The sequence below is a fragment of the Scyliorhinus torazame genome, chromosome X (assembly GCF_047496885.1).
Source record: "Scyliorhinus torazame isolate Kashiwa2021f chromosome X, sScyTor2.1, whole genome shotgun sequence".
NCBI classification, from domain to species: Eukaryota; Metazoa; Chordata; class Chondrichthyes; order Carcharhiniformes; family Scyliorhinidae; genus Scyliorhinus; species Scyliorhinus torazame.
In genome coordinates, this window is record NC_092738.1 from 25,976,374 (window position 1) to 26,038,198 (window position 61,825).

The 61,825-nt window shown below is 46.1% G+C and overlaps 2 protein-coding genes across 6 annotated transcripts; one reads left to right on the top strand and one right to left on the bottom strand.

Moving 5' to 3' along the window:
• The first annotated feature begins 5,573 nt into the window (after positions 1-5,573).
• Positions 5,574-22,090, top strand: ccdc65 (coiled-coil domain containing 65). Its single transcript, XM_072493824.1, has 9 exons — positions 5,574-5,850; positions 6,875-7,027; positions 7,754-7,921; positions 9,114-9,283; positions 9,547-9,685; positions 17,870-18,067; positions 18,630-18,848; positions 20,748-20,900; positions 21,629-22,090. Exons 2-9 carry the CDS (start codon positions 6,896-6,898, stop codon positions 21,932-21,934), a joined length of 1,485 nt encoding a protein of 494 aa, XP_072349925.1. The 5' UTR covers positions 5,574-5,850; positions 6,875-6,895; the 3' UTR covers positions 21,935-22,090.
• A 7,399-nt stretch (positions 22,091-29,489) lies between these two features.
• Positions 29,490-51,263, bottom strand: fkbp11 (FKBP prolyl isomerase 11). 5 transcript variants are annotated; one of them, XM_072493828.1, is made up of 7 exons: positions 51,201-51,263; positions 45,869-45,965; positions 35,640-35,702; positions 33,435-33,522; positions 33,116-33,149; positions 31,426-31,496; positions 29,490-29,725 (listed from the first exon to the last, which is right to left on the bottom strand). In XM_072493828.1, the coding sequence occupies exons 5-7, from the start codon at positions 33,124-33,126 to the stop codon at positions 29,511-29,513; spliced, it is 297 nt and encodes a 98-aa protein (XP_072349929.1). In that variant the 5' UTR covers positions 33,127-33,149; positions 33,435-33,522; positions 35,640-35,702; positions 45,869-45,965; positions 51,201-51,263; the 3' UTR covers positions 29,490-29,510. The 5 variants fall into 5 exon arrangements, with proteins under 5 accessions (XP_072349929.1, XP_072349926.1, XP_072349928.1 ...); XM_072493825.1 differs by lacking the exons at positions 45,869-45,965; positions 51,201-51,263 and adding an exon at positions 35,832-37,616; XM_072493827.1 differs by lacking the exons at positions 35,640-35,702; positions 45,869-45,965; positions 51,201-51,263 and adding an exon at positions 41,595-41,798.
• Positions 51,264-61,825: the final 10,562 nt, after the last annotated feature.

Consider the following 61,825-nt stretch of genomic DNA (forward strand, 5'->3'; position numbering starts at 1 on the left):
GATTCAAGTGAAGTTAATCTGGTGCCACTGTTGTAAAGTAAATAATAAAAATCTAACAGAATCCTTTAATGCACTTTTCTACCTGTTACTCTGCATTATTCATTGTAATTGATACTGCTGGATTAAAATAGTGCTTTTTCCAAGCTTCTAAATATTAATATACATTATTACTTGAAATGCCTGGTATTCAAAATGTGCACATTTCTCACAATTATCTTGTGCCCTGAAGCCAATGGTGATTCAAAGAAATGAAATGGGAATCGCTTATTGTCACAAGTAGGCTTCAAATGAAGTTACTGGGAAAAGCCCCTAGTCGCCACATTCCGGCGCCTGTTCGGGGAAGAATCTCGACTTCAAACTTCCTCACCCCAACTCTGTTTGATTGTGCTGTTAGGGAGGGAGTTCCAGGATTTTGACCCAGCGACAGTAAAGGAACGGCCGATATATTTCCAAGTCAGGATGGTGTGTGGCCTGGAAGGGGAACGTGCAGGTGGGTGGTGTTCCCGGGCATCTACTGCCCTTTTTCTAGGCGGTTGAGGTTGTAGGTTTGGAAGATGCTGTTTAAGGAGCCTTGGTGACTTCCTATCTTGGTACACGCTGGTGCTACTGTGCGTCGGTAGTGGAAGGACTGAATGTTGAAGCCAAGATGGTGGGTGGGGTGCCAATCAAGCGGGGCTACTGTGCTCTGGATGTTTAATTCCTTCATGGAATGTTGATCTGTTGCCCATCCCCAATTGCCCTTGAACTGAGCAGCTTGCTGGGCCATTTTAGAGGGGCAATTAATTATCAACCACATTGCTGTGAGTCTGGAGTCACATGTAGGCCAGACCGGGTAAGGACGGCAGATTTCCTTCCCTAAAGGACATTAGTGAACCAGATGGGTTTTTTGCAACAAATGACAATGGTTTCATGGTCATCGTGAGACTTTTAATTCAAGATTTTTAGTGAATTCACCGTCTGCCGTATGACACCGCCTCCCCCTCTAACCCACCACCTCTGCTCACGTGTTGTTGGAGCTGCACTCATCCAGGTAAGAGGAGAGTGTTCCATCACATTCCTGACATGTGCCTTGTAGATGGTGGACAGGCATTGAGGAGTCAGGCGGTGAGTTACTCACCGCCCTAATCTCTGACCGGTCATAGTGCTCTGGTACCCTGCAACTGTGTACAACAAAATGGCTCCTAGACCCTGACCACCCAACAACTCTGCACGAGCAAGTAGCCCCAACCTTCCGACCTTCCAGAGCCATCAGTCAAGCTCGTGTTCGGACCAGTTCTGTGAATCATTATCCCATTGCTGTGGGTGGGATCTTGCTGCAATGAAATTGGCTGCTGTGTTTCCTACATTACAACAGTGAATACACTTCAAAAGTGCTTTGAGAAGCCTGGTGTTCGTCAAAGGTGCTCAAAAAATGCAAATCTGTATTTTCTATTGTGCTTGATCTTTTTAATGTAACTTTATTTTCCCAGTCAATTATTCCAACTCAGCTTTTTTTTTGAAATATTTTAATTGAAATTTTAACAATCTTTATACAAAGTTTACAAAAACCAAACAATGACACATACTAACAGTAATAACTACCCACACCACAATATAAACCCCCCCCCCCCCACCCACCCTATCCCACACCCCCTAACAGCTAACAGTGACCAACTCTCTAAAGGACATTATAAACAGCCGCCACCAACGGTTAAACCCGTCCACCGACCCTCTTGTGGTGAACTTGATATTGTCGAGGTGCAAAAACTCCATCAGGTCACCCAGCCACGCCGAGGTGCTTGGCGGTGTGTTCGACCTCCAGCCTAAGAGGATCCGCCTCCTTGCCACAAGCGAGGCAAAGGCCAGGATGTCTGCCCTTGCCCCCCCTCCACATCTGAAACTCCGAAAATCGCAACCAGTGGGCAAGGCTCCAACTCAGGATTACCGACATGGTATCAAAAAAAGGACCTCCAGAAGCCCACCAGCATGTGTGCGTGGTACGCCGGGCTCCTCGAACACCAAGCTTTTTTCTTTTATTCATTCATGGGAGGTGGGCATCGCAGGCTGTGCCAGCATTTATTGCCCATCCCTAAATACCCTTGAGGGGCAGTTAAGAGTCAACCACATTGCTGCGGGTCTGGAGTCACGTGTAGGCCAGACCAGGTAAGGACAGCAGATTTCCTTCCCTAAAGGACATTAATAATAATAATCTTTATTGTCACAAGTAGGCTTACATTAACACTGCAATGAAGTTACTGTGAAAAGCCCCTCGTCGCCACATTCCGGCGCCTGTTCGGGTACACAGAGGCAGAATTCAGAATGTCCAATTCACCTAACTGTCTTTTGGGACTTGTGGGAGGAAACCGGAGCACCCGGAGGAAACCCACGCAGACACGGGGAGAACGTGCAGACTCCGCACAGACAGTGACCCAAGTTGGGAATTGAACCCGGGACCCTGGCGCTGGGAAGCAACAGTGCTAACCACTTGTGAACCAGAACGACAAATTATTCGACTTTTAATTCCAGATTTTTATTGAATTTAGTTATCGAATTCAAATTTCCCCCTCTGCAGTGGGGGGATTCAAACCTGGATCCCCAGAGCATTACTCTGGGTCTCTGGTTTACTCGTCCATTGACAATCCCACTAGACCACCACCTCCCCATATCTCACCTATCCCCTACCCCATCGAGAAACCGGCTCATTCTAGCCTTTATTCCAACTCATCTTGAACAAAAACAAAGAGGAAAGAAAAATGGGGGAATAGTTACAAGAACAAATCAATACAAATTGAGCACTGCTGGCCAACGGTCCCTCAAACCGCCTGTAAAAAAGCCACCGTGACTGATGGGTAATTTAATCGCTGATTTGTGTAATGTTACATTGTGTCAGAATGAGGACAGTTTTATTACATTTGTTTCGCTTCGAGCATCAAATCAGACTCTTGTTGCAAAGAAGAGCCTCAGAGGCTACCCTCCAAGGAATAGTAGATGTATCTCAGGAACTGTTCTGTTGGCAGGATCCAAGGCAAAATCTATAGCATGGTGAAGAGACTGCTCTTAACTCAGGCATTCTCGAAGCGGGTGACTATATAGACTGAGATGGTTTGGTGTCAAACTGCGCACAATGTTTAAACAATTCAGAGCACCAAGTTTGTAAAAAAAGGTCAAAAGAATCATCCGAGGGGTGATTTACTGACTGAAGCAGCAGTTGATGTTTTTTTTCGACTTGTGTCTTGCGCCGCTAACGGTCCTGCTCACTCTCGAAAATTAAGAGTGATCCGGAAACTACAGGGGGATCTCTCTGGTAGCGGTGTCTCTTTGGGTTGGCGTGGCTGAGGGCTGTATGGGGTGGATGGGGGAGGGAAAATGGGCCTCAGGCTGTGAGGGAATGATGGTTGGGATAATCCTGCTTCTCCCAGCTCCACATTCAAATGAAATATGGGGTCTTCTTGCTGAGCTATTTCAGCAAGTGATGAGTGCAGCGTGAGGCTTTCGAGGATCAAGAGTGGGTCCTGGACAAAGCACACATCCCCAATTTATTATTTTTAAAATACTTTTGTCATTTTATACCAAAAGATACACAATATCCAAACAACAATAAACTAAAAGAATGAAAATAATAAACCAGTAACCCCACCCCCCTCCCCATTGCTCCCCTCATTCCCCCTAACATCGACCAGTGACCAATTCCTTACAAGAGTGTAACTGAGGCTACAAGTGAGAGTGCTGATTGGTAAGTCGTGGGTAAGGTCTTTACAACTTTTATCACTCATAGTTGAAAATACGTTTTGTGGTTCAGAAAATGTAAGGGCTATAATTGGGCGTGACAAGGAATGAAGGGCCATAAAGAATTGGATTTAATCTAATATCAAGAGTCTTCCGAAGGTTTGACTTGAAGGAGTAAGTCATGGCAGGAGAGCTAACAGCCTTGGTTTGCTCCTCTTGCTCCATGTGGGAAGCCGGGAACACTCCGGATCTGGAGTGGCAGCTGAGGAACACTGTGGAGTATCCGCGAGGCGGAAAGTGTCGTGGATAGTACATATTGAGAGATGGTCACACCTCAGACTCCGCAGGCAGGAAGGGAATGGGTGACCACCAGGCAGAGCAAGATAGCTAGGCAGGCAGTTCCGGAATCTCCTATAGCCATTCCCCTGCAAAACAGGTACATCGCTTTGGATACTGTTCAGGGGAATGACCTCTCAGGGGAAAACAACAGCCAAGTTTGTTGTACCAGGGGTGGTTCTGCTGCAGAGTGGAGGAGTAAAAAGTGTGGGAATGCAATCGTTATAAGGGATTCAATTAAAAAAAAAATTTAGAGTACCCAATTTATTTTTCCAATTAAGGGGCAATTTAGCATGGCCAATCCACCTAGCCTGCACATCTTTGGGTTGTGGGGGTGAGACGCACGCAGACACGGGGAGAGTGGGCAAACTCCACATGGACAGTGACCCAGGGCCGGGATTGAACCCGGGTCCTCAGCACCGTAGGCAGCAGTGCTAGCCACTGTGCCGCCCTGAAAGAGTTGTCGTATGAGGAGAGATTAAACAGTTGGGGCTTATACTCGCTGGAGTTTAGAAGAATGAGAGGGGATCTGTTTAAGGTATATAAAATACAAAATGGGATTGATAAAGTAAACGTGGACTAAATGTTCCCCCTTGTGGGCAATCTAGTACGAGAGGTCACAGATATAGGTCAAGAGGTGGTAGATTTAAAACTGAGATGAGATTTAAAACAAGACTCGATGGGCCGAATGGGCTCTTTCTGCACTGTAGGGATTATATCACCCCTTAACCGTCCTCGCAGAGGATAGTGAATTTGTGGAACTCGTTGCCCCATATTGTGGAGATGCTAACCTGATGTTGTAAGACTTCTTGTGGTGGCACCTGAGTCATTAAATGATTCAAGGAGATATATTTCTGATTTTAAAAAAGGCTGAAAGAGATATGGACAACAGGTACGGAGGTGGCTTTGAGACCAGGAAGAGATCAGCCATGATCTGATTGAATGGCAGGGCAGGCTCGAAGGGCTGAATTACCGACTTCTGCTCCTAATTCTTATGTTTCTATGTCAAGGACAACAGATACATGGGAACACCACCTTCCTCAAGTTCTCCAACTCACCATCCTGACTTGGAAATATATTGGCTGTTCCTTCACTGTCGCTGGGTCAAAATTTGGGAAACCTCCCTCCTTAACAGCACAGTGGGTGTGCCTACACCTCAGGGACTGCAGGGGTTGAAAAAGGCAGCTCACCACCACCCTCACAAGGGCAATTCGGGATGGCCAATGAATGTTAGCCTTGGCAGCGATGCCCAAACCCTGTGAAATGTTTGTTATTAAATGCCCAGCACTTATTCTTCATATTTCAGATTTGGACTATCTTTCCAAAATCAGGGCAGGGTCAAAGGGAGCCTGGAATGGCGGGGAGGAGGGAGGGAGGAGGACGAGGGGGGGTAGTAGAGATGCCTCCTCCAGGCCTGAAGGTGGCGCTGCTGGAGGAGGTGCGGGCGCCCGCGGCCATCTTTGTCTGACCCGGCTGCTCGTCGACGGTTGCTAGGGCAGCGTGAGGGCGAGCGGTTGCTAGGTAACGGGCAGCACAGCGGCGCCTGGCCCGGAGTGCGGGGGGAGGCTGCTTTCAGGAACGGCAAGAGGAGGAAGAGTTTGCGGGGGGTGAGGCCGAGAGGCCGAGCACTGTGTGCAGAGCCCCCGGGCCCAGCTCCCAGGCGACGGAAGGGACGAGACACCCCGGATCTCGGCCTGTGGTGGCGCAACAGAGACAAGACTTGCATTTCCATAGCGCCTTTCCCATCCTCTCCCCCCCCCCCAAGTGCTCATCAGTGGAGGCGCTTTTTCTTTAAACGTGTTTTTGCAGGTAAAATTGAGCAGTAAATCTGCACAGCAAGATCCCAAGCTTTTTCTTGGGTGGGGGGTGGTAGACACACCAATCTCACCTTGATGATGTTGGTTCTTTGGGAAATCAGTGTGGCGGGGCCTGTTTCCAAGATCGACTTGCATCTACGCACCATCCGCGGCCCCGTTTTGTGAATTAGGGACCCAGAGTGTTTTTTTTTAAGTGTAGCCAATTTGCAGCTGCCAATTTGCGCACAGCAACCTCCCGCAAACAGTAATGCGATACTGGCCAGTTAATCTGTTTTGTTGCGATGTCAGTTGACCATTCGCATGGAGCTCTGGGTTACTAGTTCTGTGATGTTGCCACAGTGGTTAGCACTGCGCCTCACAGCGCCAGGCACCCGGGTTCAATTCTGGCCTTGGGGGTGACTGCCCGTGTGGAGTTTGTACATTCGTCCCGTGTCTGCTTGGGTTTCCTCCGCGTCCTCCAGTTTCCTTCCACGGTCCAAAGATGTGCAGGTTAGGTGGATTGGACTCCCATCAAAGGTGTTGATCAGTATAAAGTAAAATCAGCAAAGGCTGGAGAAACTCCACAGATCTGGCAGCATCGATGGAGAGAGAAACAGAGTTAACGCTTTGAGTCCATATGACCGTTCTACGGAACAGTTCTTTCGAAGGGTCATACGAGCTCGAAACATTAACTGTGTTTCTCTCTCCATAGATGCTGTCAGGCCTGCTGTGTTTATCCAGGATTTACTGTTTTTATTTTGGGTTTCCCGCATATGCAGTATTTTGCCTTTATATAAAGCAGTATAATTTAGTAACCTAAAGAGCCATTATCAGTACATTTTACAAGATACATAAAACATTAAGGTAGATTCTAACCAAGCGCACTGACATTATAAGATGGGACTTAGAAGCCATTTTCTGTCATTGCGTAGAGTTGGAAAAGTCCGGGTCCAGTGCTTCTTTACAAAACATCGCATTCTAACCTTGTCTGGGTGGTCACGTGCTTTTTCATGTTGGTGACTTGCAAATCTCTTTAGGAGTCCACAGATTGAGTCACCATGCCGAAGAAGGGGGGTAAGAAAATGGCCAAAATGACCGAGGAGGAGCAACTGCTGTACATGCAGCAGAAAATGCTGGAGGAGGAAGAGATGCAGAAAAAGAAAGAGGACATGTTGAATCAATTCTTAAAGGTACTGCCAAGTGTTTTTCCAAAGAGTCGTTTTTTGATTTTATTTGTTCATGAGATGTGGGCGTCGCTGGCTAGGTCAGCATTTATTGCCCATCTCTAATTGCCCCTTGAGAAGGTGGTGGCGAGTCACTGTCTTGAACGGCTGCAGTCCCTGTGGTGTCGGTACACCCACTGTACTGTTAGAGCGAGGGTTCCAGGATTCTGACCCATTGACAGCGAAGGAACGGCATATTATATTTCCAAGTCAGGATGGTGAGTGACTTGGAGGGGAACTTGCAGGTGGTGGGGTTCCCAGGTATCTTTTGCCCCTTGTTCTTCTAGTGGGGCTGAGGTCTTGGGTTTGCAAGGTGCTGTCGAAGGAGCCGTGGTTCATTGTGTAGATGGTACACATGGCTGCCACTGTGCATCGGTGGTGGAGCGAGTCAATGTTTGTGGAAGGGGTGCCAATCAAGCGGGGCTGCTTTGTCCTGGGTGGTGTTAAGCTTCTTGAGTGTTGTTGGAGCTGCACTCATCCAGGCAAGTGGAGAGTATTCCATGACACTCCTGACTTGCACCTTGTAGCTGGTGGACAGGCTTTGGGGAGTCAGGAGGTGAGTAACTCACCGCAGAATTCCCAGCCTCTGACCTGCTCAGCCACAATATTTATCCTGTATCTATCTCATGGTTTGACTAACACAATTGTGGTGAGATTTATCTTTCTGTCTAAATACTAGTGTTCTTCTTACAGGATAAACTGTCCAAGGAGGAACATAACACCCGTCTCAACACACTAAAGCTAAATGAGAAGTGGCGCACCGTGATGCGGGAAGCAAAGGCTGCCGAACTGCGGAAGGACATTGAGATCTTGAGCCAAACCTTTGAAAGAATTGTCGACCGGAAAGACGGTGTGATCAGGGTGAGATGAGAAATTGCCATTGTCCTAGGATTGTGTCATGCGATGTAACTGTAGTGAAAGTAGCACCAGGCACAAACATTAGTTACATTTTCATCCCCTTTTAAGAAGACCGGCCAACTGCCAGCTAGATACTGCGCAGGCACAAAGGTACTCCTCGCACGTGTGACCTACCGGATACACCGGGCCACAGGGTCTTGACGATGTCAGAGCTGTGTGCCTTTAAGACCCATGTTATTTAACAATTCATGTGATGCTGTTAACACATACTAGTCAGAGGTGTCAGTGAATATTTGGTGGATGAAGATTTGAGTGGCGAACCATCTGTAGGCAGACTGCCTTCCTGTTAAAATGAGAGCTTGTTTTTTATCACTTATTGTCACAAGTAGGCTTCAATGAAGTTACTGTGAAAAGCCCCTAGTCGCCACATTCCGGTGCCTGTTCGGGGAGGCCGGTACGGGAATTGAACCCGCGCTGCTGGCCTTGTTCTGCATTACAAGCCAGATGTTTCGCCCACTGTGCTAAACCAGCCCCTATGCTCTCCGAGACAATGGCTCGGTGGCCACCATTCCCCATCGTCCGCATTCAGATCGCTGATGATCACTGAATCCTCCCCTCAACAGCTCAGTTCTGATCGCGGCGCATCCCATTCACTGTTTTAAAAAAAATACATTTAGAATACCCAATTTTTTTTTTCCAATTAAGGGGCAATTTAGCGTGGCCAATCCACCTACCCTGCACGTCTTTGGGTTGTGGGCGTGAAAGCCACGCAGACACGGGGAGAATGTGCAAACTCCACACAGACAGTGACCCAGAGGCGGGATTCGAACCCGGGTCCTCAGCGCCATAGGTAGCAGTGCTAACCACTGCGCCACGTGCCGCCCTTACTCACTGGGTTAACAGGGCACCTGCAAAGTCACTGTTACACTGAAAGCACCTGAACATCCCAGGGTAGATTTGCCATGCCCACTCAGTACCCTGCATTGATGCCGTGACTGAGAATTGGAGTCAGGGATCCCAAAGCTGGATCTTATCCAGCCTGTAGCTCCCACATTACAATAGCATGTTTCGACTAATGTAGGGGTGTGAAACTCTTAAGTTGCTAGAATCAAAGAGGATGATGTTGAGCAGACTATTTAAACCCGCTGAGCGACCAGAGGAACCAGTAATGTATTCCCGATGCCTCTTCTTCCAGGCTTTAACAAAGGATTTGGAAGAGGCAGAGGAGCAGTACACGACAGCTCTGCGGAACCACATTCAGAACGTAGATAAGCTGGTGGACCTGCAGCGGAGTCGGCTGCTCTTAATCGAGAATGAGTTTGAGGCAGAGTTGGCTTCACTGAAGGAAGAATTTGATGCCGAGAGGTCAGTCTTCCACTCGCACGCCCACTGGCAATAGGTTTGGCATGCAACAAGGTGTTGGCAGATTCAGGGCTCTGAAACGGAGATTAGCGCGCTCCCACAGTGCCTGTGGAGCACATTTACTTTGAAAAATTCAATGGGGTTTCAATTGCCGACTGATCGTTTGAAATTGCGTAACGGAGCAAAGTGCGATCTGTTTTGCGTGTTGTGGTTAAGAAGGTGGCTGCTGTTATAATAATGGCTGAATTCACTCTGCATCTCAATAGACAGCAGATGATTGTGCAGCATGAACAAGAGATGACCAATCTGGAGGATATCATGTATGCCATGGACCAGATCTTTGGTGAGGTCGCAAACGAAGCACGACAAGAATTCAACAGCACAAGGGATGACCTCAAAAACAAGGTAAGGAAACTTGGGGCGTCACCAGTGAAGCAAGGACTACAGACACCATGTGATCAAGAGCTATCACAAATACAGGAAATAGCTGGATGTACAACACAGTATATCATTTAGAATTTTTCTCATTATGACTTTTATGTAACATACAAAATATAAACTAGCGATTTCAAATTTGTGGCCGTTGGTCACGGAATTTAAATGTTACCACAGAAATCTGGGTGGTAAATGCTGTATTTTGTTTTATTCGTTTTTACGGGATGTGGGCCTCGCTGGCTAGGCCAGCATTGTTGCCCATCCCTAGTTGTCCTTCAAAAGGGGGTGATGATCCGCCTTCTTGAACCGCTGCAGTCCCTGAGGTGTAGGTACACCCACAGTGCTGTTAGGGAGGGAGTTTTGACCCAGCGACAGTGAAGGAACGGCCGATATATTTCCAAGTCAGGGTGGTGAATGACTTGGAGGGGAACGAGTGGTGGGGTTCCCAGGTATCTGCTGCCCTTGTCCTTCTAGATGGTAGTGGTCGTGGATTTGGAAGGTGCTGCTGAAGGGTTCTTGGTGAGTTCTTGTAGATGGTACACACGGCTGCCACTGTTCGTCGGCGGTGGAGGGAGTGAACATTTGTGGATGTGGTTCCAATCAAGCAGGGCTGGGGGAGGGGGGAGCCGGGCAGTGATCGGTGCAGTCCGATGCAGCAGCGTGCGGCCGATTGGGGGGGGGGGGGGGGGGGTTACATTGTCCGTGTTGGTCCGAGTCCACCATGGCGCTCGGCGCGGCCCCTGTGCTCATGCGCGGACTTGGAACCGGAAGTGCGGGGGCCCGTATCCGCGAGCTTCACGACAGGCCCCTGCTAGCTCCCTGCAGGTAAGTGAATTGCCTTTTATTTTTTGCAGGAAACTGGAGAGTGCAACGCCAGCGTTTTTACAGCGGCGTGGGGACATATCCCCATTTTGGGAGAATCCAGCCCCTGGAATTTTCAAAAGCGGCTTCTGTCAGCTGCGGTGATCATGAAAGTACGGGATTGTTGTAAAAACCCCATCTGGTTTCCTGACGTCTTTTTTAACTGTAAAATCCATCTGATTCACTAATGACCTTTAGGGAAGGAAATCTGCCGCCCTTACCCGGTCTGGTCTACACGTGACTCCAGACCCACGGCAATGTGGTTGACTCTGAACTGCCCTCAGAAATGCCTCGCGAGCCACTCAGTTGCATCAAACTGCTACCTGAAATTTCGAACGAGCAATCAGGAATCGGCAGTAAGTGCTGACTTTGCCAGCGATGTTTGCATCCCCCAATTTAAAAACAGACAATGATCGGGATCCGGACACACAGCCAGAGTTTGTCTTTCCCAGCTACCCACGGAGTGAAACAAGAAGGGACATCCCTGACCATGATGGCTCAGCTACTTTACAGGCAAACCTTCAGGGAAATCGCAAGATGCCTGAGGATCAGATGTAATGTGCTACATTCGAGCAGCTTGCTAAATCGCACTAAGGTGGTCAGTCCTTGTGGAACAGATTCGTAGCTTTCTGGACAGAGTAGATGGGGAGGAACTGTTCCTACATGTGAGAGGATCAAGAACAACAGTGATTGCTAAAAGGATCTGGGAAAAACACAGCGAGTGGTTACGGTCTGGAGTGCACTGAGAGTGTGGCGGAGGCAGGTTCAATCGAGGCTTTCCAGAGGGAATTAGACTGTTTGAAAGGGAAGAATGTTCAGGGCTGCTGAATGGCCTCCTGTGCTGTAAAACAATTCTGTGGCTCTTTAGTAGGGATGTGGGGAAATTGGCAAGGAAGGAGGAACTTAAAGTCTTTTGAACTGTCCAAAGAAAATCATCGAACCAGTACATTCGAGGAACACTGAATAAAAATGGTCAGAAACTCGTGGGCAGGCATTGCCAAACTGCCCAGTGGGTGCTACTGAGAGTGAGGCTTATCGCCAAGCAGTGTACTCAACTTATAGGTTTGATTCCGGCTTGGGTCACTGTCTGTGCGGAGTCTGCACATCGTCCCCGTGTGTGTGTGGGTTTCCTCCGGGTGCTCCGGTTTCCTCCCACAGCCCAAAGATGTGCAGGTTAGGTGGATTGGCCATGATAAATTGCCCTTAGTATCCAAAATTGCCCTTAGTGTTGGGTGGGGTTACTGGGTTATGGGGATAGGGTGGAGGTGTTGACCTTGGGTAGGGTGCTCTTTCCGGGAGCCGGTGCAGACTCGATGGGCCGAATGGCCTCCTTCTGCACTGTAAATCCTATGATAATCTTATACAGTACCACTTTTGAAAGGATCATAGAATCAGTACAGTGCAGAAAGAGGACATTCGGCCCATCGAGCCTGCACTGACACATCGAAAGACCACCCTACCTAGGCCTAATGCCCGCACTGTAACTCCACCCTGAGGGCAATTTAGCATGCCCAATCCACCTAACCTGCACATCTTTGGACTGTGGAAGGAAACCGGAGCACCCGGAGGAAACCCACGCAGACACGGGGAGAACGTGCAGACTCCGCACAGACAGTGACCCAAGGCCGGAATTGGACCCGGGTCCCTGGTGCTGTGAAGCTGCAGTGCTAACCACTGTGCCGCCATGATGAATGCCAAATATTTTTGGATCTTTAATGACCACCATTCAAAATGATAGAAAAGTGCCATTTTGCTGTGGCTTATTTCATGAAATATTGACAAAGAAAAATCATTCAATCACAAAGGGCCAGTGATAAACAGGGTGTGCAAACCTTCAAACCGCAAACAAACCAGTTAAAAGATTGAAAAAGGGTTTGACCACCTAGTTACCCATGTGTGTCAGTAATGGCTTAGCACTAAAATGTGAAAAGACCTTTTCATCGACCGGGCTATGAAGAAATGGGATATGCTCTTTGGTGAGTAGCACAGCCCGCAACTGCGCTCCATAGTGTGACATTATGTGGTAAAGCGTCTGAACCTTGTGTTGACCCCGAAGCGACAGGAAATGAGGTCCAGTATTGTGCATTTTGTCTTGAAACGTAGCTGCACGTTGAAGAATGTGACAGTAAAGAAATAGTTGCTACTTTAGCACTCTTTTTATGCCCTGTACGTATCCAGAGTGCTCTCTTCTTCTGCTGCTCTGCAAGGGCAGTGCACCCAGGCTGTAGGACTGTAACCCCCTCCATTATTCACTTCTATTAATACTCTGGTGACGTGACCAAATCTTTGCATTCATTCTAACCAACGCTGTGTTCCCTGCACCGATGAAAGTTCTGCCTTTAAAAGGTTTCTCGCTGTCCTTATCGAGCAGTTATTTTGTTGTTTAGATTCTAAAATGGTTGCTGTAGTGCACACAGATTGAAGTCCATTGACACTTCCCACTGTTTAACACAGAGGCTTTCTGATGAAAATTAACATTGAGCCAAATATGGCTCAAGGTCACTTCCCTATTCTTTAAAATTTTTTTTTTTACAGTACTCAATTATTTTTTTCCCAATTAAGGGGCAATTTTCATAGAATTTACAGTGCAGAAGGAGGCCATTCAGCCCATCGAGTCTGCACCGGCTCTTGGAAAGAGCACCCTACCCAAGGTCAACACCTCCACCCTATTCCCATAACCCAGTAACCCCACCCAAGGGCAATTTTGGAGACTAAGGGCAATTTACCATGGCCAATCCACCTAACCTGCACATCTTTGGACTGTGGGAGGAAACCGGAGCACCCGGAGGAAACCCACGCACACACGGGGAGGATGTGCAGACTCCGCACAGACAGTGACCCAAGCCGGAATCGAACCTGGGACCCTGGAGCTGTGAAGCAATTGTGCTATCCACGGTGCTACCGTGCTGCCCTAAGCACGGAATTTAGTGTGGCCAATCCACCTAACCTGCACATCTTTGGGTTGTGGGGGTGAAACCCACGCAGACATGGGGAGAACGTGCAAACTCCACACGAACAGTGACCCAGAGCCGGGATCGAACCCGGGACCTCAGCGGCGTAGAGAGCAGTGCTAACCACTGTGTCACCGTGCTGCCCCACTTCCCTATTCTTTACTGATTTATCTATATTAATATTGAACTGTAGGGACTAAACCGGACTTTTGTATTTTCACAAATCATATTAGAGTTGCTATCAAACCAAACTTAATGCAGAACCTAAGATTAATTAATTGCAAGGACAATTGTATTTTTACAAATCTTATTAGAGTTGCTATCAAACAACGTAAGGGGACTCAACGGCCCAGTGAAATGATCCAGAGTCCTCACCCACCTAAGAAATATGAGGGCCGACATAGTCTTCCTCCAAGAGACACACCTGAGAGAGCAGGACCGACTGCGGGTAAGAAAGGGCTGGGTGGGACAGACCTACCATTCCTGCTATGGGACAAGGGCCAGGGGGGTGGCAATACTGATCAGCAAGAGGACGATGTTTAGGGCGACTCAAAGACGGTTACGGACCCAGGGGGACGGTACATCATGATCAGCGGGGCCCTGGATGGGGCACTGGTAGTACTAGTTAACGTGTACGCACCCAACTGGGATGACACGAATTTCATCAAGAAGACCATGGCAAAAATCCCTGACATAGCGACGCACTGACTAATCATGGGGGGGAGGACTGCAACTGTGTACAAGATCCAACGACAGACCGATCAAACCCCAAAACGGGGAAAACCTCAAGCATGGCAAGGGAACTCAAGTCATATTATGGAACAGATGGGAGCGGTGGACCCCTGGAGGTTCGCCCACCCAGGGGAGAAGGAGTTCTCCTTCTTCTCCCCAGTACACAAGCATACACCAGAATTGACTTCTTTGTGGTGGGGAAAACGGTGCTTCCGGGGATAGACAAAGTGGAATACTCTGCAATTGTGATATCAGGCCATGCTCCACATTACATGGACGTGAGGCTGGAGACGGGCAGGGCCTAACGCCCCACATGAAGGTTGGACATTGCCCTACTAGCTGACAAGGCCTTCAACGAAAAGATATCGCGGGCCATAGCAGAGTACACGGAGAACAACCAGAACGGAGAGGTCTCACCCTCCATGTTCTGGGAAGCGCTAAAGGCCGTACTAAGAGGGGAAATTATCGCTTTCAAAGTGCAAAGAGATAGGGAGGAAAGGGCGGCTAGTCGACTCCATACTGGAGGTAGAATGTAAATACTCCGAGGCCCTGACCGTAGAGCTCCTGGTGGAGAGGAAGGAGCTACAAAGGAACTTTGATCTGCTCTCCACCAGGAAAGCAGTGCACCAACTCCGCCAGGCACATGGGACCATATACAAACACGGAGACAAAGCCAGCTGCCTGTTGGCACACCAGCTGAGAAAGCAGGCAGCCACCAGAGAAATTGCACAAATCAGGGATACCAGAGGCACATTAGAAACGGAACCTGAAAAGATCAACAGGACCTTCAAGGCCTTCTACCAAGGGCTGTACACCTCAGAGCCCCCAATGGGGGAGTCTGGGATGAAACGGTTCCTTGATGGACTGGACATTCCAGTCGTGGGGGAGGGCAGAAAACGGGGCCTGGAAGCACCACTAGCACTGGGAGAGATCATGGGCAGCATTAGCTCCATGCAGGATGGGAAGGCGCCGGGACCAGACGGGTTCCCGGCAGACTTCTACAAAAAGTTTGCGACAGCACTTGGCCCACACCTATGGGAGATGTTCACAGACTCGCTAGCTAGGGGCACACTGCCATCCACGCTAGCACAGGCCTCAATCTCGCTGATATCTAAGAAAGACAAAGACCCAACGGAATATGGGTCATACAGACCCATCTCACTGCTGAACGCAGATGCCAAGATCCTAGCCAAAAGGCTAGAAGACTGCGTACCAGAGGTGGTCACAGAGGACCTGACGGGCTTTGTTAAAGGTAGACAGCTTACCTCGAACATCAGGCGCCTGCTGAACGTGATAATGACCCCGGGGAGAGAACACCAGAGGTGATCGTCTCCCTAGACGCAGAAAAGGCCTTCGACAGAGTCGAATGGAAATACCTCATAGAGGTACTGGAGCGGTTCGGGCTTGGAACAGGGTTCACCTCCAGGGTAAAGCTCAGACCAACAACACCAACTCCCGAAGCTTCCAGCTGCAGAGGGGCACCATACAAGGGTGCCCACTGTCCCCGCTGCTGTTCGCTCTAGCGATCGAACCACTAGCAATCGCGCTCAGAGCAGCAAAAAGCTGGAGGGGGATCTGAAGGGGCGGCAGAGAGCACAGAGTCTCACTCTATGCAGATGACCTGCTCCTCTACATTTCAGGGATACCAGAGTATTCGGACCCACAAAGCAGCATGGACGGAATCATCGTGCTCCTGAAAGAGTTTGGCGCCTTCTCGGGCTACAAACTCAACATGGTCAAAAGCGAGATCTTCCCGGTACACCCACAAGTTGGGGGGGGGCAGCACTAATGGGACTGCCGTTTAAACAAGCCCAACACAAATTCCGCTACCTGGGGATCCAAATAGCCCATGGCTGGAAAGGGATCCACAAATGGGACCTCACCGGTCTGACGGAGGAAGTAAAAAAGGACCTGCAAAGATGGAGCACACTCCCACTCTCCCTCACGGGGAGAGTCCAGACGATCAAAATGAACGTTCTGCCCAGGTACCTCTTCCTACTTAGATCCATTCCGATCTACATCCCCAAGGCCTTTTTCAAAGCACTGGACAATCTAATCATGGCGTTCGTATGGGGGGGATCGCATCACTGGGCGAACTGATAAAGAAATTCCAGCTAGCCGGGGGGAACGAGCTAAGGTATCTACAACTCAAAAACTTCCTACGAAAGAAGACAAGGACGTACCCACAACCGCCACGACAGACGTTACTGGAAGAATTACTGAACGCAAGCATACTAGATAAAGGAAACTGTAACGACATGTATGACCGACTGGTAGAAAGGGCCGACACCGTACTGGACGCAACAAGAAAGAAATGGGAGGAGGACCTGGGAATTGAAATAGGGCGGGGACTCTGGAGTGAAGCACTGCACAGGGTCAACACCACCTCCACGTGCGCTAGGCTCAGCCTGACGCAGCTAAAAGTGGTACATAGAGCCCACTTAACAAGAACCCGTATGAGTAGGTTCTTCCTGGAGGTGGAGGATAGATGTGACCGGTGCCAAGGAGGCCCGGCCAACCACGCCCACAAGTTCTGGTCTTGCCCCAGACTTGTGGGGTACTGGACAGCCTTCTTCGAGGCAATGTCCAAAGTGGTGGGGCTGAGGGTGGAGCCATGCCCGAAAGTGGCGGTCTTAGGGGTTTCAGACCAGCCAGATCTATTCCTGGGGAGGAGGGCGGACGCCCTTGCCTTTGCCTCCCTGATCCCCCGCCGTAGAATCCTGTTAGGCTGGCGGTCAGCAGCACCACCCAAAGCTGCAGACTGGCTGTCCGACCTCTCGGAATCTCTCCAAATGGAGAAAATCAAATTTGCCATCCGAGGATCAGACGACGGCTTCCACAGAATGTGGGTGGGGGGGGGGGGGAGAGGGAAGGGACAGGGAACAAGAGAGGAGAACCAGAGAGATGGAGGGGGGGGGGGGGGGGGGCAGGGAAATGACAGCCGGAAGGAGGGCACGAGAAACGATAACAAACTTGGCATCTCCACGAACAGAGAACAAGGAGAATACAGGCGAAAGACGGGAGGAACGGCTGAAGTGGAGGTGAGCGCGAGACGACAACGGCAGCGAGATCCGTCCGGGAGAAGCAAGTGACAACACCAACACCAAACCCATCCGAGTATTGCGCACTGTAATTGTTTCTCCGGCACCCAAGTGTATATTTACCTCCCCAGTCTCCACCCCCCCCCCCCCCCCCCTCTCCCCCCCTCTCCCCCCCCCCCCCACCACAAACAGTTGCCTACTTTTGTGTTGTAAATAATTTTGCCAGTTGTACAGAGTTGCTGCTGTTGAGCTGGTGCTACCTACCAGTTATTCTATTTTATTTTTTATTATTACTTTTTTTTTGGTATGTTTGGGTGTGTCCTTCTCTTCTATCTAGATATAATATATATATTTCTTATTCTGTGTACATAACGGTAAATATACTTTGTTCAAAAACCCAATAAAAAAACATTTATAAAAGAGTTGCTATCAAACCAAACTTAATGCAGAACCTAAGATTAATTAATTGCAAGGAACAATTTCTTGTCATTTGGAATATTTCCAAATCACTCAACCAAACATCACCTTCGAACTTTAATGAGAGCTGTGGTGTATTTTGCTGCACTTAGAGCCTAGAGGAGAAGCATTCACTCCGAGTTAATCTGGAGGGGTTGGTGGAAGACCTGTGGCTGCAGTTTCAACATGCGTTGAAGAACTATATTGACTCGACTGAGGATCGGAAGATTGCATTTGAAACACTGAAGGCACGAGATGAAAAGAGTGCAAAAGAGATTGAAATGCAGATGAAAAAGCTACAGAGAATGCAAGTAGGTTGAGCGAAATGCCAATTGCACCTGGTGTACTGCAGTGTTTAATTTGACCATTTCTGAGAAAGGTTATAAATGGAGCTTTAAAAAAAATAAATTTAGAGTACCCAATGCTTTTTTTCCAATTAAGGGGCAATTTAGCGTGGCCAACTCACCTATCCTGCACGCCTTTATTCCCCAATAAATCCTCACTGTATGAAATCAAAGGGTGGATTTTATGAATGAGCGCAGCCAGTGTGGAACTTACCGAATTGGGAATTCACAGGCAAATTCATTTTAATGAATTAAACATTGTGAGGAAAAACCCTGTGATTTCACGGCAGATGCTCCTGGTGGGAAATGTTTGGAGAATGATCTGTACAATCTCACCTCAAAACGGTGTAGCTCTCTCCATCTGTGTACTTTCCAACTCAAACTTGGGGTCACCTGATCACTATTTCCTGATTAACTTTGTGTTCAATCCTACACGTTAGTCTTGATCGCCTGGACATATAGCCCTTAGTTCTCAGTTTTAAAAAAATCAGTATAAAATTTGACTGCTCCATTTATTTTTAATTAATAGGATACAATAGCAGCATTGAAGGTCAAGTTGGCAGCTAATTCACGGAAATGCGAGGCACAGAATAAAACGTTACGAGACGAGAAAGAAGCAATTAAGCAGCATTTCCTGATGCAGAAAAGCCAGATGAATTATCTCCGAGCACGTGAGCACGAGCGGCTCATTAAGCTAACCCTCGAGAGTAATGTTGCAATCAAAACACTGAAGAATGTTTGTGATAAGGTAAAGTAGCAGGTCCCTGAATGAAACGTGTTAGAAAGACAGCTGATGTGGATCAGATCGGTGCGAACAGTCCAGGGTTTGATGTCCATTCCGGCTGGGGTGGATTTGGGCCCTTGTTTTACTCCAGATCGGACAGTGGGTTGGACCTGCCTTCAGGCAGAGAATGGAAGGCAAAGAACAATTCAGCAAGGCACCAGAATATTGATTTATTCAGCACATTGCCATAAGTCACTTTGTAAGATTACTTCGAATGACCTAATCTTTGTTCTGATCAACTGATTTAAGAATTTCTTTGTCCCTTATGCAAAGCTTTGCCTATTTTATGCGCATTCTAGAAGCAGTGATGATACCTGAATCATGTGTGTATTCTGTGTAACGGTAACATACCACATCTTTCCAAGTCGTGTGAAGAACACACAGTAATTTAGTATGTCCATGGGCTCTGTTTTATCGACGTACCAATCCTCTCCGAATGAAACAGTTTGATGTTGCTCCATTGCCCGAGGCTCTGTTCATATAGGAAGAGGAGTAGGCCATTCAGCCCCTCGAGCCTGTCCCACCATTCAATGATATCATGGCTGATCTGTTCCCTAACTTCATACACCTTCCGTTGGCCCATATCTCTTAACCCTGTGCTTAACAAAAATCTATCCATCTCAGATTTAAAATTAACAACTGATCTAGCAACAACTGCTGTGTGTGGGAGAGAGTTCCAAACCTCTACCAGCCTTTGAGTGAAGAAGTTCTTCCTAACATCTCTCCTGAATTAGACCCTGATTAGACCCCACTTGGAGTCACTAATTTTTAGACTATTCCCCCGAGTTTTAGAATCTCCAACCAGTGGAAATAGTTTATCTTTATCTACCCTGCCTTTTCCTGTGATATCTTCAATACTTCGATCAGATCGCTCCTTAACCTTCTGAATTCTAGAGAAAACCGGCCCAATTAGTATAATCTCGCCTCATAACTTAACCCCTGGAGTCCCGATGTCAATCGTGTAAACCCTCCAAGGCCACAATAAGCTACCTAAGGTGCGGTGCCCAGAACTGCTCACAGTGACTCCAAGTGGGGTCTAACCAGGGTTTTGTAAAGCTGCAGCATAACCTCGCCATCCTTATACTCCACTCTTCTAGATATAAAGGCCAGCATTCCATTAGCCTTCTTGATTCATGCACTTGTACGTGGCATTTTAAAGATCTATGCACCAGACCCCCCAGGTCTCTTTGGATATCCAGTGGATTTATCTTCATGCAGATTACCACCCCCGGTTACCAATGATTGTTGTATCACCTTGTTTATTGTAAGACGTCTTACAACACCAGGTTAAAGTCCAACAGGTTTGTTTCAAATCACTATCTTTTGGAGCACTGCTCCTTCCTCAGGTTGCATTACATTCATCCCCCACCATCTGGCCTGGGCTTGCGAAATCCTCCCAACTGTCCTGGCTTGAGACAATTCACAGCTCTTTAACCTGGGGTTACCCCTCTCTCTGGATCTGTCAAGACTTAATTACCTACAAATGCTCGCATTCGAAGTATTGTCTTGCATCTTTGACTTTGTCTATATAATATGTTTCTGGAATCTACCTCTTCATTCACCTGAGGAAGGAGCAGTGCTCCGAAAGCTAGTGATTTGAAACAAACCTGTTGGACTTTAACCTGGTGTTGTAAGACTTCTTACTGTGCTCACCCCAGTCCAACGCCGGCATCTCCACATCTTGTTTATTGTGCCCTTCCACTCTGTTTAATATCTGTACAGTAGTAGATCCTGAACGCTTCAGTTTTGATGACCATTGTCGCTCATCTCCGTGAGTTCTTACGAATGTAACCCTTTTGGAGTCAAATCTCGAATAATTGTTGTTCCTCACATTGTGAATGTTAACTCCTTCGATGTGTCCAGGGTGAACACATTCTGAAGATGGCAGAGATGTGCAGGAGACTGGAAACAGAAGAGGAGAAAGTCCTTCCATTCTACGCCTCCTCTCTGACCCCAGAAGAAGAGAATAAAGTTCAGTATCTGATGATCATGCAGCCATGTGAAGAGCTTGCTGAGGTGAGTGGCAGACGAGTTCTTTTGCAAGAACAGGTCTTGCTTATTGGCAAGGTAAATTGACTCAAGTCAGATGTGGGTGAAGTTGGATGTCTCTCTGCCGGGTAGGATTTGGGTGAGGTTAATAGGCATGGTAGATGCCTCCAAAGAATATGTCTCGTAGACCATGGACCAGATTTGGCTAACCAGAGTACATGCTGCATTTAATTTGTGTAGCTGCACCAAGTTTCAGGACTGTCTAACTGGGCAGCAAACTAAATTGTTGCCTCACAGCGCCAGGGACCGGGTTCGATTCCCGGCTTGGGTCACTGTCTGTGCGGAGTCTGCACGTTCTCCCCGTGTCTGCGTGGGTTTCCTCCGGGTGCTCCGGTTTCCTCCCACAAGCCCTGAAAGACGTGCTTGTTAGGTGAATTGGACATTCTGAATTCTCCCTCTGTGTATCCAAACGGACACCAGAATGTGGCGACGAGGGGATTTTCACAGTAACTTCATTGCAGTGTTAATGTAAGCCTATTTGTGACAATAAAGATTATTATTAAATTCTGGATCATTGTAACTATCATTGTAATGAACTGAAGGTTAAAATTGAGTCCTAGCTGACCTTAATTGGTGGCATTCCTGCCTGAAAAAGTGGGTTTGATTACAAAAAGTTGCATTTGTTTCTTACATTTCCTGGACTTGCTGCTGGTGATTCTGTAGTACAGCAAATGTGCCCTTCTTGTTTTTTGAAGGTGATGATGGACTATGTGGCTCTAGAACAATTCTGGAAACGCTATAATAAGGTTCTCCTGGACCAGGTTGTTTTGCAGCAAGAGAAGAGAACCTTACTGCAGGAAAACAGACACCTCCGGCAACTCCTGAAACAGTACTTAGATGGAATCTCTGTCAACGAGGAAATCCTGTCAAACCTCAACCCCCTCATTGTCATCAATAACAAAACAAATGTGAAAATGAGCATGCCTGTGATAGAATCTGCAGCCTCAAAGCCAGTTTACAATGTGATTGAGGCTGCACATATCATTAATCATACAGTCTAATAATCACCGCAATTCATGTCTGTCTGTCTGTCTTTTACTTTTCTGACCAGTAACTAAAACTGTCACTAAATGACAATGTTTTACTGAGTTCTTAAGTTAAATTTCTACTCACCTGGTCATTTAGCATTCAATAAATAATATATAAATCCACAACTACACCAACTCGTTATATTTTCTGTTTCAGGATAGTATCTACATAGCATTTGAAACAAAGCGAATTCACTCAATAATACGTGTTTTGAAAACAATTGCCGACCAAATTACTTTCTTATCCTCTCGATCCTCTCGCAGGGGCTGCTTAGCACAGGGCTAAATCGCTGGCTTTGAAAGCAGACCAAGGCAGGTTCAATTCCCGTACCAGCCTCCCCGAACAGGCGCCGGAATGTGGCGACTAGGGGCTTTTCACAGTAACTTCATTTGAAGCCTACTTGTGACAATAAGTGATTTTCATTTCATTTTCATTTCTTCATTTCATTTAACAAAGCTACTTAATGTCCAACTCAGTGGCGGAGTGGTTGAGAATTTATTTTTTCTTTTTTAAAAAAAAATTTAGAGTACCCAATTTTTTTCCCAATTAAGGGGCAATTTAGCGTGGCCAATCCACCTACTCTGCACATCTTTGGGTTGTGGGGGCGAAACCCACGCAAACACGGGGAGAATGTGCAAACTCGGACAGTGACCCAGGGCCAGGATCGAACCTGGGACCTCAGCGCCGTGAGGCAGCAATGCTTCCCACTGTGCCACCGTGCTGCCTGGTTGAGAATGATTTATCCAACCTGTGGCTAATGGTTAATAACAATAACCCCCCCCCCCCCAAGCAAGTTGCAGCAGGCGACAGTCCGAAAGAGACACACCGAAGGGAGGCCAAGGACAAAGGTAGGCAATGAAAATTACTTTTTTTAAATTTGGGATGATCTATGCTTTTTAGAGTAACAGCAGTCAGTACTTCTGCCGTTGCTACTTTAATAATTAATCTTTTTAAAACAAACTGGCCATTCTTGTTTTCGGCAAAACTTGTGCATTAAAAAAAATGTGTTCACGGTATGTGGGCGTCGTTTGTTAGTCCAGCATTTATTGCCCATCCCTAACTGTCCTTGGGAAGGTGGTGATGAGCTGCCTTCTTGAACCGCTGCAGACCCTGTGGTGTAGGTACACCCACAGTGCTGTTAGGAAGGGGACTCCAGGATTTTGACCCAGTGACAGTGAAGGAACGTCCGATATATTTCCAAATCAGGATAGCGTGTGACTTGGGAACTTGCAGGGGGTGGTGTTCCCATGTATCTACTGTCCTTGATCTTCTAGGTGGATAAAAGTTGTGGGTTTGGAAGGTGCTGTTGAAGGAATCTTGATGAGTTGCTGCAGTGCATCTTGTAGATGGTACACACGGCTGCCACTGTGTGGTGGAGGGAGTGAATGTTTATTGTGGTGGGTGGGGTGCCAATCAAGCGGGGCTGCTTTGTCCTGGATGATATCGAGCGTCTTGAGTGTTGTTGAAGCTGCACTCATCCAGGCAAGTGGAGAGTATTCCATCACACACCTAATTTGTGCCTTGTAGATGATGGATAGGCTTTGGGGAGTCAGTTACTTGCCACAGGATTCCCAGCCTCTGACCTGCTCTTGTAGTCACAGTATTTATATGGATAGTCCAGTTCTGGTTGCTTGTAGAACCATAGTCTGTTATGAAATACTGCTTTTAAAAAGGAAACAACTCTTTTCCTCAACTTTTATTGCTTATAGACTTGGATCCTGTTTACTTTCTTGTTACCTAAAAGCGTTGCCGTTTTAAATATTATGGACGCAGTGATGTACAACCATTCGTTCTTGCCTTGTATCTACTGCCCTTTTAGGTCGGAGAGGTCAGGTCTCAAGTTAGCATGGTGTTAGCCGAAGGAGGCTTGGTGAGTTACTGCAGGGCATCGTGTAGATGGTGTACACTGCTGCCATTGAGCATTGATGGTGGAGGGAGTGAATGTTTGTGGATGGGGTACCAATCAAGCGAGTTTGTCCTGGATGGTGTCAGCTTCTCGAGAGTTGTTGGAGCTGCACTCATCCAGGCAAGTGGAGAGTACATACGAACAAGGAACAGGAGTCGGCCCCTCGAGCTTGCTTCGCTATTTAATAAGATCGTTGCTGTTCTGATTGTAACCTCAACTCCACATTCCCGCCTGCCCCAAAAGCCTTTCACCTCCTTGCTTATGAAGAATCTATCCACCTCTGCCTTAAAAATATTCAGACTCTACTTCCACTGCCTGTTGAAGAAGAGAGTCCCAAAGACTCACGGCCCACTGAGAGAAACGTTTCTCCTCATCTCTGTCTTAAATGGGCGGCAAATATTTTTAAACAGTGACCTCTAGTTTCCCACACGAGAAAACATCCTCTCCACATCCACCCTATCAAGACCCCTTAGGATCTTACATGTTTCAATCAAGTCGCCTCTTACTCTTCTAAACTCCAGTGGATACAAACCTAGCCTGTCCAATCTTTCCTCGTAAGACAACCTGCCCATTCCTGGTAAACCTTCTCTGAACTGCTTCCAATGCATTTACATCTTTCCTTAAATAAGGAGACCAATACAAATGTGGTCCAACCAATACCTGAAGCATAACTTTCGTATTCAATTTTCCTCTGCACATTCTATTAGCTTTCCTAATTACCTGCTGTACCTGCATACTAACCTTTTGTGATTCATTCACTAGGACACCCAGATCCCTCTGCATCTCCGGGCTCTACAACCTTCTGCCATTCAGCTAATAAGCTTTTTTATTTTTCCTGGCAAAATGGACAATTTCACGTTTGCCCACATTATACTCCATTTGCATCTACCCTCTTGTTGGAGGTAGCCATTGCCTGGCACTTGTGAGGCAGGAGCGTTATTTGCCACATGTCAGTCCAAGCTTGAATGTTGTCCGGGTCTTGTTCCTTATGGGCACGGATTGCTTCAGTATCTGAGGAGTGATGCATGGTGACTAATATTGTGCAATCATCGGCGAACATCCCCACTTCTGACCTTTATGATGGAAGGAAGGTCCTTGGTGAAGCAGCTGGAGATATTTGGGCTGAGGACATTACCCTGAGGAACTCCTGCTGGAGCTGAGATGACTGACCTCCAACCACCACAACCATCTTCCTTTGTGCCGGGTATGACTCCAACCAGCGGAGAGTTTTCCCCGATTCCCATTGACTCCCGTTTAGCTAGGGCTCCTTGATGCCATACTCGGTCAAATGCTGCCTTGATGTCAAGGGCAGTCACACTCACCTCACTTCTGGAGTTCAGTCCATGTTTGAACCAAGGCTGTAATGAGATCAGGAGCTGAGTGACCCAGGCAGAAACCAAACTGAGCGAATAATCCGTGCGAAGATTATTAAGTGCCGCTTGATAGCGCTGTTGATGACCCCTTCCGTCATTTTGCTGATTATTGAGAGTAGACTGATAGGACGGTAATTTGCCGGGTTGGATTTGTCTTGTTTCTTGTGTACAGGACACCTGGGCAATTTTCCACATTGCCGGGTAGATGCCAGTGTTGTAGCTGTACTGGAACAGCTTGGCTTGGGGTGCAGCAAGTTCTGGAGCACAAGTCTACAGTACTATTGCCGGGATATTGTCAGGACCCGTAGCCTTTGTAGTATCTAGTGCATTCAGCTATTTCTTGATATCACGTGGGTTGAATCATATTGGCTGAAGATTGGCATCTGTGAGGCTGGGGACCTCAGGAGAAGGCCGTGATGGATCATCCACTCGGCACTTCTGGCTGAAGATTGTTGCAAATGCTTCAGCCTTGTCTTTGGCATTTATGTGCTGAGCTCCCCCATCATTGAGGATGGGGATATTTGTGAAATCTCCTCCTCCAGTGAGTTGTTTAATTGTCCATCGCCCCCGTGTCTGCATGGGTCTCACCCCCACAACCCAAAGATGTGCAGGGTTGGTGGATTGGCCACGCTAAATTGCCCCTTAATTGGAAAAAAATAATTGGGTACTTTACATGTAAAAATAAGTTGTTCATCACCATTCATGACTGGATGTGTCAGGACTGCAGAGCTTCGATACAATCTGTTGGTTCTAGGAACACTTAGTTCTGTCTATTATTTGCTGCTGGTACAGTCTGATATTCAAGTAGTCCTGTGTTGTAGCTTCACCAGGTTGACACCTCATTATTTGGTCTGCCTGATGTTGCTCCTGGCATGCTCTCCTGCAGACTTCATTGAACCAGGGTTGATCCCCTGGCTGGGTGGTAATGGTCGAGTGGGGGATATACCGGGCCATGAGGCTACAGATTGTGGTTGAATACAATTCTGCTGCTGCTGATGGCCCACAGCTCCTCATGGTGCTCTTTGAGCTGCTAGATCTGTTTGAAATCTATCCCATTTCGCACAATGTCACAACCCAATAAGTAGGTGATACCTATATCTGGGTGGTTTCGCTGTACAATTTTAACTTTTGTGACTTTTCTCCTCTGTCAAAGGTATAGGGCACGATTTACCGGCCTCGTTGCGCCCGACTTGGTGACGTTGAATCTTGTGAGAGATTTGTGATGCTTGAGACGTCTTGTGAGACGTTGCGATCTGGATCATGCCCAGTGAGGTTCATTTAAGTATGTCTGCGCCAGATTATCCCAGTGCCCAGCGGCCGTGCCTGGGGACCTTGCCAGGGTGCCATTAGCATTGGTTTCCACAAACCTGGACCAGGTGCAACAGCACGGGGGGGGGGGGGGGGGGGGGGGGCGGGGTGTCTCCCAGGCCGTTAGACAAGGGCATTGGGTAGGATGGTACCCTGGCACTGCTGGTGGCCCCCAGGCAAGGGGGGTAAGGGCTCAAGAATCCCGGAAGAGGTAAGTTGGTGCATCGGGGGTCCGGATCGTGGGGTCTCTGAGGGGAAAGATCAGGGCTGCCTTTAAAAATGGAGCCTCAAGACCGCGAGTCGTCAATGCAGGAAATGATATCAGTGCGGCCTCGACGGGGTGTTCCCGACCGAGCCCAAAAAAGCAGGCAAAGTGCCGTTGAATAGCGGGGTCGTGCTCGGCGCTGCAGGTGTCGGGAAACACCCCTCTAAACCCGTCCGAAACCGTTTTCTTCTGTTGATTTTATACTGACACCGTGCAACATATACTGAATAAATAACTGACTTCATCTACTGCAAAAACTCATGAAGTAACTCCAACAAGAATTGAGAACAAGCCTATTAATTTTTAAAGAAACCTCCCCAACTCAATGGTCCAACCTGAGTGACACACGCTGGAATATTAAGCCCTGTTGGTATCCCTACATCCTTCAAACTTTGGCATCTTGACGTACTGGATGATTCATTTATTCCCTGGCTTCTGAGCTCTTTCCCAACAAAGGTCCAGACAAGGCTGGATATGTCGACCTGAACAAGCAGTCTCAGGTCTTGGCAGCTTATTTCCCACTACAGGTCATTTTAAATTTAGGAATATTTTGTTTGCGTGGGCATTCTTGGTTTAGCATTAGCTCTGATTTTGTCGCATTTACCCGTGACCACAAGCTCCACTTTCAAGAAACATTTGAAGAAGTTCTTGAGGCAGTTATTGCTCTTCAAATCGAACCTTACTTGCCCTGTGACATTAACGTCAACTAACTGTGTTGATGGTTTCTGCATCTTGATGGCGATCGCTTGAAGCAACCTATTGTCGAGCTGGTTAACCTTCAGTCCAACGTTTCCATCTGACGACAGGCGTCACAGTTGAAATGATGAAAATAATTGAAACAAAATCTATTCTGCACTGCAGGATCCTATCACCCCTCCCCCATTGTGCTGTTGACACAGCTTGCGAGGTAACACAGGCCTCACTGCAGACTCACCAGCTTGCTGCTGCAGGCGTGCCGATTTCTAGTGATTTTTGCAGTCACATTGAAGAATGTCACTGCTGAGGAAATTAAATACCCTCCCTGTTTATATTTCAGCATTAAATGCAAACTAAAGATTCCTCTCTCCAGCCCCAGCCACCTTGTTTTACTGTACCCTCAAAGAACACCACTCTGCCAGTGTGAATTTCCATTTCTCACACCAGCTGCCATGTGGCCTCTTGCAAGTAGGACTTGCAATTCAGTGCTAATTAGTGCTGAATTATGAGCTGTTTGTATTCTGTATTCACACCCATTTGGAAGCAGGTTGAGATTGCTCCAGGCGACATCCTTCACTCCCTGATTCAATTAAATGGTTTGACTTGAACAGTGACTGAGTTTAGAAATCTTAAGTCTCGACAAACTATGAACATGTTTGTAGCAAATTCCCTGGTCACTGGAGGCTTCAATCCACGAGAAAGACTGGGAGTGTCCTCCATTGAAATAATGGAGAGAAATTTGATCGGTATTTGTACAATAACATCGCACTCTCATTGTTACTCTTGCATTGTTAGGTCAGTTGTGAGTTTGAGAATTGGCTTTAACACAGCAATATACCTCTGCATAATGCAACCTTTGCATGCACCACTGCAGAGATTTAAAATATGGGGCGCGATTCTCTGAAATGGAGACAGTGTTTGCGCCGGCGAAACGGCCCCTATCCCGACCGATTCAGGGCCCGATAATGGGCTAGGAGCGGCGCCGTGTCATTTACGCGCGCCAGGCCTTGGCGCCGCGTAAAGGCGGCGCCGCATAACTGGCATCACCCGCGCATGCGTGGTTGCCGTCCTCTCCGAGTCCGCCCCGCAAGAAGATGTAAAGGAGGTCCTCCTTCATTTGAGGGCCCCCCCCCCCTCCCGGTGCAGGATCCTCCCCCCCCCCCCCCCCCCCCGCAGGCCGCCCCCCCCAGCGTTCCCGCGCTGTTCCCGCCGGCAGCGACCAGGTGTGGACGGCGCCGGGGGGAACCCGCCGTTTTGGGCAGGCCGCTCGGGCCATCCGGCACTGAGAATTGCGGGGGTACTGGTGAATCGCCATTTTGGCTGTCTCGGGCGATTCACTGGACCGTGCCGCGCAAAACGTGATTGTGCCGATCTGGCCGCTTCCGTGAATCGTGGGAGGGCGTCGGACCGGCGTCGCGGGAAAATTTGGACACCCAGGTGATTCTCCAAACCGGCACGGGAGCGGAGAATCGCACCCATGATATTTGGATGATGCACTGCTCATCCACCCTAGGCTTGCATATATCTGAAAGCTTATCAACGTGCATTTTGACACTTTGCAGTACAAAAACCTGCCTTTCATACTGCTGTTAATTCTGAAAACATGTTTGACAATAACAATCTTATATAATTGAGACCTGGTCAGGGCCAGCATGTGAGTGAGGAATACACCCTGAATAATAGCAGCAGTGTAATGAGATACATGTTTTGCTCACTATTGTGCTGATTAGCACAGCTACTTAATGCTCGTATTGCTTCTTTTTCACCTTTGCCCTGCTGCTTGAACATGTAACAATCAATTAAAGCAACACGGCTGAATCTGACCTGAAGCTGAACCTGTGAAGAATGACTTGAAGGCAGTAATGATCTGTAACCAAGTGATTATTCACAGATGCCATTGGTAGAATGGGAGGGGCAGCCCATGACGCAGAAGAAATCAAACCAATTCTCCCAGATTGACAGCAGAAAACCACACCGAATTGAACAGTGTTGTAGAAAATTTATTTATTTTTTGCTTTGCTCTTTTTCTCTTTGAATTTCCGTTTGCAGATTTTTGGCACATTTGCTTTTAGGTAGAGGTAATAGCCTATTAGACACAAAAGTCCAGGAACCAGCAGGAGGCAGGCGATTGGGATCACATTGTCCATCACCTTCTTCCAATATGTCGATTTCACTAAAGTCACCAACTCGGTCTCAAACAGCAATACTGAGTCTCCTGAAATACAGAAAGCAAACTTTGAAACTCAGTCATATTTAGGATACGGCAGCATAAGCCATATGCAGTAATATAAAATACCAGTGGAATACAAAAGAGAAAGTCAGTCATAAATCCAAAGAGTAAAGTTTGTGCAGTTTGTTCATTATTTTGACCATGACCATGTACTCATTTGGCCCTCCTTTGTCCTCAAGTGAAACTCCTGCATCTCCTTCTCTGTTGAGCCAAACACTACTTGCCCTGTCAACAATGTATAACCGTGTAAAGCATAAGCTCTGAGCCTTTGAGCCTCTCCTAGCCCCTGTCCCACATTCTTGGGCAGGACACCAGAAATAGCTTGTGATTTTATAGGAGATCAGTCTGGCTTACAAGCTCTATCTCATGCGACATGGAATTGCTCCGTGGAAGGTTCCAAAATAAGACATCCGACACCACTGTCCCGTAGCCCCATGTCCTCACTGTGTTGATAGCAAAACTCTTCTAATATTCTCCTGCCCTTTTCAGAAGCACTTACCAGTCCTGCTGTCACTTCACTTTTTCCTCCTTTGTCCTTATCCATTATTCAACGTGTTTCAACATTTTTAGCTTTTGGCTAACCTTTTCCTCTTTTCAGTTGGTTTCTCAAATCAGTTTAACCAACCTTTCCTTTCTTGAGTTAACGGTGTAACTATAAACACAATTACGAAGCACCTAGATTAGCAGTATTTATTCCAATTGTAATCATTTCCATTAAAAGCACCATCTTCTGGAGTTCCCTGCCCAAAGGCAGGTCCGACCCACAGCCATCACCTCAGGGCAAGGAGGCAGGTCTCGAATCCACCCCAGCTGGACTGGAGATCGAACCTGATGCCGTTGGCATCAATCTAATCCACACAGGCCTCCCAGCCAACCAGCCCCCATAGGAGACTGAGTTGTTGTGGCATCACACACGTTTACGTACACGCACTATTACCGGCGCAGATGCGAAGGGCCTTTTCTGTTCTGTAGACTTCTATGACTCTATGCATGTTGTACATTGGAGTTAGAGGATCCAATTTCTTTCCATTACATGGCTCACCAGGAATCTCTCCCACACTTACAGCCTGCCATTGACGTATGGCGGAGAGATTTACAAGTTGATGCCTGTTTGGTCACATTAAGAATGCATCTTCCATGGCCATTAAGTCCTGGAGGGTACTTTAAGGCAGAAGCTCCAGGTTCAAGGCAGGGACGCTACCCACTGCACCATAAGACCTCCACTAAAGGCACTATATGCATGCAAAATTGTTGATTGAGGTTGCATTAAGTACCGCTATTAAAACAAAAAACTTACTTTGATCAAAGTTTAAAGTGTGCAGCTGAGATTGATGGGGAAGGAACCATCACAATTTGAGGAGAGTTTGTCTGACTTGCTGAAAATCAGGACAGGTGTCAAGAGTTAAAAGCAATGAACAAAGATTGAGTAAAAGGAGCAACTGCAACAAGGAAGCCACCTCAAGCCTGGACTGTACTTTTCACTGTACCTCGGTACCCGTGATAAATCCAAATCTAAAAGAAACTGGTCAGTCTGTCTGGCCTGATTCTAGTGTTGGAGGATAAGAGGGTGAAAGGCCAGCAGGCAGAAGGTTGACATGCCTGTCCTATTGGGTGAAGGAAACGGAGAGGAATGAGTTTAGAATTCGCCTTTTCCCTCCCTCAAAAAGAAACAAAAGAATACGTGCCTGGAATGGAAGGTGGAAAGCCGCGTTTCCCATACCCAAGGTTAGGCGGAATTGATAATTTCCTCTTCTCTCTGTAAGTAAAATGACTTCTTATCACTCTCTGCAAAAATATAATGACAGAGGGGGGAAAAAATGATCTACTCATCAAGGTATAGCTAGTAGGCAGATCGCAGCTTATGACTCAACCTTTGAAGCTTTGAGAAATCTTCCCACAAACTGGTGGACGTATACACCGAGATTGAAATGTGAACTGCCAGTGTTGGTGTTAGGCAGTCCCCATTTTGAAATGTGGAAACATTTCATTTCATCGGTCACCATGTATAGTCTGCTCAGTGTGGATGTGTCTTAAAGTACCGCACATCACCTAAGCAACATGGCCAGTGTGTTCTGCTTGATCCCACTTGTAAGGCAAGTATAACCCAAAATATCTTTTGAGCTGAAAAATTGAGGCCAACTCCAAATGCTGCCAAAGCATTTAGTAGCAAGCAAAATGTTGGGGGGTGTTGACTTATACACTGAATAATGACCTGGATGTGCATTTTGATGTCCAAAAACAGGGGTCATCTTATACGCCAGGTCAACTTATAAGCCGCAATTCATGTTATATATTGATTACTAATGAGCACAAGATTCATAGGTTTTCATGACCAATCCACCTATCTTGCACATCGATGGACTGTGGGAGGAAACCGGAGCACCCGGAGGAAACCCACGCAGACACTAGGAGAATGTGCAAACGCCACACAGACAGTCACCCAAGGTCGGAACCGAACCCGGATCCCTGCCGCTGTGAGGCAGCAGTGCTAACCACTGTGCCACCGTGCCGCCTAGTAAAACTGGTTTATTATCAATGTGTAACGGTCCTTGGTTTAATCCCCATCTCTGCTGAATGGGACTTTCAGCATGCTTAGGCGAGGAAGGGGAAACGGGTGGACTACAAATGCTGGGTGACGATGGTACTTGGTTCGAGTACCTGCCGTTACTCTAGGTTCATACACAAAGAGGAGGCACTCAATGGCGGTCAAATCCCATGAAATTGAACTGAACTCCACCAAGGTGGCAACAGCTTAGAAATAAACTGCCTACAAAATTTCAATCAAATAAAATCATCACAAAGATCATATGGTTTGGACAGTTAGACACCGAGTATAGGACACGTCCTTATACCAGCTGTAGTTATCAACTGGCTGTCACTTCAGGTGTCCTTCCTACAATATAAACTGTATGATAATTAAACTCATTGACAATCACTGATGTGTAATCACTACAGGATGCTATTATGGCAGTGTTATAACTTATAGTGGGGGAGGAGGGGGAGAGAAGAAACAAAAAACAATCAACCAGGTTTCCTTCTTTAGTTCTCTTTCTAGAAACCTCTGCTTAGTAGGTAAGCATGGAGGGAGGCTGGGAGTTTGACTGTAATATCACCCACAGTAAAACTGAAGGTGAACCTATTTCTAGACTCGTGAACTGTCCAGTGTCAGATGAAGAATGGGCAGTCGAGTGGACAACTGGAGGATTATTGGCGCCAGTTAGACTGCAGCCCAGCAAAAGAACTTGAGAGGACAGCAGGGGTGAGGGACAAAATCTTATCCAGAGACAGAATATCAGTAACATCTTGGAACTTGAAACTAATTAACATTACCGCATTTTACCTCAAATATTACTAATAACAGTCCCATTGACTTACCCAACACACATATCGAGGAGACCCTGTTCCAAACCTATCAATAGAAATAAAGTCAGATTCAAATTATTTTCAAACAAATTTGCACTAATAAGTTTCAGATTTGGAACAGTATGAAAATACCTGAATCAAAATGTGGCTCTTGATCTCAATGAAGATTTTTGTATATGGATTGAAGTCAACATTATTACTTTAGCGATAGTCAAAAGTTATAGTAGCAACAGGGACAAGTGATTGACTCATTCTTGGATCAATCTTTGTAACTATGTAGGATGCATTTCTTCAGCACAGTTTCATTCCGGCAGATCATGTCACATTTTACCTGGAATAACCTGCTTTCTGCCCAGTTCTACCACGAGAGGTTCTCGAATTAAGGAATTGTCAAACAAGGTCCCATCTTCCAGTTTACCCTGGGAAACACAGGAAGGGAAGAACACACGTCAACTCTCCAGTCCTTACATCCAGAGTGACTCATTCAGCAGTCCTTCAATGAGTACACTCCATCATTCAACAGTATCCCGCATTCAGTTATTTCTCTCTGCAATTCTGGGTAACCTCCTAACATTTGAAAATCACACCATAATCAACATAACCCCATTTAATCCAAAGTCAATACGCCAAAATAAATCAAGGGCGGGATTCTCTCATCCCGCGGCAGAGTGTCCATGCCGTTGTGTTTTACGACGATGTGAACGGGCCGCTCCCAGGACTAATTCTGGCCCCTACAGGGGCCAGCATGGCGCTGGAGTGGTTCACGCCGCTCCAGCTGCCGATCCCAGCGCGAACTGTGCGCCACGAGATATGCGCAGTGGCACCGGCGCCAACGTGAAGTGGCCTCCTTCAACGCACCGGCTCCGACACAACATGGCGCAGGGCTACAGGGGCCGGCGGGTAGGAAAGGAGGCCCCCAGTCAGAGAGGCTGGCCCGCCGATTGGTGGGCCCCGATCGCAGGCCAGGCCACATCGGAGCCCCCCCCCCCCCCCCCCCCCCGCCCCCCCCCCCCCCCCCGTCGCCGCCCCCCCCCCCCCCGGCTCAGGCGAGCATTTAAGATTAGTTTCTGTCTATTCACAACCTCTGGATATCCCAAAGCACTTTCCAGCCAATTAAGTAATTATTTGAAATGCAGACACTGTTGTAATGTATTTCAACATCTTATTGGCTTTTTTGATAATTATCTGTAAACATTTGCATCCTCCACCACCGACACACAGTGTCAGCCGTGTGTACCACCTACAGAATGCACGGCAGTAACTCCCTCCAGCACCGACAGTGTCAGCCGCGTGTACCATCTACAGAATACACGGCAGTAACTCCCTCCAGCACCGACACAGTGTCAGCCGCGTGTACCATCTACAGAATGCATAGCAGGAACTCGCCACGGTTCCTTCAATAGCACCTTCCAAACCTGCGACCGCTACCATCTGGAAGGACAAGAGCAGCAGATACATGGGAATATCACCAACTGCAAGTTCCTCTCCAATTCACACACACCCTGATTTGGAAATATATCGCTGTTCCTTCACTGTGGCTGGGTCAAAATCCTGGAACTCCGTCCCTAACTGCACAGTGGTGTACCTACACCACAGGGATTGCAGGGGTTCAAGAAGGCAACTCACCACCTCCTTTTGAAGGGAAATCAGGATAGGCAACAATGGCCACATCCAAAAGAATTAAGAAAATATGCACTGGTTGAATATTTTGAACACGGAGTTCCCTCGATCTCAAACTTTTAAGCATTGCTACTACCACATCATTTGCTGAGCAAATGCCTCGCTTATTTTCCCATCCTCTGGGCACTTGTCTATAATTAAATCAAGTTACTTGCACATTATTTTACCCAACTCACTGTAATTTCGGAGCTGCCTCCTCTGGCCCACCGCCCTTCCTAATTCGGTGACAGTAAATCTGGCCACTTTGCATTGAATTTCAGAACCCAGGCCATTTATATAGAAACATCTTTTTTTTGATGGGGGGGGGGGGGGGGGGGGGCTGCAAAAGCAGCGATTTAGCTACGAGTTTCAGAATTAAAAGGCAAATATACAAAGGAAAACAAATTAAACTATCAATTTCCTAAACGGAAATGTTGATTTGCTTCCCGTAAAGGTGCAGGGTGGAGATTCATTCATTCAGTGTAAGGTGCAGGGATAAAGTGTATCGAGGGTCGACATGTGTCGGTTTCACACACTGACGTGTCTATTTGTCACTTCCTCTGGATGCCTGATCACCGCGTTACAAACTTTTCCTCCTCCAGTCTGCCTCGTTTACCGTTAGTTTCCAAGTGGAAATGCAGCTCTTCTTAATACCTTCGCTGGAAACTGACGGGGGGGGGGGGGGGGGCGGGGATATCTGGTAGGTTAAGGAACTAATGCTGACGTGTTACCGCAACCAGAGCCCCCATCAGCCTCCAACCATGCAACAATTGGCATGTTTTTGGTTTTAAACACTGTACAAATCTCACAACACTTCGAATTTGCAGCTTTTAGCATTTGCTTTGTTTTTAGAAAAATAAACGTTGCAGTGTCTTACAGTGTAGTGGATGTGGAGCCTGTCTCCAACTGCCGACAGCTCGGGACAGTTTTCTGGTTTCAGCTGTTTTTTGTTTAAAAAAAAAAGAGGAAACATTTGAAATCAGAAGTGAACAGGCAGGCAACTGTGCTTCTTTATAGTTCTGAACTTTTAATGGTCCAGGAAAGACGCTTTTAAAATAAATCTTCTCACCAAGACTTCCACTTTAAGGTCTTGACCCTTTTCATCCTGGCTGGAGATTCCGTTCAATGAAAGAATTATCAGAAAAAGGAGCATAGCTCTGCTCATTCTGACCAGCAGACCGATTGAGTGAGTTAACAGTCAACACACCTGGATCACAACCTAATGCTTCCACGGCGTTGGAGACAAATTTTAGTCCTCCACTATCCCAGCAATCTTTAGAGCATAAGGACCGCCCAGCACCACTGGTGAATGGTTATTTTTCCTACACTCTACAAACAGTTGCAACTTCTAACTCAAGACACGTAAACGTTTCCCCTCCATCTGTCCAAATGTGGGGTCAAACCCTGCTTCTGAGCTCAAGGCTGAGGCTCCAGTGCAGAGGGAGTGCTGCTCTGTCGGAGGTGCAGCCGTTCCAAGGAGACTTTAAACCGAAGCCCCTGTCTGTCTTCTCGAGGATGTAAAATGACCTGTGTCACTATTTTAAGAACAGGGGAGTTCTCCCCAATGACTGACTCAAAGAATCATTTGACAAGATTTTTTTTACTGTACAAAGTAATCATCAGTAGACAACAAATACACTAAACTACAGAAGATATCCCCCCTTTACTTCCTAACACAACAGAAAACCCCACACCACGTTTATACACACTCTGCGGATTTTTAGTCTTTGCAGGAACCAGTTTAGTTACTCTCATCTTCTCAACAGGCTCGCTTCTCCATTTCGCTGAGTCATAACGTCTCATGTCCTTCAAAGATCGTTTCCCGGAGTCTTCAGATAATTCCCAAAGCGACTTCCAGTAGAAAGACCCACTCCTAGGGGTGCACATCACCAAAAATCTGTCCTGGTCCACCCACGCCGACGCTGCCACCAAGAAAGCACAACAGCGCCTATACTTCCTCAGGAAACTCGGCATGTCCACATTGACTCTTACCAACTTTTACAGATGCACCATAGAAAGCATCCTATTGGGCTGCATCACAGCCTGGTATGGCAACTGCTCGGCCCAGGACCGCAAGAAACTTCAGAGAGTCGTGAACACCGCCCAGTCCATCACACAAACCCGCCTCGCATCCATTGACTCCATCTACACCTCCCGCTGCCTGGGGAAAGCGGGCAGCATAATCAAAGACCCCTCCCCACCCGGCTTACTCACTCTTCCAACTTCCTCCATCGGGCAGGAGATACAGAAGTCTGAGAACACGCACAAACAGACTCAAAAACAGCTTCTTCCCCGCTGTTACCAGACTCCTAAACGACCCTCTTATGGACTGACCTCATTAACACTACACCCCTGTATGCTTCACCCGATGCCGGTGTCTATATATTTACATTGTGGACCTTGTGTTGCCCTATTATGTATTTTCTTTTAATTTTATTTTCATGTACTAAATGATCTGCTTGGACTGCTCGCAGAACAATACTCATCACTGTACCTCGGTACATGTGACAATAAACAAAATCCAATCCAGTGAATCTTTTTCCCAGCCACACCAGGACAAATCTTCAGGGGTCCTTAAATCTCCACGGGTCCCATTTCCTTGACCAGAGAATAAGCTCCCATCACCATCCTTCCTGGTGGCCAATAAAACATGCTTTCCTCTGCTGTTCACAAGAGGTGCTGTTTTCCTGTGTCTCTCCGGGAATCTCTCTCTGTTGAGAGTCTTGGAGCCAGTAGGTCTTCTGCCTTTTCCATTGCCTCCAGGTGTTAACAATTGGCACCTTGCTTTCAATAGGGCAGCACGGTAGCATAGTGGTTAGCACAGTTGCTTCACAGCGCTAGGGTCCCAGGTTCGATTCCCGGCTTGGGTCACTGTCTGTGCGGAGTCTGCACGTCCTCCCCGTGTCTGCGTGGGTTTCCTCCGGGTGCTCCGGTTTCCTCCCACAGTCCAAAGATGTGCGGGTTAGGTGGATTAGCCATGCTAAATTGTTCCGTAGTGTCCAAAAAATGTTAAGTGGGGTTACTGGGATAGGGTAGGTACGTGGGTTTCAGTAGGGTGCTCTTTGTAAGGGCCGGTGCAGACGTGATGGGCCGAATGGTCTCCTTCTGCGCTGTAAATTCTATGATTCTATAATACGGCTCGACCTGGAACCCCTTGTCGCCATAGCAATTAGGACTTGTTTCCAGGCAGAACATTTTACCTTAAATTAAAGGAGAGACATAACCACCTTATAAAACTTCACATTCATAATATTCTCAACGTGGCCTTACCATAAGTGTTAAAGTTTGGAATGTAATCAAATGTCCTTGAAATTAATTCTAGTTTGAGTAGCGTTGTTAACAGTAGCTTTGTGCTGTTACCAATACAAGTTGTGATTGTTACTGAGTTGCAACTGAGTCAGGGGCTACTCTGATCTCTGGGATAAAAACAAAAAGTGCTGGAAAAACTCAGCAGGTTTGGCAGCAAATGTGGAGAGAGAAACAAAGTTAATGTTTTGAGTCCAAAATGACTCTTTGGAACTGTGATATATGGGACCTTGTTTGCTTGTCTTCAAGTCCCAGAGCTTTTCTGTTTTTTAAAAATTTTTCCAATTAAGGGGGAATTTAGCGTGACCAATCCACCTACCGTGCACATCTTTGGGTTGTGGGGGTGAAACCCACGCAGACACAGGGAGAATGTGCAAACTCCACACGGGCAGTGACCCAGAGCCGGGATCAAACCCAGGTCTTCGCGCCGTGAGACAGTAGTGCTAACCCCTACGCCACTGTGCTGCCTCTCCCAGAGCTTTTCTTGAATTGGATCCAGTTTGCTTTGCTTCTCTCAGGAGTTAGTGTGGACAGTGGGTGAGTGACTGGTGTGCAATGTTGCTCTGTCAACTGGATGAAGCATGCTTGGTTCGCATCACTTACAGTCCCTGCTATTGTGTGTGTTTGGGTGGGCGGGGGGGGGGGGGGGGGGGGGGGGGGGGAAGAGAGAGAGAGAGAGAGAGAGAGAGAGAGAGAGAGATTTCCATCCCATCAGTCTGGAGTGAATCAGTTAGGTGCCCAGGTTTAAAGAACATCATTTCAACCCACTGTGGCACTCACCCTGGTCTAACTTTATAATCTGATCTGATGTAGCTGTTTGATTTGAATTCCAGAATTAGCTCCAAACAATACAGCGTTGGCCAATACAATATAAAATCTCAGCTGTGTACATAGTACAGTGAGATATTCACAAGTTATAAACTCACAACTTACACTGAAACCAAATCTTGCCACTTGAATTTTAGGAAAGAAACAAGGGAACACAATACATATCTGATATGGTCAGCAGCATCAAACTAGAAGAGACCAGAAGTGACTGAATGAAAGAGATGTAACAATAGGAGATAGAACACTCAAATAGACAGATTGCTTTTGCAATCGCCAAAGCTGCAAAGTTACTTACCTGACAAGTTACTGAGTCGAGTAGAATTTTAAGTATTGATTCTGATGGCATTAGGCTCAAAATTTCAAAAAGCTATTTCTTAAATCCACTCCAAATGATGCAATAATCGCGGCTAACACGGCCTAGAAATTACTCGGTAGGTCATACAGGCAGACAACTTTTTAGATGGTCAGTTGACATTAACTATTTTAGCTGAAGTAATTTAAGTACATTGAAGCCAAATAGGTTAACGTCTCCATTAAAATAAAGCATTGAAAAATGTCTTAAACATCTGGTAAACCATTCATCCCTTATCATCACGGTCTTGGAAGGCTTTCATATTTGATATTTGTTCACATTTCCAATTGTCTGAAGAGTATGTCCTACCGCATAGAATCACAGCTAATGAATGTACTGCTTTTGCCAAATGTATTTTTTTGCCCTTCTCTAAAGATTTTAGGTCGCTCCTTTCTGAGGTTCCTTCCAGACATGCGATAAACTACTCTTTGATAGATAGGGCCGTGTCAGTCTTGACATGTTCTCGAGCTAGCCATTAAGAAATTGTACACAAGGCACCCCACCCCAGCCGAGTGCTTCCTCTTCATGCTGTGGTTGAGGCCTATGCTTCCTGGCGAATGTCTTGTGAAACCAGATACAGCAACACAAAGGTTTAGGAAGTAACAAATGGAAAGATACTTCCACAAAGCTGATGTGAAAGGGCTGGTCTCATTCTTTTCTTTTAATAAAATTTAGTTTTTTTTAAAAAACCCAGTTTTAACTTCATGTTGAAATTAGCTTCGTTAAGTATCCTAAACTAGGATTCTACCTCCAGTTTATTCATTTTAAAACGGCGTATAAAAGAAGAATGTGCTGATACTGGAGGCACTTTCTTTCCAACTCGGTTCCAGCTCGAGGGCAGCAATGCAAGACAGAGCCGGAGGCTTCGACATTCACCGAGTGAAAAGCAGAAACTAATCCAGGATTAATGTCAGAGGTACAGAGAGAGGAAATGTCCCAGGAGGATTTAGGATGTTCAAAACTAATTTCGGATGGTCAAAAGAACTGTTTGAAAATGCAATTAAAATTGTACATTCTTGAACAGGACATACAAAAGGGGGAAAGCATTCTCCTGTCCGAGTTTCCTTGATGGGGGCGTTAACGTACCAAAGGGATGAGCTTCAATGGGAACTCCCCATCCTGACTTTTTTCATGTTCTTAATTGAATTATTTTAATTGAGAAGAAATGTACATGTTTGTCGCAGGTAAAATATTTTATTAGCTTCTCTGCAGTGTAGTCTGATCAATATGAGAGCCTGTATTTCTTGCCCTTTTCCAAACCTTTGTAATGATTGGGAGGTTCTTGCTGGAGGGCAGAGCAGGCAAACAATTAATTTGCAATCTTGGGAGGAGAAATACGGGAGGTATAATTCTGAACTAGTGAGAGATCAGATACTGAGTGAGATTTATGCATTTGCTTCCTCTTCACCCTCTTGCTCTGGTTGGAATTTCAAAACACCTCAGTCAGACATCATTTCACAAAGTGTAAACTTGTTGGAAACATTATCTTCTGCCATTGCACAGCGCTAGTCATACCTAAATCAGGGAAATAAATTTAGTTTGGGGGCTTTGCTACTGGTGTCAAAATAAAACCATGTCAAATGTTCTGATCTCCATCTGGAATCTTATCAAACCTCAAGTTATCAGAATCGAATCAGAGGGTGACGTCTTCTGAAAACGATCAGCCACGTTTAATTCATCCTTCATAGAGCCACAGAGTTCTTACAGTGCAGAAGGAGGGCATTCGGCCCATTGAGTCTGCACTGACCCTCCAAAAGAGCACCCAAACCCAGGCCCACACTCCTGCCCTATTCCCGTAACCCCACCTAACCTTCACATCTTTGGACACTAAGGGACAATTCCGCATGGCCAATGCACCTAACCTGGGAGGAAACCGGAGCACCCGGAAGAAACTCATGCAGACACGAGGAGAACGTGCAAACTCCACCCATACACCCAAGGCCAGAATTGAACCCGGGTCCCTGGTGCTGTGAGGTACCAGTGATAACCACTGTGCCACCGTGTGCCCCCCGCCCCCCCCCCCCCCCCCCCCTTGGGCCAGTGAAACAGCAAATAAACCTCAAATTTGACATGTCAGTAGATGTAACTGACTAAGATCAACCTGATTATTCAATCAGTCACTGGTGAGATTCCACCGAGGAAAGTTAATCACACTGAATTTACCGTACAGACCACAAGCCATTCAGGCCAACTGCTCCGTCATGTTTATGCTCCACAAAAGCTTCCTTCCACTTCTTCATCTCACCCTACGAGCATATCCTTCTACTCCTTTCTCCCGGCTGTATGTATTCTCCTTAAATAACATTTCCTGCAAGTTATCGAACACAAGATGTTGATCGAGTATACCAGGTCACGTGGGTCAGTTAACAGCACCATTCGTGTTTCAATAGGCCGCCAGTTGAGAGAGATATTGTGCTCTCCATTTCCTGAACTCTTCCTGAGTTAGCGAATAAAATCCTGCCAGGCAGCATACTGCCAAGAGGTGGCGACATTTCACCATAAGGATGGCAAGACAAAGTGCCACCCTCTGTGCATGGTGATATTCACTCTCTGCAAAATAAACATTTACAACAAAGGCAATGTCAGAAAATGAATGAATCCAGTCTATCCAGTATTCGACTCTAATATCACTGTACCCCTTCTGATGATTCATTTAAAGTTTGGGTTTAAATGTTAAGAATTGCGAACTTTATTCCGCTTGTGTTACTTGAACGAGGTTCTGAGCTCCGGAAACATGTCTCCCATTCTGTCATCACCATTCAAAAGCCTTGAGAAACGCATGACTCTTATTGGAAGTGATTTATTTTTCATGCTTCCCCTTTTCCAGAAGAATAATCTCTTGTTGGAAACGCGTTCTTTGGAGGACCGCGATTGATATTTCCTCTCACAGCCGCACAGAAGCTCCGAGCACAAGTCGCTGTGCAGCGATTTAACAGGGCCCAAAGCCCTTAAGTGAATAGACTGCGCACAACAAAAGGAGGGGATGCTGTTCAGCACCCAGGAATTTGGGGCTCATAAATACTTTGCATCCAGAATGCAGGCAGGTAAATACATTTTGTTCCCATGGTGTAAGCCTCCTATGGGTGGGGGGCAGAGGGAGCAATGCTTTAGCCAGTCTATCTAATGGGCACTCGGTCCAATCTAGTGACAGCTCAACCCAACCCAGCCGCCTGGACAGACACACACTCTTGGCATCGCCGAAGCTGCATGCAATTAAAGTTTCCACTTTTCGTTTCAGTATTATTCGCCGAGAGTTGTAGGAATTCGAAATAATTATGCCGAAATGTCGGACTTTTATTCGGAACCGTTCTCCAAACTTTATTGGAACAGTGATCTCAGAACTTTACCTGGAACCTTGGAATTTCTTGATGAAGAAAGACAAGATCCATCTCATTCGCCTTCTGCCGTCCTGGTGGTTGTATGAATAACTCTCTCTCTCTCCCTCCCCCGTTGTGTTTGAGTCCTCTCTCAAACTCACACAGATAAAATGACAGCTGCTGTTATCATTTAGAATACTTTGCAAAACATAATCACAATTATACAGTCCCAAATTCTGAAACTGTTGCATACAACAAAGAAATAACTTGAGTATGGTGAGATTGGAGTCAAAATGATTTACATGAGCAGCAAGGATCGATCAAATCATTTACCGAAAAATGGACCAAGCCAATAATCCAAATTTTCACAGGAGTCTTCAGCAGCAGCTGTTCCTGCATTCGAGGATGATGGCCACTCAGGGTGGTGAGTTTCTGTCATGTGTTTTCATCTGAATGAACAGACTGATTCTCCACCCACGGACCTTCGAGAACATGGGCCAGGAAGTCCCATGAGCAGTGGGACCAGGAGTGCAGGATTTGCTTCCTTTTCTTTCCTTCTCTCTTGCTGCTCTGCCTCATTGTTAAGACGTTTGGAGTGAAGGCCTGATGCAGCTTGATGGGACAGGTTGTCACCATTTTGAACGATTTCTCCTCCCAGTTATTCATTTCAATGCTTCAAGGAGAGTGTTAGAGTGTGTTTGAAGTGTTTTCTTTGTCCCTCCCTGGAAGGCTGGCCATTTGAGAATTGAGAAAACAGGACGCGGTGGGACAGCCGCTTTTTGGGCACCGGGACTGTGTCCAGCTCACTGAAGTTCATTTTGCAGGAGTGCTGTCCGAATGCTTGTGGTGCTGGCTTCAAGGAGGACACGAGCATTTGTTCGACCGTCCCCCATTGAACCCGGAGGATGTGATGGAGGCACTGCTGATGGAAGTTCCCTGGTTGAAGCCTGCAAGGGACTTTCTTTAACGTGGGGACCTTGGGGCATGCCGTCATTGACTTTGACAGGTTGGTGGCCAGATTTTGGTGACACGCCAAATCACAAAGACCAGGCCCACCGGTGAGGCAAACTCTTCCTTCGCTTGTTCTGCCATTGAGGACTTTTTGGACTGCACTTTGGCTGGCACCTCCCCCCGACCTTGCCGCCACGGGTGACTACCAGGAGTAAGATGCTCCCAACGACACTGCTCAAGTCATCAGAATACACAAGCCTCACCGTCACATCAGGGTGATGCTCCATGGGGAAGGCTTCTGAAAGAAAACTTACTTTTCTTTGTGAATCTATACCCCTAGATCGCTTTGCTCCCCCTCGCCCCCTCCACTCCATTTAACATTTTCCAAGTATGTGGCCTCCTTACGCATTACCACGGGATGCACACTTACCTGTTTTGGAACCCATTTCCACAGCGGTTCTGCAAGTTTATCGGTATTTTATTTTGTTGCAGATTTTTTCCAGTAATAACTATGCCAATAATTACAATAACCTGCATTTATAAAGTGCCTCCAACATTGTAACACAACCCAAAAACCCCAGTTGCCGTGATCTGCACATTTTGAAATGGTACTTCTGATTCCAGAGCCCAAATTGTTTAAGTGAATAAAGAGCAATAGGCCCAGTGGCTACAGAGTGGTCTCTTAACTGGCATTCCTCCCTCAACCCCAAATGATTCACTTCCATTGTGTCGGAGAGACCTTGCTGTTGGCAAAATGGCTGCTGTGCTTGCTTGCACAATAGCGATTGCACTCCAAATCACCCTATGTAGGGCTCAGAGACACTGGGAGAAGGGATAAGATCGTATGTAAATACTTCCCTTTTCTTCTTCTATAAATAACGTCATGGTAGCTAGTTTACAAAATAAGCATTAAGCACCCTCCCGCTGATTGAAAAACCTTTTGTCAGAGATGTCTCTAAATAAGCATGTAGGAATGTGAATCGCCACTTTGGAATGACAAAATTATAGAATGGAATAAATGAAACCTGCTTTTGGAGCTCGCTCCGTGATTAGTAGTAAACCCAAATCATTTCTGCTGAATTGAGAAGCTCCATTTTTAAAATCAATACAGACATTTAAGCAACGTCAGAATACTCGAGATCTGCAACTCACTGGAAATGTCTTGGGAAAGTCAGAGGGGTGTTGGCGAGCTCTGCATCTATGGTAACAAGAGGAATCTGGACAATTCTTCACAGGCACTGCTGCTGTCTCTGATGCCAGTCTTCATTCTTTTGTGCACTTCTTCCTCGATTAAAGAAAATGCAGTGTTTCCCCACTCTCCCTGCTTACATACCACTGTCAGTTGCTGTGCATTTGAAAAGACAGAATGGCTAAATCCTCTCATGATTTAATGTGATTACTGCCTGGGTCAACACTGTTGTGACATGTGATGTGGAGAGGTTGTACAGGGAACAATGTGAACAGGCTGAAAGTGAGAGAGACAGACAGATGAGTGATGACTCCCTGAATAGGCCAGAGACGGGAATGGCTCCCAAAACCCCTGTTCAGTCTCTTGTGGCTTGTACCAGGGAGGGTGGAAACGGGCACCACTGGGACCCAACAGCTGATCAAGGAAACCCTCGGTGCGACAGCTTTGCAACACTCCCGTCACTCATCGGCAAAGCGAGCTGGATTAGCAGAGAATGGGATTAGCGGAGTCGAGAGCCCAAAGAGAGGTTTCCGGTTTACTCAGCCCTGCTCCTCAAGGTTAGCTTTATCTAACCCCCCAGTCACGCTGTGCTAATGTGCACACAGCAGTGAGAACCAGCCGAGCAAACTAAAGCCGTAATCCTTTCTCCTTGGAATTAAACAGTTAGATAAATGACTCGGCCCCAGTGAAGTCCAGACAATTCCATCACTACCCACTGTTGGTGCTGACGAGCTGCTGAGGGGAAGCCAGTGGTAGACGGAGCTCTGGAAAGAAGAATAACATTGAGAGAGGAAAATGGGGGATCATCCGCATGGGCAGCGGTGGGCGTCAGGAGTTGGTGGAATCACAAATGGAAAATATGTCCAATGGATAGAGTGTTGGACAGCTGTAAAATGGCAAGTGACCGTAACTGAAAGGAGTATCGTTCTTGAACAACACTGGCACCTGAACAAGGTTTTACCTGAGAATGGAAGGCATGTGGGACACAAGACTAGGAGAATGTTTTTCTTCTGCAAAAAATGACCAAATGGTAGCAGATCCCTGATGCCACAGTAAAGGATATCATGGGTGGAAATATTTTGGGATGGAAATATTTCTGGGGAGACAGGGGGAGGAGCAAGATAGCCCCAGTTGAACGACCTCCCACTTTGTGGCTCATTTACCTGTTTGTTGGCAAAGACGAGTAGAACAGCATCTCGCAATTCATCCTCTGCATCAGTTCCTCACGTGCCTCGTACACACGTTCTCGGTCATTACTGTCTGCGACAAATATCAAATAAAAAGGAAGTGAACGACAGACAGTTAATATTCCTCTACTCTCATCCTCTTCTGCATACCAATTTCTTGGCCAAGGGCGGGAATTAACTTTCCTTCAAGCCTCTCTCCATTCGTCACCAGGAGGCCATGAGTTAAGATGCACAATTGTTTCTATTCAACCCAAAAATGAAAAGGACGAAGAACTTGCCATGAAGGGAATGGCCTTCCCAAGGCCGTCAGATAACATGCCAATGAGTGGCATTAGTACCAAGACCCTTCATTTGGCGCATCAGTAAGCAGATGAATTTGATACGAACAGTTGAACATTACACAACTGGCATCTTATTAAAAAGTGTGTGGATGTGTATGTGAGTTGGGGTCAGAAAGAGAAAGGAGAAAATATACAAAATACTCCTTGCTTCAACTTTCTGCGATTATTTTATTACTGCAATTGGTTAGTTTAAAATAAATGGGTTAATGTTGGCATTGGAATAATGCTGATGGTACAATCCAGGTTTTAGTGTCCAACTTACAATGCCTACCTTTCCACTCAGTAACCACCTGAAAAGGCATAGGGGCCAGAAAGCAATCCAACGGATGGGCGGTTTTATGGAGTCACTCATTGACAGACTCAGCAAGAGTGTCCCTCCATGCTGACAGCCCTTTCTTATCTTTGCTCCCTCCAATAAAGGGGGGAGCCACTAAAACCATAAAGAGGCGAGGACTTTCAGGGTGGCAATGGAGCTGTTTTGTGAAATTTCTGCTCCTGAAGGTGAAGAAAGTTAGTGCAGGAGAGCTGAGCACTTTCTATGCCTGGCATCCAAGGGGCGGTGTTGAACCAGCCAAATTTGCTGCATTACAACAGCTCAATGGTACTTCATTGGCTGTGAAGATTTTTGGAAATCCTGAGGTCATAAAAGTCACGATGTAACTGCAAGTCTTCCTTTTAAAAAAAATTATTTCCATCACCAACACCATTTATTTCCACCACTACAATACTGCTCACCTCTAGCGCCAATTAGCATACCTCCAAAAGCCACATCCCTGCTTTTGTCAACTCCTGACTCAATTACTCCAATCCTACACTCTCACCCTCTCCAAAGTCCAACTTGCTGAAAATTCTTATCCTGTCCCATTCGAACATGGTCTTCATTAGGTTTCTCCATGGATAATGTCCCACTCCCAGTTCTATTCCCCCCCCCCCCCCGCATAATATTCCATTCCTCTTACATTAGCCCATTGTGGCAGAACTTTAGAGAACCTTGTGCCTATTCCCTGGAATTCTCTCTCCAAATCTCTTCACAACTCACTTTTTTGAAGACAAGTACCAAAACCCATCTCCTTGACCTGACTTTCAGTTCGTTCTGCTGACCTCTCCTTTACTGGCTCGCCACTTTTAGAAGTAGAATTCTTCAAGCGATAGCGAGTAGGATAGATAAAGGGAACCAGTAGATGTAATATACTTGGCTTTCCAAAAAGCGTTCAATAAGCACCGCATAAAAAGCTACTGAATAAGATAAGTACCCATGGTACTGGGGTAGGAAATGAGCATGGATAGAGGATTGGCTAACTAAGAAACCAGAGATTTGGGATGAGGGACATTTTCAGGATGGCAAACTGTAACTGGTGGAGTGCCACAGGGATCAGTGCTGGGGCCACAATATATATATATATATATATATATATTTTAAATTTCAGAGTACCCAATTCTTTTTTGCAAATTAAGATGCAATTTAGCATTGTCAATCCACCTACCCTACACATCTTTGCATTATATAGAAAATAGAAAAATACAGCACAGAACAGGCCCTTCGGCCCACGATGTTGTGCCGAACCTTTGTCCTAGATTAATCATAGATTATCATTGAATTTACAGTGCAGAAGGAGGCCATTCGGCCCATTGAGTCTGCACCGGCTCTTGGAAAGAGCACCCTACCCAAAGTCAACACCTCCACCCAACACTAAGGGCAATTTTGGACACTAAGGGCAATTTATCATGGCCAATCCACCTAACCTGCACATCTTTGGACTGTGGGAGGAAACCGGAGCACCCGGAGGAAACCCACGCAGACACGGGCAGGATGTGCAGACTTCGCACAGACAGTGACCCAAGCCGGAATCGAACCTGGGACCCTGGAGCTGTGAAGCAATTGTGCTATCCACAATGCTACCGTGCTGCCCTTAAGAACAAATAAATCTACACTATATCATTTTACCTTAATCCATGTACCTATCCAATAGCTGCTTGAAGGTCCCTAATGTTTCCGACTCAACTACTTCCACAGGCAGTACATTCCATGCCCCCACTACTCTCTGGGTAAAGAACCTACCTCTGACATCCCCCCTATATCTTCCACCATTCACCTTAAATTTATGTCCCCTTGTAATGGTTTGTTCCACCCGGGGAAAAAGTCTCTGACTGTCTATTCTATCTATTCCCCTGATCATCTTATAAACCTCTATCAAGTCGCCCCTCATCCTTCTCCGTTCTAATGAGAAAAGGCCTAGCACCCTCAACCTTTCCTCGTAAGACCTACTCTCCATTCCAGGCAACATCCTGGTAAATCTCCTTTGCACCTTCTCCAAAGCTTCCACATCCTTCCTAAAATGAGGCGACCAGAACTGGGGGTGGGATCCACGCAGACACTGGGAGAATGTGCAAACTCCACACGGACAGTGACCCGGATTGAACCCGGATCCTCGGCGCCGTGAGGCAGCAGTGCTAACCACTGCAGATAATAGGGAAGGCAAATGGAATGTTGGCCTTTATTTCAAAGGGAATGGAGTATAAAAATAGGGAAGTCTTACAAGCCACTAGTTAGACCACACCTGGAATATCGTGAACAGTTTTGGTACCTTTATCTGGATGCAGCTCAGAAAAGGTTCACTAAGTTGATCCCAGGTATGGAGGGAATTTCTTATGAGGAGAGGTTGAGTAGGTTGGGCCTGTCCTCATTGGGGTTTAGAAGAATGAGAGGTGACCTTATTGAGACATATCGGATTCTCAGGGGGGTTTGACAGGGTCGATGCTGAGAGGTTGTTTCCTCTTGTGGGAGAGTCTAGGACCAGAGGGCATCATCTCAGAGTGAGGGGTCGCCCATTTCAGACAGAGATGAGGAGGAATTTCTCAGAGGGGAGTGAATCTGTGGAATTCTTTACCGCAGAGAGCTGTAGAGGCTGGGACATTAACTATGTTCAAGGCTGAGACAGACAGATTTTTAATCAGTAAGAGAATCAAGGGTTATGGGGATAAGGCGGGAAAGTGGAGTTGAGGATCATAATTGGGAGTGCAATGTAGGTTTACAAAAAAAGATATTTGGACTACAGGGGTAAAGTTAAGAGGATTACACAAATTAAGCCTGTTTTTGCTAGAATTCAGAAGGTTAAGGGGTGATCTGATCGAAGTCATCAAGATATTAACAGAAAAAGACAGGGTAGATAAAGATAAACTATTCCACTGGTTGGAGATTCTAAAACTAGGGGAGGCATAGTCTAAAGATTAGGGCCAGACCGTTCAGGAGCGATGTTAGGAAGAACCTCTTCACTCAAAGTGTGGTAGAGGTTTGGAATTCTCTCCCACAAACTGCAGGTGAAGCTAGAACAGTTAAGTTTAAATCTGAGATAGATAGATTTTTGTTAAGCAAATATATTAAGGGATATGGGTCAAAGGCAGGTATATGGAGTTAGATCACATATCAGCCATGATCCCATTGAATGACGAAGCAGACTTGATAGTCCGAATGGCCTCCTCCTGCTCCGACATCTTATGGTCACTTGTTATTCTGACATACGTCTTTGAAGTGCTGTGGGATTTTCTTAACATCAAAGTTGCTGCTGTTCTGTGTTCTCATTGGATGGGCTGCTGTACCTAACTTATCAAGTGACATTGACCTGCAGCACATTACAAACCACGAGCATCTCTCTTCAGGACAACAAAGAACACATATGTCAGTATTCTGAGAATTCAAATTACAGAAATAATTTGTGACTCAAGTGACAAGTTGCACAGGTACACATGCAATCCACGAGCTGTGGTATCTAATGTGCAATTAAAGCTTTTCTAAACATGCATTCCTTACATGGTCATTAGGTGGGAAACATTGATTCTCCGTTTATCAGAAGGGCAGCTCTGCTTAATCTAGGCTAAATGTAATGTGAGGTGCTTTGGAAAACGGCAAAAGTAGCACGTTAAAAATTCAGCTTTTACTGTTATTATTATAAAATTACAAATACCTTAATAAAATGTTTTTTGAAAAAAAAACTCATCTTTTTACAAATACAAGCAACTCGACACTACTAAAATAGCTGGAGTGCACTTCTTCCACGTCTATTCAAAATGATTTCAACAGGCTTTATAGAATACAACACAGAAGGCGACCATGAGGCCCATTGCATCTGTGCCAGCACTTTGGAAGGAATTTCTAGTACAGTCCCAATTGCACACTGGCAGAGCATCCTTCACAGGAAGACAGTAAGTAAATGATAAACTGACATTTGGAAAGAATAATCTCTCAGCATCCATTCAGTTAATTTTCTTAGATGCACACAAGTGAACATAACCACAGATTGTGCTCCTTCGCAGTCTCATATTGCAGGTGTCATCGCACTGAATAATCTCGCTTAAATATGCTGCAGTCAATACTGAATGAACGCTTCAGAACTGCTTTTTCGCTACCAAACTGCTCTCAACTTAATCGTACATTATAGTCACTGTGCCTGGTGGTGACATTCACTATCCGTTCCACAAGGAAAGAACCTCAAGACATTGTAACGCTTGTTCAGCTACCTCCAGCTCACACATTCAGCCCAAATCACGATATTTAAACTGAAGTGGAAAATTTTGCAGATAATAATAAAGGAATCAAAGAGCGTTGGTCAATGATCAGATGTCCTCAAATTCTATTACATACCTAATGATGTGGACTGCAAATAGCAGACAGGCAGGGGCCAATCAAAGCAATCCATTTAAAATAATAGAGGAGCAATTAGAACGAGCTTCAAAAAAAATGTAACGCTCATGACAACCTTGAAAACCTATATCATTTTTCAATGAAAGCACTTTAAAAAAAATCAATTTTCGATTGAATGACTTTCAAATGTTGGTGACCTTCAGAGCAGCAAATTCTGCACCGTGAAAACAATGAGGAGACAGATGACTGCTCCTTCCATTTACAGACATGTTCATATTGGCTATTGGTTAGCGATGCAAATCTTTCTGGAGTTTGGGTCGACTCTTACCAACTTAATCCACAGCAGGGTGAGCCAGACAGCAGACATCAGTACAACAGTGGCTCCAGTCTGAAAACAGATTGTTGAGCTATTAGATTTCAGAAATCACAGGCTAGGAATCGCACTTTGGGCACAATTGTTGATCCAGATGCAAACCACACCCATTGGTCACGTTTGCATTCAAAGCTTATTTGCAATGGAGATCAATTGGGGAGTGAGGCACTGCGGAGGGTAAACGGGACCTCCTCTTGTGCAAGGATGAGCCTGATACAGTTTAAGGTGGTGCACAGGGTGCATATGACTCGGGCGAGAATGAGTGGGTTCTTTCAGGGGGTATCAGATGAGTGCGAGAGGTGTGGGCGGGGGCCAGCGAATCATGCGCACATGTTTTGGGGTTGTGAAAAATTGGGAAGATTCTGGGCGGGAGTGTTCGCGGTCCTAGCCAGGATAGTGGAGGAGGGAGTGGACCCGGACCCTTTGGTGGCGATATCTGGGGTTTCAGAGAAGCCGGAGGAGGAAGGCCGATATCTTGGCCTTCGCCTCTCTGATTGCACGGCGATGAATTTTGCTGGAGTGGCGGTCGGCATCGCCACCGGGGGTAGCAGCATGGTTGGGTGACCTGTATGACTTCCTGCGGATAGAGAAGATAAAGTATGAGTTCAGGGGCTCAGCAGGGGAGTTTGAGAAAAGGTGGGGGATGTTTGTGACCGTGTTTGAGGAGCTGTCCGTCGCGGGGGTGGGGGTGGGAGGGGTGAAAAAGGAGGAAAATCTGTACAGACTGTATAGTTGATTGTTGGGAAGAATGTTTCCCGATGTGTTTATTTGCTGTCACCTACTTTGATACAAGTTTGAATAAAATGCGTTTAAAAAAAAAACTTATTTGCATACAGAATGTAAAATCTCCACAAATCAGCACAATTGGGGAGCGTTTTAAAACACAAATTTTAAAAAATGGTGTTCCAATATATTTTAAAAAATATTTCAGCCATTATTTGTAGAATCTGATGAATACGGCCAAAAATGGATCGATTGATCACACAAATGTTGTGTCAATCCACCACCTGTGGATAACCTGATTTTAAATGCAAATGGTCTTTAAAAATATACAGAATCATTTGCTACTTATATTGGTTACATTAATCACTTTTTAGTAAGATAGAAACGTACACGCTAAAGCTTTTATAACGTGCCTATTAGTGTCCTTCCTTCTAAAACAAAGCTTAAGTTTTGGCCCCTCCTTGACAGTTTGCAAATTGAGTGCAATGAGCAGAAACTTGCAATGATTCATTCATCCTGGGGACTTGGCCAGTGAATTAGGAGCGGGAGTAGGCCACTCAGCCCCTCTAGCCTGCTTCGCCATTCAGTAAGATCATGGCTCATCTTTTTAAAATCAATTTAGAGTACCCAATTATTTCTTTCCAATTAAGGGGCAATTTAGCGTGGCCAATCCACCTACCCTGCACATGTTTGGGTTGTGGGGGCGAAACATGCAGACATGGTGAGAATGTGCAAACTCCACACTGACAGTGACCCAGAGCCGGGATCGAACCTGGGACCGCGGCGCCGTGAGGCAGCAGTGCTAACCACTGCACCACTGAGCCGCCCTAAGATCATGGCTGATCTGTTTGTGTTTCAAATTCCTCATCTACCCCAGCTCCTAGTGTGACGATTATTAAACTGCTGCAAAAGATTGAGGAAACGGAATGTAATTTACACTTAAAATTCCACAATTTTCTTGCGCTGGTTTCGCTGATCTTCAACGAATTGCACAGGGCACGTAAAAAGTGCACTCGAGCGGACACTCCAGGTCCACATCTGGGGATTAATCCTACTAATACATTTGGAATTGAGCAATACATCGCGGTGTATTGTGACAAACAATTTTAATCACAAGTTATCACAATTGCATTTTGCCCAGATAGGCTTGGAGGCACCCCACAGGTCCTTTAAGGTGGATCACGGGAATCAATACTTCTTTAAAACATCATTCAAGAGAACTAAACCACTAAGTTACGAAAGGGATAGTCAATCTAAATGGCAACCCACAATTATTAACAAAACTCATGACTGCTTTTTATTGCTAAAAACAAAAGACATCAGGACAATTCGCAAAAGTACCAAATTGCAATGGGAACAACAATTTCTACTGCCCGAGTGAAGATTTGTTGGAAAGTTGACTCTGCTTAGTAGAGACAGCGTCATGCAGAATGCACCAATTAACTGCCAAGTTTTGTTTAAATTCAAACCAGGCAAGTTGACTCTGATTGGTCACGGTATTGCCCTGGGGAATGAACCAGGGAATGGCTGTCACCTATTGTTTAGTTGGTGCATCTGGGAAACTTCTATAACACAGGGAGCAATGATGCAGTCCACCAGGCAAATTTTGTTGCAATTCCATCAGCAGTACCATTTCTCAGAAATAGTGGAATTATTTTTTAAATCTGCTCGGGCATACTAATTTAACACAAAACTAATGGCGATGGCACACTTTCCTGCCAGCATGCAAATGTTGTGCAATTATCCCAACATGGTTTGCAGCAGTAAATCCTGAAGATCAGTTTTGCTGTTGTATGGATCACTTCAAAGAAAACACAATTGTTTTAACTTGGTTTTATTGCAGGGTTACATGAAATTTCTTTTCATTCCACTCTGCTGACCATGGTGGGCTGTAAATGGCATTTCTGTTGCGCTGAGCCCCAACTCTTAAACCCACTGAATTACCTAATTGGGAAGGGGCTCCACTCCCATAATGTTGAAATGATATGTGACCTGCAGCAACATGTTTTCTTTTCAGTCGACCCAAGGTCAAGGCAGGGAGCCTGGAATGTGCTACTGGCCTGGGAGAGCAGCAGCATTATGTTTGCGCTCTCCAGCCACAAATTTAGGGCAGCACAAGTGGATAGCACTGTGGCTTCACAGCACCAGGGTCCCAGGTTCGATTCCCTGCTGGGTCACTGTCTGTGCGGAGTCTGCACGTTCTCCCCGTGTCTGCGTGGGTTTCCTCCGGGTGCTCCGGTTTCCTCCCACAGTCCAAAGACATGCAGGTTAGGTGGATTGGCTATGATAAATTGCCCCTTAGTGTCCAAAAAAGGTTAGGAGGGGTTACGGGGATAGGGTGGAAGTGAGGGCTTAAGTGGGTCGGTGCAGACTCGATGGGCCGAATGGCCTCCTTCGGCACTGTATGTTCTATGTCTGAATGATTCCCAACTCTGCCTGTAATCTGACCACTTGTGGCTGAAGGCCACAATGCAGTAATATCTCGATCTCAAGGCCTTGTTTCCATTCAGGAGGCACCAATATTCTGGAGCTATTTACGCATCGAGTGGAATACACAAGGTTGGGTGCAGACTGCAATGGCTGTTAACCTATCCCACTGCTGCCCACAAGGAAGAAAATCCTCCCCGTGATGTTGCTGCAAGTGAGAGAAAGGCACTTTGCTGTGGCACAGCCTCATCCTTTGTTTTAGAGCAGAATCCAGGAGTCTGCTGCCTCAATTTAAGGCTGCCATTGCCACAGCTCCCTCTCTTTCAATTCTCCAGCTGCAAGTCTCCCGAATTTCGCATCATCGTCTGACCCCAGGAGAAAGTCTCTATGCTGATGAAAGGGCGAGTGACACAGATACGAAAGACTGTGCAGCCTTGGCTAGAGGCAGAGGGGGCCAATCATTTTCGTGCTCTAGCCTCCGTAGCTGTTACTGATTGGTGGAAGAAAGGAGCCGTGTCTACAGTAAGGGTCAAGGTGGAGAGCAGCTATGCTCTGGTTACTCAGTTAAGTATTGCAGCAGGAGGGAACACTGAAGTTGGCATTGGCCCATTAGAATGCAGGCACCAACAACCAAAGCACAGAATCTCCCAGGCAGCTATTGACTGGTCCTTACGCAGAGTGAGCTACTGGATAGCAGCGATTTCCCCCTCACACAGACCACACTCTTCCCACCAGGAATCCCCTTCCAGTGTTTATTCATTTGTGTTAAAGAGAGAGTGCATGTGAAAAAGAGAGCTTCGATACTTTGCCCTTTTTGATGCCAGGCAGCTGGCTGGGTGTCATAGAATTTACAGTGCAGAAGGAGGCCATTCAGCACATCGGGTCTGCACCGGCCCTTGGAAAAAGCAGTCCACCCCGCCCAACCTTTTTTGGACACTAAGGGCAATTTAGTGTAGCCAATCCACCTAACTTTCACATCTTTGGACTGTGGGAGGAAACCGGAGCACCCGGAGGAAACCCACGCAGACACGGGGAGAACGTGCAGACTCCGCACAGACAGTGACTCAAGCCGGGAATCAAACCCGGGACCCTGGAGCTGTGAAGCATCTGTGCTAACCCGTGCTACCGTGCTGTCCTGGCTCAGCAGTTGATGAGAATGTCACAAAGTAACTGGGCACCTGAACAATCTATAGAACGTTTCTGACAAGCAAACTTTGCTCGAAGGTCCATGAGGCACAAGTTGACAATGAGCCCAAAGTAAACTTACCTACTACCACCTAAAGTAACTGCAATTTGAGTCTGCAGCAAACTTCTCGCCCCTCTCACAAGATTTGTGCCACTGGTTTGTCGTGCAATATAATTCCTGCAGGTCCTCCCCTATTAGCGCATCAACCTTTAAAAAGGCCATGAGGGAACGTAGTTGACTTTTTCAGGAGTAAATCAACTGATTCACTTAGAAAATATAAAAATAGAATTTGGGGAAAAAAACAGCACTCACACTTGAGACAATTGGGGGCCTACTAGTTACTCCTCCAAAACATTGATCTGTGATATAAATGAAGCACAGGCACATTTAATGCGCTTAAAAAAAAAAGACCAAACACCAAGCTGCTTCAGGCAAATGAGCTTTTTTTCAGCTTGAAGTTACTATAAAAAGCATTTCAAACACTTCCCTGCAGATTCTGGCCAGGAAGTCAATAATTAATGGAGGTGGTCGCACAGCAATATTGCCACAGAGACCCGAGATTCAAATCTCACCGCACGCAAAAGGTGAAATTTGAATTTAATAACGATCTGGAATTCTCGAATGATGACCATGAAGCCATTGCCGATTGCCATAAAAATTCACTGGGGGGATGAGAAAAATATCAGCCATGATTGAATGGCAGGGCAGACTCAATAGGCCGAGTGGCCTAATTCTGCTCCTATGTCTTAAGAGTGCCTTTTAGGGAAGTAAATCTGCTGTCCTCATCTGGCCTGCCGTATATGGACTCCAGACCTATGCCCCCTGAAATGGCCCAGCAGGCCACTCAGTTCAAGGATAATTAGGGATGGGCAATAAATGCTGGCCGAGCCAGTGACAGACATGCCATGAACAAAACAGGTCGGTCTGCTAGGTCTGGTCAGAAATGCAACAAATTGACCTGGGTAATTTACCTCCTGCAGCAAGTGAGTTTCTACAGGTATTTTTCAGCTCACTTACAAAGGTGAAAGTTAGAAACAGCTCACAACACTTTATTGCTCTGCAGCCCTTGCACTATAACCAGTGCCTTTCAGTAATGCGATGAGGCAGAAAGGAACAGAAGGGAGGAGGCTCTCGTGGAGCAGAAACATCAAGTGATTTGAATGACATGTTATAGATGAATTGCGATTGCTGTCGTTTTTGATGCTGTACTTTTTGGAATTGCTCCATTTCAATACACTGGCTTTGCGCTTTAACCATCATGGTGCGTTACTGAAACATTTATTTTGAGAATTACTGCATGCTGGACGCAAGCTTGGAAACTGTAGGAGACACTGCAGATGATTGGAAATGCTCCCAACTGCTTGCTAGCTGTGGTTGGTGCATTTGGTAAAACATGCTGCTTCTGTGTTAACTCACCATGAAACTGCAACCCACTACACACAAATAAAAACACAGACTGTTTAACTTTTAACCACTTTATTCACTCGTTTCCTTTAGGAGATTGAAGGGGTCAGGAATCAGTGTAAGCCAGTGAGGACAGGTTAAAGCTAACAGTTCTCTAGGAGTTTGAATTTAGGCAATGTGGAAGATTGAAGTCAGTCAGGGGGAGGAGGATCCATTTGTGACTCAAGAATCCATCTCCCTTTGTATTCTTACCAGATGATGAATGGCTATGAGCTTAGCTGTGTTGGAAATGAAAAGAGAGAAGCCAATGGAATGATACAGATGAAAGGAGTGAGGATCTTGAAAGATCGAACCCGCCCAAAAATTGTAGGAACAACATAAAGAGACACGACTCTAAAAGGGGTGCATGAGCAGAGGGGTCTCGGTGTACATACACCAGTCATTGAAGGAGAGTAGAAAACCAAGGAGGTGATATTGAACTTGTATTAGATGATAATTCAGTTCAGCTCTTTCCCAAAAAGTGCAGAATCCAGATGAGAGTGTACCAGAGAGCGTGCAGAAGTGCTTCACGAGAATGGTTCCCAGGATGCATGAACTTCAGTTCCGAAGAGAAGACCTTTTGTTTTCCTTGAAGAAAAGCAAGACTTGAAAGGTGTTCAAAAGCAGGGTAGATAGGGTAGGGGAGTGCTGCCACGTAAAAAAAGGTAAAGAACAAGGGCACTGATTTGAAGTAATTTTAGAAATTGAGGAGGAATATTTCCTGGGAGTGGTTTTAAGGTCTGCAATGCATTGAGTGAGAGAGGTAGAGGCAGATACGGCTTGAGGCATTCAGAAAAAGGGATGAGACTTATCTGTAAAAGGAAGAACGTGCAGGGTTAGAGGGTGAAGGAGAGAATGGCACGAGGTGAATTGCTCATTTAGAGGTAGTGGAGATATGATGAGCCAAACCGCCACCTCTGTGCTGTAACAATTCTGGCATCCCCATAAAATCAGTTATTTAGACAAATCTCTTGGGACTATTAACACATGGGGGAAGACAAGACAGACACGGAACATCACAAATAAAACTGCTTTGTGCTAAAGGTTTTCAACTTTTTGTTCAAACCCATCTTTTCAACAGATCAACATTAAATGAAAGAATAGAGCAAATGGAATATGGCAAAAGAAGTCCTCATGAACCAGAAAGGAAATCTCTTCCTGGCTGGGATCTAAAGAAATATCAAATTCTGCTTCTAAAAGCAGGAAGGGATAAATGATACCAGGTCAAGGCAATGCAGTCAACCATCTCCTCAGGAATAAAAAGGCACTGTTAGCTATTCCAGCAATACAGTTATTTTTAATTATGCAATGCATTGTAAACTAAAACCTAGAAATAATTGCAGGTATATTAATAGTGAACACTTGAGGCATGTCACCATTGTAACAATTTTAAATACATTAACCTGACAGAACTATCATACAATGAAAATAGTAAGGCTCAAAGTATTTTAAAAGTTACAAATGAGATTATGATTCACCAGTTAGTTTGTGGGGTCCTTCCCCAAGTGGTGTGCATGTTAGAGAACAAGCATGGAGTGGGGCGGCATGGTAGCACAGTGGTTAGCACGGTTGCGTCACAGCACCAGGGTCCCAGGTTCGATTCCCGCTTGGGTCACTGGCTGTGCGGAGTTTGCATGTTCTCCCCATGTCTGCGTAGGTTTCCTCCGCCAAGTCCTGAAAGATTGTTAGGTGAATTGGACATTCTGAATTCTCCCCTCAGGCGGAGTGTGGTGACTAGGGGCTTTTCACAGTAACTTCATTGCAGTAGTAACTTCATTGCAGTATTAATGTAAGCCTACTTGCAACAATAATAGGGAGTAACACAAGTTTCCATAGTAGACTCTAGCTCAGATCCACCAATTGACTGAGGGGAATGAACTGGACTCGCCGGATCTCTCCAGTGTAGTCCCGCACTTCTCTAACCAGCTGAAACTGCAGGGAAGGAGGCCAAGAACTTGAGCTTCGTGAGGCACTCTTGAGCAATGGGACCACAAACACCCTGCAAACTTCAATTGTTAAAAAAAAAAGTGTAACAGATATCCATATTCTGGAGAGGTTTATTGATATATTAGTTTAACAAGGACATTCCTCTCTTTACCAAATTCACATGCCCCAAGGAAAAATGCAGATCAAGAGCAGCTCAAACAAACCTGAATAAATTCACTAACATGCAGTATAGCGAGTAGCTTTTCAATCTGTGACTGTACTAATGCTCCTAATATTGACCATTTCTGGAAAAAACAAATTCAAACATGGACAAACAGAATACTGGAACAAAGTACTCCTCTCGTGTTCAATCCACAACATCGTTTGGCGGCATGGCGGCTGGAGGGGCAGGGATACAAGGCAAAGGACTTTGATTTATATAGCGCCTTTCATTTTCTCAGGAGCCCCAAATTGAGAAGCTCCATTTTTAAAAATCAATACAGACATTTAAGCAACGTCAGAATACTCGAGATCTGCAACTCACTGGAAATGTCTTGGGAAAGTCAGAGGGGTGTTGGCGAGCTCTGCATCTATGGTAACAAGAGGAATCTGGACAATTCTTCACAGGCACTGCTGCTGTCTCTGATGCCAGTCTTCATTCTTTTGTGCACTTCTTCCTCGATTAAAGAAAATGCAGTGTTTCCCCACTCTCCCTGCTTACATACCACTGTCAGTTGCTGTGCATTTGAAAAGACAGAATGGCTGAATCCTCTCATGATTTAATGTGATTACTGCCTGGGTCAACACTGTTGTGACATGTGATGTGGAGAGGTTGTACAGGGAACAATGTGAACAGGCTGAAAGTGAGAGAGACAGACAGATGAGTGATGATTCCCTGAATAGGCCAGAGACGGGAATGGCTCCCAAAACCCCTGTTCAGTCTCTTGTGGCTTGTACCAGGGAGGGTGGACACGGGCACCACTGGGACCCAACAGCTGATCAAGGAAGCCCTCGGTGCGACAGCTTTGCAACACTCCCGTCACTCATCGGCAAAGCGAGCTGGATTAGCAGAGAATGGGATTAGCGGAGTAGAGAGCTCAAAGAGGGGTTTCCGGTTTACTCAGCCCTGCTCCTCAAGGTTAGCTTTATCTAACCCCCCCAGTCACGCTGTGCTAATGTGCACACAGCAGTGAGAACCAGCCGAGCAAACTAAAGCCGTAATCCCCTCTGTAGGGCTGGAATTCAACATGGTTATATCAACAGCCCAGGGCAATTCCATCACTGCCCGCTGTAGGTGCTGATGAGCTACTCAAAACTGTGCCAGAATCCACTCCAACAATACATGTGCTCAAGAGTCCCCAAAAAATACAGGACAGCGCAAGGTTAGGTGACTCGCTCACCTTGCCATTCCCCATTCTGGAGAGTTTCTCCTGCAGTAAATAGCTCCCCCACATAGCTTGAGAAAACACAAAAAAAAAAGGACAAGGTTTCTCAACACTGTTGTCCTTTTTAAAACACCTTTTAAATGCAGGTGGGATAGTTGGAGTGGCTGAAAGCCAAAATTTTACACTCTTAGCAGCAGGAAATATTTTATTTCTTTTAAAGCCATGAGATCATGTCCTGTTGCAGGGCATTGTGTGTGTATTATATTAGATGTCACTGTCTCCTTGCCTGCCACGCCATGCCCACATGTCAAGTAAAGAGAGGCTTGGTGCAATTACACCATTGTTACAATAGAAATAAATGCTTTTGGTTGAGACTGTAGAGCAGAAGCACTTAAAATTGCTTTACAAGCAAATATAATGAAAGACCCCTCCCTCTAGGAGTTGCAGTATAGTGTACCTAACATAGAAGTGCATGGTGGGACATGGAGAGGTTCAAGAAAGTGGACATTAAAAAAAATAATAATAATAATAATAAACTTGCTTCTGAATTAGGCCAAGGTTACAGCAGGGCAAAAATAACGTTAGTGAATATAAATTTGCAAGTCAATAGAATTGCTGCCTTCATTCATGGACTTTTCATGGTTTTGTGCCTACGACTATAGATCAATTCAGACAGGAAAAGGCCAGCTGAGGAATATTAGTTCAGTAATGCTTCACGACAGATCCTTGTTCCAAATTAAAATGGACTACAAAGCAGGTAAAGATTGCAGTATTAGATGGGTTAAGCTGGTCAAAATAATTCAGTGCCACCATGACACAGGTGAAGAGTTAACAGTTTTGCGAAGTAATGGTGCAATTCTAATAAATAGCAACAGGCGTTCAACGCAACTGGTTTCGCCTCCACCACTCCCCATTCCCTTCAACCAATTTAACTTGTTCCTAAAGTTGACAATGCAATCACCAACTTCAATAATCCACTCCACTGCCTCAAACCTCTTGCAGTCGAAAGTTAGTTTCTATCTACTCTCCCCTCCCTTCATCATTTTAAAACACTTATGAAACTGTCACTTAATAGTTGGATTAGGATTAAAGAGGATTCCCCGCCCCCCCCAAATCTTTGCATTTTGTGACCTGGTCGATATTGGGTTACAGTGTTCTGGGCTGGATGATCAGTCAAGAGAATGGTTTTCTGTTACAACGATATTCTCTGCTACGGTTATGTGGTTCTGAAGCAGAAACTCACTCAAATTAAAAAGGTTTGAAGCAGATTACAAATGTCTTGTCAGATTTGAGCATCAACTTCTGGAAGCCATCAGATCTTCCATGGGAGCACCTCACCGGGGGCTCAGCGATCCAGAGAGGAAAGGAACATTCATGCACCAGGCTGAAACCAGATCTAAGTCTGGGCCCCAGAAAGTGAAAGATTGGGATGAACCTAAAACTTTGCCACTATTAGAAACGGGAATTGGTGCTTTGTACTCGTTTTCTGG

Coding starts and splice junctions, on each gene's coding strand:
- fkbp11 (XM_072493825.1), bottom strand. CDS start 35,927: ATGAGCAGAGCTATGCTCCTTTTTCTGATAATTCTTTCATTGAACGGA. Junction 33,150..33,434: donor CAGAAAGCAGGTTATTCCAG/GTAAAATGTGAC, acceptor TTCTATTGATAG/GTTTGGAACAGGGTCTCCTC. Junction 31,497..33,115: donor CTCCTCGATATGTGTGTTGG/GTAAGTCAATGG, acceptor TTTTACTTACAG/AGAGAAGAGGAAATTATCAA.
- ccdc65 (XM_072493824.1), top strand. CDS start 6,896: ATGCCGAAGAAGGGGGGTAAGAAAATGGCCAAAATGACCGAGGAGGAG. Junction 7,922..9,113: donor GGAAAGACGGTGTGATCAGG/GTGAGATGAGAA, acceptor CTCTTCTTCCAG/GCTTTAACAAAGGATTTGGA. Junction 9,686..17,869: donor GGGATGACCTCAAAAACAAG/GTAAGGAAACTT, acceptor TGCTGCACTTAG/AGCCTAGAGGAGAAGCATTC.